This window comes from Camelina sativa, chromosome 5 (genome assembly GCF_030686135.1).
Source record: "Camelina sativa cultivar CO46 ecotype springtype chromosome 5, ASM3068613v1".
NCBI classification, from domain to species: Eukaryota; Viridiplantae; Streptophyta; class Magnoliopsida; order Brassicales; family Brassicaceae; genus Camelina; species Camelina sativa.
Genome location: NC_141884.1, coordinates 25974785 through 26046873, shown reverse-complemented (window position 1 = coordinate 26046873; position 72089 = coordinate 25974785). Strand labels below are relative to the sequence as shown.

The 72089-nt window shown below is 39.0% G+C and overlaps 1 protein-coding gene, 1 long non-coding RNA gene, 3 other non-coding genes and 1 pseudogene across 15 annotated transcripts; 5 read left to right on the top strand and 1 right to left on the bottom strand.

The window, feature by feature from the left end:
* Positions 1-5982: 5982 nt before the first annotated feature.
* Positions 5983-6089, bottom strand: LOC147944376 (small nucleolar RNA R71). The gene has a single exon (XR_015558759.1). It is a non-coding gene; the product is annotated as a small nucleolar RNA R71 (small nucleolar RNA).
* A 28183-nt stretch (positions 6090-34272) lies between these two features.
* On the top strand, positions 34273-34379 carry LOC147944375 (small nucleolar RNA R71). Its single transcript, XR_015558598.1, has one exon. It is a non-coding gene; the product is annotated as a small nucleolar RNA R71 (small nucleolar RNA).
* Positions 34380-38026: 3647 nt separating this feature from the next.
* On the top strand, positions 38027-38133 carry LOC147944374 (small nucleolar RNA R71). Its single transcript, XR_015558697.1, has one exon. It is a non-coding gene; the product is annotated as a small nucleolar RNA R71 (small nucleolar RNA).
* Positions 38134-55518: 17385 nt separating this feature from the next.
* Positions 55519-58813, top strand: LOC147944373 (uncharacterized). 2 transcript variants are annotated; one of them, XR_015557516.1, is made up of 3 exons: positions 55519-55800; positions 56322-56390; positions 58411-58813. It is a non-coding gene; the product is annotated as an uncharacterized LOC147944373 (long non-coding RNA). The 2 variants fall into 2 exon arrangements; XR_015557515.1 differs by having other exon boundaries at positions 55519-56390.
* On the top strand, positions 56742-58227 carry LOC104789430 (uncharacterized; annotated as a pseudogene). The gene has a single exon (XR_015557514.1). The product of XR_015557514.1 is annotated as an uncharacterized LOC104789430 (transcript).
* Positions 58814-60822: 2009 nt separating the features above from the next.
* LOC104787336 (sugar transporter ERD6-like 5) lies at positions 60823-71192 on the top strand. Of its 9 annotated transcripts, none has more exons than XM_010512903.3 (18): positions 60823-61055; positions 61165-61227; positions 61704-61793; positions 61883-61942; positions 62027-62092; positions 62305-62370; positions 62531-62606; positions 62714-62778; positions 62938-63030; positions 63139-63219; positions 63302-63386; positions 63492-63535; positions 68356-68418; positions 68588-68647; positions 70353-70406; positions 70514-70573; positions 70717-70831; positions 70925-71192. In XM_010512903.3, exons 1-18 carry the CDS (start codon positions 60909-60911, stop codon positions 71047-71049), a joined length of 1413 nt encoding a protein of 470 aa, XP_010511205.2. In that variant the 5' UTR covers positions 60823-60908; the 3' UTR covers positions 71050-71192. The 9 variants fall into 9 exon arrangements, with proteins under 9 accessions (XP_010511205.2, XP_087306897.1, XP_087306898.1 ...); XM_087450771.1 differs by having other exon boundaries at positions 62524-62605; XM_087450776.1 differs by having other exon boundaries at positions 60848-61055; positions 62034-62092; positions 62531-62605.
* The last annotated feature ends 897 nt before the right edge of the window (positions 71193-72089 follow it).

Sequence of the window (72089 nt, the reverse complement as noted above, 5' to 3'; positions counted from 1 at the left end):
TTTTTTCCTCAAAACTGAATCTCCTGGATCATAAGCAGACAAGTCAGCTACATTAAAAGTGTGAAAATTTTTTACCTCATTTGGTAGCTCAAAACGGTAGGCGTTGTCGTTGATCTTCTCAAGAACTTTAAATGGACTGTCGCCTCTTGGTGATAACTTAGAGGCTCGTTGTGTTGGAAATCTCTCAGGCCTCATGTGAAATCAGACCCAATCCCCTGGTTTGAACAACATCTCCTTTCTCCCCTGATCAGCCTTGCGTTTGTTGTCGACATTCTTCTTTTCCAAATTTGCTTTGGCCTTGTCATGCAACTTCTTGATGATTTCTCCTCTTCTTAGCCCATCTTGACAAACCTGTTATATCCGAGGCAAGGGTGCTAAATCTAATGGAGACAAAGTGTTAATTCCAAAGACTATCTCGAAAGGAGATAATTTTGTAGCCGAGTGGGCAGCGCGATTATAAGCAAACTCGATAAAAGGAATGCAATCAACCCATGTTGCCATGTTTTTACCAAGAGTGGCTCTAAGTAAAGTAGAGAGAGTTTAGTTTACCACTTCAGTTTGTCCATCTGTTTGGGGTGACAAGTCGTGGAGAATAGAAGCATGGTACCTAACTTTCTCCAAAGTGTCTTCCAAAAGTGACTCCAGAACTTCGTGTCACAATTAGAGACTATTGTCTGTGGGATTCCATGGAGGCGCACTACTTCCTTGAAGAACAAATTTGCGGTTTGAGTCGCATCATTGGTCTTGTCACACAGGATGAAGTGTGCCATCTTGGTGAACCGGTCCACGACAGCAAAGATTGAATCCTTGTGTTTAATCTTTGGCAATCCTAAGACAAAGTCCATAGAAATATCTACCCAAGGGGCGGTAGAAATAGGTAATGGTAAGTAAAGACCATGAGGATGTAACCTGGATTTTGCTTTGTGACAAACAATGCATCGAGCACAAAATCTCTCAATGTATTTCTTGAGATGGGGACGAAAGAAGTGTTCCATTGCAACGGCCAAGGTCTTGTCGACACCAAAGTGACCCACCAAACGTCCACCATGTGCTTCAGTAAGTATCAATTCTCGCATGGAGCCTTGAGGAATACACAACCGCTTGTCTCTAAATAGAAACCCATCTTGGAGGTAGAATGCTTGATATGCTCCTTTGCCATACTCCTTGTAGCACTCTCCTAATTCTGGATCATCTTTGTACAACTTCTTGATATGCTCAAACCCCATTACTTTAGCCTCCATAGTAGCTATAAGAGCATGCCTCCTTGACAAAGCATCAACAACCACATTCTCTTTGCCTTTCTTATGTTTTATCACGTATGGGAACGTCTCAATGAACTCCAACCACTTGTATGTCTCCTTTTAAGTGAAGTTTGACCCTTGAGATGCTTGAGGGTTTCATGATCGGTGTGAATGATGAATTCCTTAACAAGTAATGTTGCCAAGTTTCCAGTGCTCGAACTAAGGCATAAAGCTCCTTGTCGTAGGTCAGATAGTTCAACATAGCTCCACTCAACTTCTCACTGAAGAAAGCCACGAGTCTTTTTCTCTGATGTAGTACAGCTCCAATTACCAATCATGATGCATCACACTCTACTTCAAACATTACTTCAAAATCTGGAAGGGCTAAAACTGGTGCTTGTGTGAGTTTATCTTTCAATGTGTTGAAGGATTGTTCTTGAGATTCTCCCCATGAGAAAGGCGCGTTTTTCTTGATCATGGCAGTCATTGGTGCAGCCACTGTACTAAAATCCTTGACAAACCTCTTGTAGAAGCTTGCGAGGCCATGAAAGCTGCGAACGTGTCCAATCGAAGTGGGGGTAGGCCATTCTCTTATTGCCTTTGTTTTCTCCTCATTCACCTGTAGACCCTGTTTACTCACTACAAAACCTAAGAACACACACTGATCAGTACAAAAGGAGCACTTATGTAGGTTAGCATAAAGGCCTTCCTTCTGAAGCGTTTTCAAAATTAACCCTAGATGTTTAATGTGATCAGAATGGCACTTACAGTAAATAACTATGACATCAAAATAAACAACAACAAATTTACCAATAAATGATCTTAGAACCTGGTTCAGTAGTCGCATGAAGGTACTTGGGGCGTTGGTTAACCCAAATGGCATAGAGATGATACAAGAGTCGGTGGTGAGATTTGTACCGGGATAGAGATGATGGCTTCACAAGCTGGCGATCGCTTCTCTCTTGTGAAGGAAAGATGGTCAATGATGTAGATCTGACACGATGGCGGTCGCTTCTCTCGTGTGGGATTGGTAAAAGGGGAAGTGCTGGCAGATTGAACTACACCACAAAGATGTGATTGGTCTCTGATACAGTACATGAACTCAGCCTTGTGGAATCTCACACACAAGACAAAGAACAAGCTTATTCTCTCAAGAACACTTAAAGAGAAAAAGTAAGAAAATTATGCGTTTTATTAATATCAAAGGCAAAAAATCGTACAACTGTTGTAGGGGACTTCATAAAAGTCCTTCAGCTTGCTACTTCAGGCTTCTTGTCTTGTACTTAATTGTTAGCTTGTTGATTTAAGTAGGGGTCTTCTTGGAGTTCCTCTAGAGTATCTTGATCAGTCTCTTGATGCTCGTCCATGTCCTGTAAGTCGTTGTCTTGATCTTCACTATCTTGATCGCTTTCAGAGGTGTAGCTTGTATCACACGTCTCTTGCAGCTCCAATGTCTTCTCTTGGATTCTTGAGGTTCCTTGACCTGCTAAAAGAGGTTTCATACCTGGGGAACTGGTTTGATCAAGGCTCATTTTGATGAAGGCTTCAGCAATCTCTTCCTCGGCAATGTGATCATATTCGTTATGGTGGCATGATGGTGGTACAGACCAGTAGACGTCCTTCAGATCTAAGGAGCTTACAATATCTTGAATGGCTAGGTTGAACCTCTTCCTTAGCTGTTTATCCTTTGATTGTTTCATAGGGCTTTCTCGTACTTTTGATACATGATGTAGTATAGGATCTGGTCAACGGTTTGGATGGTAGGATCAACATATTAAGTAGGGGTTAGACGACGCTAAGGGTTTGAAGGTGTATACACCGTAAGGGTTAGTTGTTCTACATGTGGACACAACTAATCAATTTAAAAATTAACTAGGGGTTAGACCATGCTACACGTGGGTTGTTTTTTTAAAATTCTTACAATAATTAAGGTAATACTAAATCATTCATACATTGACAATAAGGTCGACAGACCACAAATAGAGATGTTTTGTGTGGGTAAGTAAACCAAGCTCAGCCTGAAGTTGAACTCAATTCGCTTACTAAAACCCAATTATATCGGATTTTGAGTATAGTGGGTAATGGCGTAAAAAACTTGATGGATTCTGGATTAACCTGTTGGAGCCTGAATTTTTGTACTTAGGTTTTTCTGTGAATTGATATGTATTTGTGTTTTACATTTATTCATCTAAATATTTTTACATATTGATATAAGTTCATTTTTGTGATAATAGGAGAAAACATATGTTTTCCAAACTTAATTTGCAAAGTAGTTCATACACTATTTACAATTAGGAAAACCCATTACGAACATTGTTTACCACTGTTCCACTTCCTTTTTTGCCATCCGATAGCATTCACAATTATGTTCTATGCCATTCTACAGTTAATCCCATTTGCTTATTTCGTTTAACCCTAAAACATTCAACTTTTTCCTTTTCAATTTGTGCGACTGTAAAAAGGAATTCCTAAACGAAGGGTAAATCGACGATATCTTTTATATTGCGAGGTTTCTGACGACGAGAGAATCTAAGAGGCGTGTAGGTTTGTGATAACTCTCTAATTTACATGTTTTAGACACATGTTTTTGTCCATATTTTGCATTATATATACCCTAACCTTAGCATTTTTAGGTTATTAACTGTAGGAATTCGCATTTAGGCCATTCAGGGTGTTGCATTCTTGCATTTGTGCATTCTGGATGAAAACAGGTGCTTTGGAGCCTAAAATGGGGGAAAACAAGGTCAAATTTGAGCATGTACCGAAGGAGCTATTGAGCAGGAAGAACAGTCCGAACCTTAAGCCGATCAAAGAGGATCCAAGGGCAGGAAGAACAACCCAAAGACCTACCCGAGGAACAACCCGCCCTTATCCTCGTGTACCGCATCGAGCAGACCCTCGGGCAGGACGGAGCAGCTAGGTTAAAAGAATTTCCATATATAAACCCTCCTCTTCTTCCTCTCGCCCTAGCACGCCGCAGACACTCAGAACAGAGACCGGGAGCTTCTGAGCGAGAGACTGAGCGATTCAAACTCTTTTTCCACTTTGTTAGGATTTGTTTTCATTTCTTTTTCTATTCTTTTTAGTTTTCGATTCTGTACTCTCCCACTTTTATCTTATTTTCAATACAATGCAATTTTTCATTTAATTGTGTTTTTATGCTTTCTGCAATGAGATCTGAGTAGTGAAACAAAGTTTCTAGGGATGGGTTAGACAAATATGAGTTCTTGATCGGTTATGATGTCTTAGCTTGATTGTTTGATTTATATAAATTCCTTTCTAGATTGGTGTTCTTAATGCTATTTTCAAACCGAGAGGTTGAGATTAGATCTAGGGTGTTTTGCCATCGAGAGATGTTGTTGAAATGCTTGAATTGATCAATGCTAGAGATTTACTCACTTAGCCTAAGAGATTAGATGTGTAAGGAGTTTATTGACAATAATGAATTGGTTTGTAATACCTGCTTGGTCATGTTTCTTCAACGAGAGTTGGGTAGGGGAGTGATCAAGGTTGATTGTTCTATCACGAGAGTGTTTTAACAAGATTTTAGAGATTCATTGTCTAGGGAATATTTGCTTGAGGCATGTAGGACATCCATACTGTTCAAGAACACTTATGAGTCGATTACCCCAATCTTAGGAGCTTTCTTATCTTGATTGTTTAATTTCATTCTATAACTCGATCCCTTACCCGAACTTGTACTCGATCACCAGCTTCATGTACACCTTCGAGCTGTTCATCCTCGACTTCGTGATCTGATCACTCCACCTGATCTTGTACTCGAATGCTTGCATTGAGTACTTAGGTCGAGTGGTTCTTGCCTTTTATTTTCTTTTGATTATTTTAGGATTGTTAGATTAAATCCCAATTATTGCTTGGCTTGACTTGCTTGCTTCTGATCATATCTTATATGCTAGCATAACAACCATTTGGATTGATAACCCTTTGTACTACAACTGCATAGGGAATTGATATCCTGGGTGAAAATCCTGTTATCAATTTGGCGTCGTTGCCATTTGGTTTAATTTTATTTGCTACGTTTAAGAATTCAGCACTTGCTAGATCAAGTTCTATCATACAATTTGGTTCGGAGCTGACTTGTTTACTTTCGTGTTTGTTTGTTTTGCATTTCAGGTACAACCCGAGCACCCACCCGTCCCGTCACTCGATCACCTGGATTGGGTAGACCTTCATGTACTCACTCGGTTCACTAATTGTGCATGCAAACACGATCCAAGGGTAGCGAACACTGAGTCCTTTCATCGACAACATCAACAGACCAAGGTTACTCCGTCAACAACAAGTCTAGAAACTGCAACCAACCACAATTGAGGAGGTCCTAAATTATCAAAATGGTCCACCAGCTCCTCAAGAAAGGACCAACATAGGAGCAGGAGATGCTCCATCTACTCACACTCAAAGACATGGTATTGTGCCACCTGCTGTTCAAAACGACAACTTTGAGATCAAGAGTAGTCTCATCCAGATGATACAAAGCAACAAGGTTCATGGGCTGCCAATGGAGGACCCATTGGACCATCTGGATGAATTTGATTGGCTCTGTAGCCTAACCAAGATAAATGGAGTTAATGAAGATGGATTCAAACTCAAGCTTTTCCCATTTTCTTTGGGAGACAAAGCACACATTTGGGAGAAATCACTTCCCAAGGAGTCCATCACCACTTGGGAAGCATGCAAAAAGGCGTTTCTAGCCAAATTCTTCTCCAACTCAAGAACCACAAGGCTGCAAAATGACACCTCCATCATTGTTCAGAAAAGCATTGGGACATTCAGTGAAGCTTGGGAACGTGTCAAGGGATACACAAGCAAATGCCCGCATCATGGATTCAACAATACTTTGTTGCTGAGTACACTATACCGATGAGTAGTCCCTAAGATACGTATGTTGCAGGACACCGCTAGTAACGGTAATATAAAACAAAGATGTTGATGAAGGCTGGGATCTAGTGGGGAACTTATCCCAATATGATGGGCATTACAATGAAGAGTATGATAGCACTATACGCTCTTCTGGAGAGGATGATGCCAAGTACAAGAGAGACATGAAAGCCCTCAATGACAAATTGGATAAGCTCCTCAGCCAGCAGCCGCATGTCCATGCCATCTCAAAGGAAGATCAGTTTCAGCAACAATATGGGGAGAGTGCTCAGCTAGAGGATGTGAACTACATCAACAACCAAGGAGGTTACAATAAAGGGTACAACAACTACAAGCCAAACCCAAATCTGTCATACCGTAACCCCAATGTTGCAAATCCTCAAGACCAGATCTACCCTTCCGCAGTCTAGGGAAACCAAGGCCAGCAAAAGCCATTTGTTCAATACAATCAAGGCTATGCTCCTAAGCAGCAGTATTCTGGTAATTACCATCAACCAATTGCCCCACCTTGATTCCCACAACAGCAAGGCCCGCAGAACCAATCTCACGAAGCTGACCTACGTGGCCTAATTCAGCAGATGATTCAAAGTCAAGCATCAGCTGCAATGGACAATGCAAAACGGTTCGCGGAGATGAGCAACAAGATCGATTATGGGTACAATGACCTGAATGCCAAGTATGATTCTCTCAACACTAAGTTGAGATACCTAGAAGGCCAGCACAACACCCAACCACCTCCGAAGCTCAACCAGCTTCCAGGTAAAACTGTTCAGAACCCCAAAGATTTTGCCACTGCCGAGGCCATCTTTCTTGATGATGATTTTGAGGACTACCTCACTCAGGACAGCGATGTTCAAGATGGGGAGGATATGGATCACTATGGGATGAATGAGTACTAGTACTACATATCCAAATATGAACCCGATCCTTCACCCGAGGAGGCTGATCGAGCTGATGATCGAGCACTGGTTCGAGAATCGCAAACCAATGCACCTCCTGAGGGTGAACCTGATGACATACCCGATGATGGTGATCGGATGATACATTGGGTAGACGTTCAGATGACAGATCAACCTCAACTGCCCACAGCTAAGGAAGGGGAATTAGAGGAAAGGTTCAAAGCAGCTCTTGACATTCAATTAGAGGCGCTTGCAGAGCGTATGTCCAAACAAAAAACCACACCTCGTAAGCTTTGGCCACCACACGAACTTTGAGAGGAAATCACCAAGGAGACAGCTCATCTGGAGATGGAGGTAAAGGAAGTTGTCAAGGAGATTGGAGATGCAATTCTGAGGAGTGGAGTGTGTCTAGATCCTGAACTGCGAATTGAGGAGAAATTGGAGGATCCCGACTCTTTCACTTTGCCATGTTCAATAGGCCTTTGGATTTTCGATAACTGCTTGTGCGATTTGGGAGCTTCAGTCAGCATCATGCCACTTTCAGTTGCCAACAATACGGGTTTCAGCAGTTTCAAATCAAGTAGCCTGTATTTGGTTCTAGCTGATAGAACAATCAGACACCCCATTGGTATCCTGAAAAACTTGCCTCTCAGGATTGGAAGAGTCCTTGATATGGATAAGGAACCAGAAGATCCATTGATCCTAGGAAGACCATTCTTGGCAACAGTAGGAGCAGTGATTGATGTAAAAAAGGGACATATCAGCATTGAGCATGGAGAGCACTTCAAAATGGAGTTTGACATCAAGATGGGAATTAAAAAGCCAACCATTGATGGTCAAGTTTTCTCTGCCCATACAAAACCAAAAGGAATTAAGTATCAAACTAGTACTACATTTGCTGTGGAACCTGGACAAGACCTCGAAAATCTATTAAATCAGCCTCCTACAGTGGAGAGGATTCCAAAACCTCTCCCTCCTAAAACCCATGCTTGAAGAGTATGAAGTGTCAAGCTTAGTGATTTAAAACAAGCTCACTTGGGAAGAAGTCCCAAATGTATCCTTTATTTTCTTTAATTTCATTTTATTTCTATAAGTTTACATATATTATATATATATTATATATAATATATGTATATATATATATAAGGGGAAAAGGAAAAAGAAAATTTTTGGGGAACCCGAGGCTCAACCTGAATCCGTACCCGACGCGCCTGATCGTGTTCCCACTCGGATGGCGAATGGAGTCCGAATTCCACAAAACCCTAGCCCACTCTCGGTGAAGCCCAAGTTGCCAACCCTCTTCTATTTAAAGGGACTAGGACCCCTCTCCCTCAGCATCACAAAATCGATAAGTCTCTCATCCCAAAAAGCTTTTTGCCTTCCAACTTTCTATTTTTCTCTTAAGGTATCGAGAGTCTTTAATCTCTTGGGAACTAACCCTATTGATCTTTAGTTTAGCTTCTTCTCTTTTCAAGGATTCAACAATGCTCCCAAGATGAAGACTTACCAAAAGAAGGAGACAAGATCAACCTGTGCCGCTGCTAGAATCGGAGGTGAAGGCGTTGATGCTCGTGATTCTTAAGGAGGAGGAGACGTTTTGCATTCCCAACCGTTGAGTGGACGTTTACAATCCCCAACCCGATGCTCAACCCGATCCGTCACCCAAGCAGGTGCTCGAGCAACCGATCATGCAGACCCCCGAGTTTGCTCACCAAGCCCGGTAGCGAGTGCTGTCTGCAGATCTTGCTCACCAAGCCCGGTAGCGAGTGCTGTCTGCAGATCTCCTCGACGTAGGGACCTGTCTACGTCCGAGCAAACCTTCCCCGACCCAATGGAGATCGATTCAGATGCCAATGGAGGAGAAACAGAGGAGAACCAAACCTCATGGCTGAGGAGCAGAGCCGTGGTTGCAAGAGGGAAGAGAGCAGCCTCTGAAAAAGCCGAGGAAGTAGCTGAGAGGGCGGCAGAAGAAGAAGATTGAGACACGGAGGGTGAGAGTCATGACCGCAAAGAGGAGCAGAGAGAGCGCACCCGGCTGGCATCGAGGAGGCTGAAGCAAAGAGAGGTGGAGACTCCTGCCAAACTCTTCAAGGTCCTCCACTAGATGAGCTTTGTTGGTACCCGCTACCCCCACCACAAAACGATGAAACAGTTGGGAATCGCAAGAGATGCCGAGTTCCTCTTCAACATGTGCCACCTGGGCCAGATGATGCGAGCCAACCTCGAAGCCTTTGAGCAGGAGACGCTTCACTTCCTTTCCACGCTGCGGTTACACTACTTTGAAGACCACCGACCCTACTACCCGATTGGGGGATCGGGTTCACCACCTTCTCCCTGCGCAACAAGGAATACCGACTCAGTTTCAAGGAGATGGAGGAGCTGTATAGTTTCAAGGCTGGGAGTGGAGAAAACATGGAAGTGAGCAACGAGGAGATGAAATCCCTATGGCTGACAATAGGAGATAAGTTTCCCTACAAGTCAACAAGCTCCAAATTACAGAGCCCTGTTTTGAGGTATTTTCACAAGTCCCTAGCTTGCACTCTATTTGCTAGGAATGAAACTGGGAATGTGAATGACCATGAGATCCAACTGCTAGACATATCCGTGTGTGGAATATTGGATAGCGCTAGGGATGGTACACTGCTAGTAGGAGATGTTGCGGACACTAGCTTGGTTTTTGTGTTGCTTGATCAGTTCCTATATCTCAAATCCTGGGCAATGAAAACCGAGAGGAGGGAAGGATTTGGAGAAATCTCCATAGGAGGTTTGGTCACACCAATTTTGGTAGGTTATGATGTGCCCCTGAACGGAGTGGTACATGAGCCGAGATGGCTAGACATTGATTACCTCACATTGGCGAGATTCTTGGCTTATGAGAGGCCAAATGACAGGTTGCTCTTCAAGTTCGTTCATCCAGCAGTCGGAGCTACTCAAATGATCCTGCCCAACGTCGTGTGCACAAAGATCCGACTATGGGAGAACCTAGACTTCATGCCACCATTGGAGGAGCTGTACAACCCTGAGGGGGAATCCGAAGCTGAAGAGAGAGAGCCAACAGGGCAAGGACAGGGAGAAAACTTAGAGGACTATGATTTTGAGGAGTATGTTTGCTCTCAAAAGCAACCAGTTGGGGTGAGAGAAGCTCACAAGAGGATCAGATGGTTGAAAAGGATGAACAAGTTCCTAGCTAAGAAAGTGAGGGACCTTACCGGCACAGTGAAGGTGATGGGAGGACAGATCAGGGATTTGCAAGACAAGGCAAGATGTGCCTCAGCTCCCACTTCAGCTTATGCACCAACATGGATGAGGAGGAGCGGACCACTAGGAGGAATCTGAGGATTAGCACCTCAAAAGCCTCACAGAGCGTCATCCTACGAGCCCCAAGCAGAGGAGGATGTCACCAGACCAGATAGATCTCGGAGAAGCCACTCAGATACCTAACCGACACCTAACCCGACGGGGTACACGATGTCATACCCGATGCCTCCATCGAGCACACATCTGGGTGACCACTCGGGTCCTTTCCCTCCAACCTATCATATGCCATATCTGATGCCGTACTCGATGCATCCTGCAAGCAGCTACACGGGTGACCATTCTGGACCTCTCCCATCACACCCGTCGTACTACCCGATGATCTACGCGATGCCCTACCCGATCAACCCCTCGTATGATGGTCCGAGCAAGTCGTCCGTGCACATAACCGAGCTCTCTGAAGAGCGAATCCCGGCACTTGCTGAAGCCAGTGACGACCCTGGGTACACGTTGGCGAGCATGGAGGCTGCCACAACCTCCTTCTTCACCAACCCATGAGGTACCACTTTCATCCAAACCATTGTTTATACCATTGCATTTTATTTTGTTTCATTTTGTGTGATTCTCAGACTTCTTTTTCAGACTTTTCTTTACACAAGAGACTGAATAATTTAAGTTTGGGGGAGGGTCTGAGAATGTATATAACATTGTGTTTTATTTTCTTATTTTCTTATTTCAAATTTTTGCATGTTAGTTTTATTCATTTGAGTCTTCATCTATTTGCATAAAAAAAAACCCAAAAAAATTTGAAATTTTTTTTTAAAAAAGAATGTTCATATAGTTGCATTTACATATTAGGATTGAGTCTAGATTGCTTCATATAGGATTGTTGCATATGCATTTTAGGGGACAATGATTAAAACCACCTTATTTAAAGTCAAACATTAGGATTGAAGTTATAGCCCTTAATCACAGTTCATTGTTGCTAGATCAATCTTTGGAAAAAATGAAAAATCTTTGTTTAAAACCCTGTGTCTTTTAAAAGCTTCTTCCACTTGTGTAAAACTTGTTTGAACATTCTATCATCTCTATATTATTGAATTTAACCTGAACTTAAATTATTTTGCTTATGGAATTTGAATGCTTGCTCATGGTAACTCTAAACTCGGGTTAACACTCCATTTTTGCCAATCTTTTCGTTTAACCCGATTTGTTTTTCCCTACCTTTGAACCCAAACCTTTCTTTCAAGCCTTGTTGTGAATTGTTGAGTGAGGCATTTCCATTTCGCTATAGGTTGTGAAACCTTGAGAGTATTGAGAACGACAAAGAACTGGCTCTTGTTTTAGCTAAGTTTAGAATCATTAGGACTAGCTAATAGAATTGGTTTTGAAAGATAGGTGGTTAGCATGATTATTTGGGGTTGGGTTGAGAAAAAGAAAATTAAAGAAGAAAATTCCATAAGGTTCGGTTTAATTAGCTATAAGTCTCTAAGTAAAAAAAAAAAAAGAAAGATCTTGCTATAGTCTCCTAGAAAAAAAAAATATAGGAATATTATTAGGAGTTTAGCAAAGAAAAAAAAGAAGTTAAAATCAAGATTATGGGTAGTTTTACTTTAGGGTGTTGGACATAAAGAAAGTGAATGAGAAAATGGTAGATTATCAAGAGTTAAACTTTGTATGCCCTAATTGTTCTCAATCTTAGATAGATTTCACAACTGTCTAACATTCCTTCTTTTGAGAGTAAGTCACCGAAGGAATTTTTTTGAAACCCACCTACCAAAAAGCGTTACCCTTAAAACCAATTGAGCTTGATTCACTTCCCATTTGCAAGAATTCGCCAAACACTTTAATGAATGTGAAGGAGATGTTCTTTGGAATTGCAGGTCTTTAATGTTAGTTGGAGGTTGAACTAGATCGATGCATGGTGATAAGCATAGAAAAATATTTGTAAGTATGTTGATTGATCTTAGCACCATTAAACTATCTTTAAGGATTATAGCTTGAATCCTTCGCTTAGTACAAAAAGGTTATGAGTCCCCATTTTTAACCCTCATCCTCCTACTTCCTTGCTAGAGGGCTAGCAAGATTTCAGTTTGGGGGTGTGATAAATCTCTAATTTACATGTTTTAGAGATTTTTTTTTCCATATTTTGCATTATATATACTCTAACCTTAGCATTTTTAGGTCATTAACTGTAGGAATTCACATTTAAGCCATTTAGGGTGTTGCATTCTTGCATTTGTGCATTTTGGATGAAAAAGGTGCTTTAGAGCATAAAATGGGGGAAAACAAGGTCAAATCCGAGTATGTACCCGAAGGAGCTATTGAGCAGGAAGAACAGTCTGAACCTTAACCCGATTGAAGGGGATCCAAGGGCAGGAAGAATAATGCGAAGAACTAGCCGACTTTATCCTCGTGCACCGCATCAAGCAGACCCTCGGGCTGGACAGAGCAGCTAGGTTAAATGGGTTTCCATATATAAACCCCCCCTATTCGTCCTCTCGCCCTAGCACGCCGCAGACACTTAGAACAGAGAGCGAGAGCTTCTGAGCGAGAGACTGAGCAATTCAAACTCTTTTTCCACTTTGCTAGGATTTGTTTTCATTTCTTTTGCTATTCTTTTTAGTTTTCGGTTCTGTACTCTTCCACTTTTATCTTATTTTCAATTCAATGCAATTTTTGTTCATTTGTGTTTTTATGCTTTCTGCAATGAAACAAAGTTTCTAGGGATGGGTTAGACAAATATGAGTTCTTGATCGGTTAGGATGTCTTAGCTTGATTATTTGATTTATATAAATTCCTTTCTAGATTGGTCTTCTTAATGCTATTTTCAGACCGAGAGGTTGAGATTAGATCTAGGGTGTTTTGCCATCGAGAGATGTTGTTGAAATGCTTGAATCAATCACTGCTAGAGATTTACTCACTTAGCCTAAGAGATTAGATGTGTAAGGAGTTTATTGACAATAATGAATCGGTTTGTAATGCCTGCTTGGTCATGTTTCTCCAACGAGAGTTGGGTAGGGGAGTGATCAAGGTTGATTGTTTCTATCACGAGAGTGTTTTAACAAGATTTTAGAGATTCATTGTCTAGGGAATATTTGCTTGAGGCATGTAGAACATCCATACTGGTCAAGAACACTTATGAGTCGATTACCCCATCCTTAGGAACTTTCTTATCTTGATTGTTTAATTTCATTCTATAACTCGATCCCTTACCCAAACTGGTACTCGATCACCAGCTTCGTGTACACCCTCGAGCTGTTTATCATTGACTTCTTGATCCGATCACTCCACCCGATCTTGTACTCGAATGCTTGCATCGAGTACTTAGGTCGAGTGGTTTTTGCCTTTATTTTCTTTTGATTATTTTAGGATGTTAGATTAAATCCCAATTATTGCTTGGCTTGACTTGCTTGGTTCTGATCATATCTTATCTGCTAGCATAACAACAATTTGGATTGATAACCCTTTGTACTACAACTGCATAGGGAATTGATATCCTGTGTAAAAATCCTGTTATCAGTTTGCAATCTTCTCTAGCCAGAACTTCGCGGTCGTCTAGATCTGTAGAATTGTAGAAGGCAAACGGTTTGCAATCATCAGTCGTCGGAAAGTCGCAAACGTCAAGATCTGCTGGCGAGAAGGCTAAAACTTATGTCCCTAATGATGGTTGGTTAAATTTTTGAATAATTTTGTTTGAATTACTTTTCTTCTGACTAACTGATTGTCATCTTGAATTTCCACAGCCGGTTCATCGCAGGCGGATTCAATTCATTGGAATCCTAATCTCCCCTCTCGTCGATTCGAATTTGATCGAATACCAGATGGTTCTTGGCTCAATATTCACTCAAAGCCCGAGTATTTGGGAGTCTTGGCTGAGGCCTGGGAGATTGATAACTCTCTAATTTACATGTTTTAGACATCCTTTTTTGTCCACATTTGCATTATTTATATCCTAACTTTAACAATTTTAGGTCATTAACTGTAGGAATTCGCATTTAGGTCATTTAGGGTGTTGCATTCTTGCATTTGCATACTTTGGATGAAAACAAGTGCTTTAGAGCCTAAAATGGGAAGAAACAGGGTTAAATCCGAGCATGTACCCGAAGGAGCTATTGAGCAGGAAGAACAGTCGGAACCTCAACCCGATCGAGGAGGATTCAAGAGAAGGAAGAACAACCCGAAGACCTACCCGAGGAGTAACCCGACCTCATCCTTGTGCACCTCATCGAGCAGACCTTCGGGCAGGACTGGAAAGCTAGGTTAAAGGGGCTTCCATATATAAACCCCCCTCTTCTTCCTCTCGCCCTAGCACGCCGCAAAACTCAAACCAGAGAGCGAGAGCTTCTGAGAGAGATCTTGAGCGACTCAAACACTTTTTCTACTTTGTTAGGATTTATTTTTATTTCTTTTTGCTATCTTTTTAGATTTCTACTCTGTACTCTTTGTTAGAATTTGCGGAAGTGAATGAGAATAGAGAGTATAATCGAGGGAGAGAGTTACGTTAGAACAAAGAGAATGAGAAAAGGATAAGATTCCACTATAATAATTCACTTACAACACATGTCTACAACCTTAAATAGAGGACTAAATTAGGGCAACCCCTTTACAAGAATAGAAACATAAGATGTCGACATTAAGAGAGAGGAAGGAACGTTTCCCAAGCGATAGTGACGTCTCCTAAGTCAACTTGTGCACCCATGACTCTTCCTTCTTCCCACCGATCTCCAACGGCTAGATTAGAGTGTTCTAGAACACTTAATGGGCTTGATGGACCGAGCTTCCTCTCCTCCCTTGCTCTTATATCTTCAAGAGGCTCGGCCTTATTGCAAGAGTGTACGGACGTCCGTAGGGTGCGGCCGAGCTTGAACATAACCTTGATCAATACTCCCCCTCAAGCTTAGCCGAATGCTATGGCTAAGCTTGGAACACATGAAGCAGCATCGCATTAAAAATCTTGACTTAGAAAACCTCATGGGACAAAACTAAGCCAAGGGAAAAAGAGTGTGCTGTCCACGGATTAGAGAGGTCGATCAAGGTCTTGTGATGTCTACAAGGCCAAGTTTGTTATGAATGTAATCACAAACCTTAGGACTTGCAGACTTGGTGAATATATCAGCCAACTGATCTTGACTCCGAGTGTGACACGGTAATACCACTCCTTCTTCAATCTTCTCCCGAACTTTGTGGCAATCGCTTTCATTGTGCTTGGTTCTTTCATGGAAGACGAAGTTGGTGGCTATGTGAATTGCAGCCTCATTGTCGCAATGCATAGTGATCGGTTGCTTTGAGTCAATACCAAGATCTTTGAGCAGCCCCTTTAACCAAGTCAATTCGTTTGTTAGCTTCCTCATTGCTCGATACTAGGCCTCGGCGCTTGAACAAGATACCACCTTTTGCTTCATTGACTTCCATGTCACTAGATTTCCACCAATGAAAGTACAATATCCAGTGGTTGACCTCCTATCCAACGTATCTCCATTGTAATCCGCATCAAAATAGCCCACAATCTCGGTGTTATCGTTCTTGCCCATCAAAATGCCTTGACCCGGACTGCCCTTGAGATAGCTTAGAATCCTTTCGGCCATGCTCCATTGATACTTGCTTGGAGCCTTCAAGTGTTGACTGACCTGATTCACAGCATAACATATGTCAGGTCGCGTGAAGGTAAGGTATATTAACTTACCTACAAGCCGGCTATAGCGCGTGACGTCCGGGAACGGCTCGCCCATAGGTTCTCTTGGTTTGCCTTCTTTTGCCCGAATGCTCTCCCCTTTTCGCTTGAGCTGGTAGTATTCATCAAGTGGTGTAGGAGCCAGAGACACGCCAAGCTTGCCGGTGTCCACCAATAAATCTAACGTATACTTTCGTTGGGAAAGAAAGAGCCCCTCCGGAGAGCGACAGATTTCAATCCCGAGAAAGTATTTGAGTTCTCCGAGGTCCTTAATGTCAAAAGCAGACTTGAGAGACTGTTTGGTGTCATGGATACCAGCCTTATCATCTCCAGTCACAATGATGTCGTCAACATAGATGAGCACCACCACAAGGCCAAGAGAGAGTGATCGGCCTCCGATCTTCAAAAACCTTGAGTCTTAAGGGTGGAGCTCAGTTTGTGATACCAGGCACGCGGAGACTGTTTGAGGCCATAGATAGCCTTGCGAAGCCTCAAGAATTTCGCGGGAGCAACCAAGTCTTCAAGGCCTGGAGGAGTCGTCATGTAAACTTCCTCGTCTAACTCACCTTGAAGAAACGCATTTTTGACATCCATTTGCCATAAGTCCCACGAGAGATTGACCGCGAGAGAGAGCACAACCCGAACCGTATGGAGTTTGGCCACCGGTGCGAAGGTCTCTGTGTAGTCTGTGCCATACGTTTGGGTGAAGCCACGGGCGACCAGTCGAGCTTAAGAACTTGATGGTGAAAACCCATTTGGAGCTTACCGCCTTTTTGCCTTTGGGAAGATTGGATTCGTCCCACGTGTGGTTCCGGATCATGGCACCGGTTTCATCTTCGACAGCGTCTATCCATTCCTTGTGATTTTTAGCCTCGTCATAGGTTTGGGGAACCCAATGAGCATCAACTTGGCCAAAGAAAGCTTGGTGGTCACCTGGAAGCAGCTCAAGCGAACAAACGGCCTGGATAGGGTGAGCTACGGCTTGACTGTTGTAGTAGATGCGCTTATTCTCACGTTCACTCCTTCGCAAGACATGTTGTGAGGACGGCACGCCTCCCTGTAGACGTTAACTCCTTCGTAAGACAGGTAGTGTAGATGGCACTACTTCATGTGATCCAAGAGTGCCTTCGTCCGTAGTGGCGCTGTCCGAGGGTTCCTCGGTAGCTTGTAGGGGAGCACCATGGTCGCCGTCCATATGAGTCCGGCTCAGGAAGAACATGGTCTGGAGGTAAAGTGTCCTCTAGGACGTTAGCAATGTCTGGCTAACCCTCGGTAGAAGTCGGAGGTGGGCCGGGACGCATAGAACCCGTTGGTGAAGACGTGTTACCGAGATGTTCTAGGAGAAACTTTAAGCTGGAGGCTCGGTCATTTGGTGAGTCAGAGAGATCCTTGAGGCTGTTCCAGTCCTTGTTATCGAAGTAGCCAACGTTTTCCATAAACCAAACATCTCGAGAGACATACAATCGACTTGTGGTTGGGTCGTAGCACTTGTACCCCTTTTGAGTCGTGGAATAGCCAATGAACATACACTTTGTGCTTTTAGCATCAAACTTACTTTGCTGTTCTCCAGGCACTAACACAAAACAAACACAACCAAAGACCCGTAAGTGATCGAGAGATAGTTTAAATTTGTTTAATACCTCTAATGGTGACAAGTCGTTAAGAACTTTTGTTGGTGTCCGGTTGATCAAGTAACATGCAGTCATCACGGCATCACCCCAATATCTCTTTGTCACATGTGAATGAAACATCATTGATCGTGCAACTTCCATGAGGTGTCGATTCTTTCTCTCGGCCACACCGTTTTGTTGCGGCGTATATGGACAGCTCGTTTGTTGAAGGATGCCGTGGTTAGCCAAATGTTCTTTGAACTTATGACTTGTATATTCCCCACCATTGTCTGATCTAAGTACCTTAATTTTGGCATTGAAATGATTAGTAACATAATTTTAAAAACTAATGAAGGCATCAACCACTCTATCCTTTGATGGTAACAAAGTAATCCATGTGTACTTAGATTTTTCATCAATAAAAGTCACAAAGTATTTGTTATTATCTCTAGAAAGACATGGTGAAGTCCACACATCATAATGCACTAGATCAAAACAATACTCATAAATAGTAGTAGACTTAGGGAAAATAGACTTGCAATGTTTACCAAGAATACAAGACTCACAACTTGAGTTATCAAAAGAAACATTCGGTAACATTAAAGTAAGAGCACCAGAATGAGAGTGGCCTAATCTAGCATGCCACATACTATCCGAATTAACAACAAAACAAGACTTAAGTGAAGTAGGTAAATTTGGTGAGGTTTTCTCTAGGACATAGAGATCTCCTTTCCCATCTCCTTCTCCAAGAACTTTTCCCGTCTTAATATCCTGAAAATGACCACTATTAGGACCAAAGATGGTGTAGCTGTTCAAATCATTAGTAGTTCTCTTAACCGATAAAAGATTTGATGTAAAAGTAGGCATAAAGAAAACTTTTGAGGTTTTGTCAAATAGTTTCAAGTCCCCTACTCCTTTTACTGGAATTCGATCTCCATTTGCAATAATACCGTTACCTAAAGCCGGTTTTATGTTATATAGAAGACTTGGGTTACTAATCATATGGTGAGAAGCACCCGAGTCAATAACAAGTGAGTTACTCGGCTTAGAGGTAAAGAAAGAGATACCAGAATCCTTGAGTGAGGCAATGGAGCGAATGAGTGCCTCAAGGTCTGATTTCCTCACCACTTCTCCATAGGCTGCGGTCATTGCTGCCTCATCTCCCTGCCTTGAAGAACCGGCTGGAAACAAGCTTTCTTTATGGGTGTGAGATGATGAATGCATGCAATGGTGAGATATGAATGAATGGATGGTAAGGTGTTTCAATTCCCCTTATGCAGTTATAGTATAAGAGGTGTCAATCCTATCTGAGTGTTTGTGAACAATCAAGATATGCATATGAGACTAAGTCAAGCCAAATGTAAAGGATGTTTGTCACTAACAATCCTAAGATGAAAATGTAAAGTGCAGAAAGTAAAACTACAAGAACTAAGAGCTAAATGCAAATGAAACAGAATGGTTATAACAGTTATGAAGCAAGAACAGAAATAGAAACTACTATAATGCAAGAAATGAACTAATGCAAGACAAGTAATGAACAGAAAACAAAATGAATGCAACAGAAATGAAACATGAATGAAATAGGACAATCACAAATCATAAACACATGTTCTGGGGAAGAACTCGAGCAAGCACTCAATCAAGTGTAGATCGAGTGCAGGGTCGAGCTGGACTAAACGTGAAAAAAGAGCAACACAATAAAAACAGAGCAATGTAAAAACGAATCAAACAACAAGCAAGCAACATGATTAAGACTAAGAAATCAATAAACAAAGAAGGCCTTGAGGAGGGATTCATGGGCTGAACTAATCATTGTGGTTATCTAACTTGGTCAACAAACCTCAAGCAAACTTTGAGCTAATCTCTAGACATATAAATCTAAGACAAGTTTAATCCACTCTCATGGCAAGAAACAATCAAACCTATGCATATCTAGACTTGTTCTCACATAGTAAAGAATCTACACAAGCAGGCATTAAGCAATATGTCTCATACCAAACAAGACCTCTAATCTCTTAGCAAGCCTAATGGTAAGCTCTAGATCTAGCCTTATCTATACTTCTTAAACATTGGTGTGATGCTAAGATGCTTGAAATCAAACCCTACCTTCTCAGATATAGGATCAGCATTAAGAACATCTAGCCTAGAAGAGATCTACAACAATCAAGCTTGACCAAATCAAACAAACCACAAGATCAATCCAGCCTAACCCATCCTCAAGATCCTAGAGAACTACTCACAAAAACACATGATGAACAAAGTCAAAAACCCAGAAAAATACGAAACTTGCATCATTAGAAAGATAAAGCAAAGATCTACAATATTGGAGAAAGAATCAAACTCGAATTCTCAATATTAAGAAAGTTATGAAACCAACAATATTGAAGAATTTAGTCTTTTTCTCCTTAAAAACAAGTACAAGATCTAAGAAAAATAAAAGTGCAAAAGGAATAATTCCCAAAAGGATAAATACTAGGTCTAGAGAATATTTAAAAGCTGGACTCTTTTGGTGGCTGCAGGTACAAGGCTTTATATAGGAGAGGGAGTGGAAGCCCTAAAAATACTAAAAGACAAAATAGTCAACGGCTCGGTCAACTCGACCAGTGCTCGGTCGAGTGGCAGGTCGAGCTGGCTTCTCTCGTGTATCCTCCACTCGGTCGAGTCCTCCTCAGCACACGGTCGAGTGTCTGGTCGAGTGTGCAGACGAGTTGGACTCCGGACCTTGGTTCTTCAACATTAACTCTCTTGCTTTCCCTTCATGATTGCTTCACTTCTCCTCAGAATTGCTTCCATGCTCCTTAAGCTCTAAAATCACCTGTTTATGCATGAAAAGATGCAAATGCAATGCAACTAAACTCTAATGTATGATTGGTCCTAAAGCTACACAATAATGGCCAAGATGGATAGCAAAAGATGCATAAGTTGTGAATGTACTAAGGGAAAACAAGGTGAAATATATGAACATCAACACCCCCAAACTTAGTCTTTGCTTGCCCTCAAGCAAATAAGCAATACATAAGAAGGTAGGTGAGGTTTAAAAGTGGGATCTCAGCTCCTAAAGCTTGCAAATAGACCATCAAGAATCAATGTCCAAGTTACTAATACTAGGATGCAAGTTGAATGAGCTGTACTTAAAGACTTTAGACAAGCATATCACAACCTTTATTGATTTGAGCCTTAGATATCCACATGCATTCAAATCAACCATTTCCTTTAACATTCATTAATCAAGAACATGAATCAATTCTATGCAATGCTTAAACTCATTTGGCTTGGAGATAAAGGTTTTGAGACAATGATGGTCTCTTTTTAGAGTAGGGCTTATCATATCAAGGTTCCCTCATGAAAATGGATTGAGCTTTAGAAGAATGCTAAAGGTAAGAACACCTAGACACATACAAGAATAAAACCTTGTCTGCCCAAAGGCACCCAAAGTGTTTATCCTATCAATCTAACCCAAATGATCCTAGTGCAACCCTTTAACTTCTTCTTTTCTCTCTCCCCCTTTTCTCCTTTTGTTTTCAAGTCTTTGGAGATGTTTCTTATTTGATCTTTCTTGTGGGATGGAGGATTCTTATTTATCTGCTATGGTTCTCTTTTCTTCTTATTCTTAAGACATATAAGCTTTTTGCTAGACTTTTCTCTTCTTTCTTTTCTTTTCTTTAGCTAGAACCATTTTCAACAATTTCCACTTCCCATCCTTTCACTAGACTTTGCTTAAACACAATCTCCTCTTAAAGACTCTACCCTTCTTCTTTCTCTTTTCTTTCTTTTCTTTTCATAATCAACCAAGTCCCAAACCCAACAAGTGAACCACCTAGTCCTATCTAGTTTGAAAAAAGCAAACTAGAACTACACAAGGTCTTACTCTTGTCAGTTCAAACCTAACACATTCTACCAAGCTCAATCTTAAAAATAGGCCTCACACACTCAAGAATAAACAAGGCTTGAAAGAAGGGTTGGTTTAGGGATAGGGGAACTGATTCTTAATGAGGAAATCAGCTACTTGGATCAACAAGAGTGGTAAAAAGGAGAAAGATGATCCAAGTATGTATATGGTATCCATGAGTTTAAAACAATGCACACATTGATAATTGGAAGTCAATATTAGGTTCTTATAAATAGGAAATGATGCCAAATCACAACATGCTTCAATTAGACCAAATGCAATGCAGGAATTCAAGGCTTGGTTCAATCTTATGCTTCTAACCACTCAACTAGCATCAAAGTACTATTAACTTGGGCATTGATCCTAGTATAGTGAATAAGCAAGCTAACAAGGCAAAACTCATCATAGATCCCTAATGCAAATATTATACAATCCTACATGAAACATGCTAAACAAGATCCTAATATGCAATGCAAACTACATGAACACTCTTTTTTATAAAGATTTTTTCAAAAAATTTCAAATTTTTATGGTTCTTCTATGCCTTAGATGCTTATGCAAATACTAATATGAGGATGCTAAAAATTTGAAATAAGAACACAAAACACAATGTCAAATGCTATCTCAAACCTTCCCCCAAAATTAAATCACACAGTCCCCTGTGTGAAAGAAATTTGTAAGAGGATTCAAGACTAAAAACAAAACACAATGTCAAATGCAATGGTATTTACAAGGTAAGGTGATAGTGGTACCTTAGGGATTGTGGAAGAAGTTGTCCACATCTATCTGCATACTGTCATAGGAGTAGTTTGGGTCTTGCTGGTGACTTGGAGATGGAGATTGGAGCAGCTCGACAATGGCGATCGACCTTGACTCCGTCGAGTGCGTGTCCGAGTGGGGGGGTCGAGCTGGACCGCGAATGCCAAAATCTTGTCCTTGTTGCTTGTAAAACTGCTGGTAGAGAGCTGGATCCATGAAGTATTAAGGTGGGATGGGAGGGTAACTTGGATAACCTGGATAAGCAGCTGGAGATGGAAAGCCATAGGGTGATCTGGGCTGGAACTCGGACAAGTGCATATGGGGTGCTCGGTCGAGTGGGCGCTCGAGTGACCCGGTCAAGTGCCTCGAAAATTGTTGTTCTCGGGTACTTGAGCTCCTCTTCCTATGATTTGGCTCATACATTGAAGCCCTAGCTGGTTCCACAGGGTTCGCAACTCTTGAAAGTGTCCTAGTTGAGCTACTTCTCCTCAAAGGACTTGATGGTGTAGGTGAAGAATTCTCACTGTTCAACTCAGCAATCTCCTTCTTTAAGCCTTTAATAGACTTAGCCATGTTGGTCACCTTCTTCTTCAGCTTATCAAACCTCTTCCCATGCCACTTGTTCCACTTTTGCAAAAGTGTCAACCTCTTGGTAGTCTCTCTCACTCCTCTACTATCCCTTGGGTTGGACTCATAGTCTTCAAAATAAAACTGCTCCTCCCAACCAGCCACTTGTGCATTCCCAGCTTCCTCAACTCTAGGTTGAACTACTCCATCAAACAAGCGCTCCTCAGCTGGCCAAAAGTCAATGTTAGCCCCTTCTTGAATGGTGGTGAGCTCTTGGTTAGGCAAGATGAGTTGCTTCTTCCCAAGTGTTGGAAGCTCAAAGTTGAAGATGTGGTTCCCTTGATTCATCTCCTTGGCTAGGATGAGAGTAGAGGTGAGGTAGCTTGAGTCAATCCATCTTGGTGAGACCCTTTCTCCTCTAAGTGGGACCTTGCCAGCTTGTAGAATTGGAGTAATGATGCCTCCAATGGTTAGTACTCCTCTTGAGCCTTTGTTCTCCAACTTGCCTACCCAACTTCTCAAATATAACATGTGGTCTATGAGCACCATTGCAAGATCAGTCTCCACAGTGCTCCCAAGAATGATGGTACTATTTCTTGCTTGAAAGATGATTCCATTGAGAGCCAAGTCAATCATCTTTAGCTCCCCCTCATTGATATTCCCAGTTTCCTTCCTAGCAAAGAAGGTGTTGGCAAGAGCTTTGTGGACGTACCTTAGGACTGGGCTCCTTATCCTTGAACTCTTGGAATTGGAGGATGAGTAGGGCTTGTTGTCCCTAATGGTTTCCCAAACAGCATAGAGTTCTTCTCTTGGAATCCTCAAGCTCCTATTGCTCCCAACTTCAAAACCAAACACATTGGCTATCTTCTTCATTGAAAGCTCATGCTTCTTCCCTTTGATTGTGAAGGAAATGTGACCAGCTCCAACCTCAGCATCCTTCTTTGCATATGTATGCAGCTTGACAGTGGCTAGAAACTCACAACTTTCTTCTTTGTAGCCCTCCATGCAAAGCCCCATGAACTTGGTTAAGTTGCTCTTCTCAAAAAGATACTCCACATCTCCATCAATGGCTAGCTTCTCCATGGTTTTCTTGTGTGGATATCTAGTCCCCAGGAACTCCATTCTCATGAAAGCATCATAAAGATGCCTCTTTGACAACCCACAAAATTCTGCTTCTCCATCATCCCCTAGCTCTTCTTCTTAATCTCCTTCCTCACTCTAACTTTCACTCTCCTCTTGTTCAACCTCAACTGCTGGCCTCTTCCCTTTGGCCTTGTGTCTCCTCATGAACTCATTGAGAGTTGGCTCCCTTTCTTCCTCACTTTCAGTCCTCTCAGGATCTTCCTCAACTGACTCAGTCCTTGGACACGGCATCTGGCTCGACCGACTGCTTGAACCGCCACTCGGTCGAGTGCTTGATAGAGTGGGGCGTCGAGTGGCTCTTCCAGCTCCTCCTCTTGATTCAAGGCTAGCATCACGACGTTCCATGGAGCTTGCAGCGGTTTGTTGAGACTTCCTGGTGATCCTTGAAGACATTTTCAAAAAGAACTGAAGGGAATAGACTCAAAGCTCAAAGTTAATAGGTTAGTGACCCAAAAACTTGAATGAACTAAGCTTGAGCAAAAGATGAACTTTGAGAGAGATTTTAAAACTTGAATGTAGTTGTTTTGAGCAAATGAGAGAGTGTGATAGGAATAATCTCGTGCAAGCTCTATATAAAGAAGCTAAGAGGACAAGGAGACAAGGGTGGAGCGTCCATACCATTCAAATTTGAAATGGGAATCTTTGACCTGCTTTTTGCTGCCACTCGACCCCACACTCGACCATCACGTGCTTGAACACCTTGACCAAATTTTGAAATTTCAAAATTTTTCTTCTTTGTCTTCCCTACACTCGATCGTTCTAGCGATTTGAAGATCAAATGGGCCTTAGTTCCTTTCCAAATCGGTCGAATACCTCTCGTAGGCTGGTCGAGTGGGCTTGCGTTTCTCCTTCTCCAAGTCCAAAACTCTCCTAACCCAACTACATTTTCACTAAAAGGCCTGTCCAACACAAACATAAAAGAAAACACATCAAAACTACTAAGAAATTAAAGCATATTTACAAAGGATACCTTAGGGACTTCCTCCCTAGTGAGCTTGTTTAAAGTCACTAAGCTTGACTTTGGTTTCCTTCTTAGTCTTGGTCTAGATACCAAGGAGGTGATGAAATCCTCCCTGGAACCTCTTGGTCACTGTGAAGTTGATCCTTGATCACCTCACCCTTTACACTCAAACCATATTTCTTCTTGATTTTGAACCTTGGTCTTGCTTTCCTCAAAGACCTCTTGCTCAGCTTAACTTGGAGATCCTCAACCATACTAGTCAACTCTTGAACTGACCACTTAAGCTCTTCCACAGAATCTTCTTGAAGTGAGAGCTCAGCCTTTGGAGTTGCCTTATCTCTTAACCCTTCTTGACCACCTTTGTCCTTGATAGTAAAAGGCTGATCATCAATGGTAGGAAGGTTGGTTGGGTTATAGATGTTGAACTTCATAACTATATCCTCAGCAATGTTCAAGGTCACAAGACCTTCTTTGACATCAATGACTGCTCCAACAGTGGCTAAGAATGGCCTCCCAAGGATGATAGGATCTTCAGGTTCCTTGTCCATCTCCAACACCACAAAACCTGTATGAACCCTTGCCTTCCCTAGCTTGGTTGGGACATTCTCCAACCTTCCAATTACTTCCCTATTTGACCCATCAGCTAGGCATACATGAAGGTTGGTGGATTTGAAATCAGTTCTCCCAAGCTTTTGTGCTATGGAGTATGGCATCACAATGGTTGAAGCTCCCAAATCACAAAGGCATTGGTTGTAGTGAAGGTAACTGATTGTGCAAGGCAAATAGAATGGCCCTGGATCCTTAAGCTTAATTGGGATGATCATTCCTCCAAGGTTCTCAAGATCCTTCTCATCTTGAGCTTGAGCCTTCTTTTTTGACAAATCAAGCAGAAAATCTCTATAGAGAGGATATGGTTCATACTGTTCCATGGCAGGTCCTCTCTCCTCTTCTTGGTAAGCAATGATGACTTCTTGTATAGCCAACACTTCCTCTTGTTTCTCAACCACAGCTTCTTCCTTCAAAACCCTCTCATCCTCTTGTTGCTTAGCCAACATTTCCTTTCTCTCAATGATTTCCCTAAGCTCCTTAAGCTTTGAACAAGTTATTTTGTGTGGTGGTGAATGATGATGAATGTATGCAATGGTGATATGAATGGATGGATGGTAAAGTGTTTCAATTCCCCTTATGCTGTTGTAATATAAGAGGTGTCAATCCTAAATGAGTGTTTGTGAACAATTAAGATATGAATATGAATCTAAGTCAAGCCAAATGTAAAGATTGTTTGTCACTAACAATCCTAAGATGGAAATGTAAAATGCAAAAAATAAAACTACAAGAACTAAGAACTAAATGCAAATGAAACAGAATAATTGTAACAGTAATGAAGCTAGAACAGAAATAGAAACTACTACTAATGAACTAATGCAAGACAATTAATGAACTGAAACTAAATGTATGCAACTAGAATGAAACAGGAATGAAACAGGAATGAAACAGGACAACCACAAATCATAAACAAGAAATCTGGGGATGAACTCGAGCAAGCACTCGACCGAGTGTAGGTCGAGTGGGAGGTCGAGTTGGTTAAATCCGGGAAAACAGAGCAACACAAGAAAAACAGAGCAATGCAAAAACGGATCAAACGACAAGCAAGCAACAGGATTAAGACTAAGATATCAATAAACAAAGAAGGTCCTGAGGATGGATTCATGGGATGAACTAATCATTGTGGTTATCTAACTTGGTCAACAAATCTCAAGCAAACTTTGAGCTAACCTCTAGACATATAAATCTAAGACAAGTTTCTTCCATGGCAAGAAACAATCAAACCTATGCATTTCTAGACTTGTTCTCATATAGTAAAGAATTTACACAAGCAGGCATTAAGCAATACATCTCAAACCAAACAAGACCTCTAATCTCTTAGCAAGCCTAACGGTAAGCTCTAGATCTAGCCTTATCTATGCTTCTTAAACATTGGTGTGATGCTAAGAAGCTTGAAATCAGATCCTACCCTCTCAGATATAGGATCAGCATTAAGATCATCTAGCCTAGAAGAGATCTACAACAATCAAGCTTGACCAAATCACACAAACCACAAGATCAATCCATCCTAACCCATCCTCAAGATCCTAAGCAAACTACTCACAACAATACATGATGAACAAAGTCAAAAACCCAGAAAATATTGAAACTTGCATATCAGAAAGATGAAACAAAGATCTTCAATATTGATGAAAGGATCAAACTCAAATTCTCAATATTAAGAAAGTTATGAAACTAACAATATTGAGGAATTTAGTCTTTTTCAAGTACAAGATCTAAAAAAAATAAAAGTACAAAAAGAATAATTCCCAAAAAGGGTAAAAACTAGGTTTAGAGAATATCTAAAAAGCTGGACTCCTTTGGTGGCTGCAGGTACAAGGCTTTATATAGGAGGGGAGTGGAAGCCCTAAAAATGCTAAAAGACAAAATAGTCAACGGCTTGGTCAACTCGACCTGTGCTCGGTCGAGTGGCAGGTCGAGCTGGCTTCTCTCGTGCAATCTCCACTCGGTCGAGTCCTCCTCAGCACACGGTCGAGTGTCTGGTCGAGTGTGCGGTCGAGTTGGACTCCGGACCTTGTTGTTTCAGCCTTAACTCTCTTGCTTTCTCCTCATGATTGCTTCACTTCTCCTTAGCATTGCATCCATGCCCTTTAAGCTCCAAAATCACCTGTTTATGCATGAAAAGATGCAAATGCAATGCAACTAAACTTTAATGCATGATTGGTCCTAAAGCTACACAATAATGGTGAAAATGGATAGCAAAAGATACAAAAGATGTGAATAATCTAAGGGAAAACAAGGTAAAATATATGAACATCAACACCCCTAAACTTAGTCTTTGCTTGCCCTCAAGCAAATAATCAAGACATAAGAAGGTAAATGAGGTTTGAAAGTGGGATCTCAGCTCCTAAAGCTTGCAAATAGACCATCTAGAATCAATGTCCAAGTTACTAATACTATGATGCAAGTTGAATGAGCTGTAATTAAAGACTTTAGACAAGCATATCACAACCTTTACTGATTTGAGCCTTAGATGTCCACATGCATTCAAATCAACCATTTCCTTTAACATTCATTAATCAAGAACATGAATCAATTCTATGCAATGCTTAAACTCATTTCGCTTGGAGATAAAGGCTTTGAGACAATGATGGTCTCTTTTTAGAGTAGGGCTTATCAATATCAAGGTTCTCTCATAAAAATGGATTGAGCTTTAGAAGAATGCTAAAGGTAAGAACACCTAGACACATACAAGAATAAAACATTGTCTACCCAAAGGCACCCAAAGTGTTTATCCTAGCAATCTAAACTCAAATGATCCTAGTGCTACCCTTTACTTCTTCTTTTCTCTTTAACACTTTTGTCTTTTTGGTTTTCAAGTCTTAGGAGAGGTTTCTTATTTGATCTATCTAGTGGGATGGGGGATTCTTACTTATTTGCTATGGTTCTCTTTTTTTCTTATTCTTAAGCCATATACGCTTTTTGCTAGACTTTCCTTTTCTGTCTTTTTTCTTTCTTAAGCTAGAACCATTTTAAACAACATTTTACTTCCCATCCTTTCACTAGACTTTGCTTAAACACAATCTCCTCTTAAAGACTCTACCATTTGTTCTCTTTCTCTTTTTCTTTCTTTTCTTTTTCTTTTCATAACAGCCAAGTCCCAAACCCAACAAGTGAACCACCTAGTCCTATCTAGTTTGAAAAATGCAAAATAGAACTACACAAGGTCTTACTCTTGTCAGTTCAAACCTAACACTTTCTACCAAGCTCAATCCCAAAAATAGGCCTCACACACTCAAGAATAAACATGGCTTGAAAGAAAGGTTTGGTTAAGGGTAGGGGAACTGATCTTAATGATTTAATCAGCTACTTGGATCAACAAGAGTGGTATAAAGGAGAAAGATGATCAAAGTATGTATATGGTATCCATGAGTTTAAAGCAATGCACACATTGATAATTATAAGTCAATATTAAGTTCTTATAAATAGGAAATGGTTTCAAATCTCAACATGCTTCAATTTAGTCCAAATGCAATGCAGAAATTCAAGGCTTGGTTCAATCTTATTCTTCTAACTACTCAACTAGCATCAAAGTACTATTAACTTGGGCATTGATCCTAGTCTAGTGAATAAGCTAGCTAACAAGGCAAACTCATCATAGATCCCTAATGCAAATATTATACAATCCTCCATGAAACATGCTAAACAAGATCCTAATATGCAATGCAAACTACATGAACACTCTTTTTTTATGAAGATTTTTTCAAAATTTTTCAAATTGGTTTTTCTATGCCTTAGATGCTTATGCAAGTGCTAACATGATGATGATAAAAATTTCAAATAAGAACACAAAACACAATGTCAAATGCTATCTCAAACCCTCCCCCAAACTTAAATCACACAGTCCTCTGTGTGAAAGAAATTTGTAAGAGGATTCAAGACTAAAAACAAAACAAAACATAATGTCAAATGCAATGGTATTTACAAGGTAAGGTGATGTTGGTACCTTAGGGATTGTGGAAGAAGTTGTCCACATCCATCTGCATGCTGTCATAGGAGTAGTTGGGGTCTTGTTGGTGACTTGGAGATGGACTTTGGGACAGCTCGATGACGGCGATCGACCGTGACTCGGTCGAGTGCGTGTCCGAGTGGGGGGGTCGAGCTGGACCGCGAGTGTCAAAATGTTGACCTTGCTGCTGGCAAAACTGCTGGTAGAGAGCTGGATCCATGTAGTATTAAGGTGGGATGGGAGGGTAAAATGGATAACCTGGATAAGCAGCTGGAGGTGGGAAGCCATAGGGTGATCTGGGGTGGTACTCGGCCGAGTGCATTGGAGGTGCTCAGTCGAGTGGGTGCTCGAGTGACCCGGTTGAGTGCCACGAAAATTGTTGTTCTCGGGTACTTGAGCTCCTCTTCCTCTGATTTGGCTCATACATTGAAGCTCTAGCTGGTTCCACAGGATTCGCAACTCTTGAAAGTGCTCTAGTTGAGGTACTTCTCCTCAAAGGGCTTGAATGGCTAGGAGATGAGTTTCCACTCTTCAGCTCAGCAATCTCCTTCTTTAAGCCTTTGATAGACTTAGCCATGTTGGTCACCTTCTTCTTCAGCTTATCAAACCTCTTCCCATGCCACTTGCCCCACTTTTGCAAAAGAGTCAACTTTTTGGCAGTCTCCCTCACTCCTCTACTATCCCTTGATGTGGGCTCATAATCCTCAAAATAGAACTGCTCCTCCCCATCAGCTACTTGTGCATTCACAGCTTCCTAAACTCTAGGTTGAACCACTCCATCAAACCAATGCTCCTCAGCTGGCCAAAAGTCAATGTTGGCTCCTTCTTGAATGGTGGTGAGCTCTTGGTTAGGCAATATGAATTGCTTTTTCCCAAGTGTTGGAAGCTCAAAGTTGAAGATGTGGTTCCCTTGATGCATCTCCTTGGCTAGGATGAGAGTAGAAGTGAGGTAGCTTGAGTCAATCCATCTTGGTGAGACCCTTTCTCCTCTAAGTGCAACTTTAGCAGCTTGAAAGATTGGAGTGATGATACCTCCAATGGTAAGTGCTCCTCTTGACCCTTTGTTCTCCAACTTTCCTACCCAACTTCTCAATTGAATCATGTGGTCAATGAGCACCATTCCTAGGTCAGTCTCCGCTGTGCTCCCAAGGATGATGGTACCATTCCTTGCTTGGAAAAGGACTCCATTGAGAGCCAAGTCAATCATCTTTAGCTCTCCCTCATTGATGTTCCCAGTTTCCTTCCTTGCAAAGAAGGTGTTGGCAAGAGCTTTGTGGAAGTACCTTAGGACTGGGCTCCTTATCCTTGAGCTCTTGGAGTTGGAGGATGAGTAGAGTTTGTTGTCTCCAATGGTTTCCCACACAACATACAACTCTTCTCTTGCTCCCAACCTCAAAACCAAACACATTGGCTATATTCTTCATTGAAAGCTCATGCTTCTTCCCTTTGATAGTAAAGGAAATGTGACCAGCTCCAACCTCAGGATTCTTCCTTGCATATGTATGCAGCTTGACAGTGGCAAGGAACTCACAACTCTCTTCTTTGTAGCCCTCCATGCAAAGCCCCATAAACTTGGTAAGATTGCTCTTCTCAAAGAGACACTCCACATCCTCATCAATAGCAAGCTTCTCCATGGTCTCCTTGTATGGATACCTAGTTCCCAAGAACTCCATCCTCATGAAAGCATCATAAAGCTGCCTCTTTGGCAGCCCACAAGACTCAGCTTCTCCATCATCCATCAATTCTTCTTCTTCACTTTCTTCCTCACTTTCACTTTCACTCTCTTCTTGCTCAACTTCAACAGCTGGCCTCTTTCCTTTGGCCTTGTGTCTCCTCATAAACTCATTGAGAGTACGCTCCCTTTCCTCATCACTCTCAGTCCTCTCAGGATCTTCCTCAACTGGCTCTCTCCTTGGACACGGCACCTGGCTCGACCGGCTGCTCGAACCGCCACTCGGTCGAGTGGTCGATCGAGTGGTCGGTTGAGTGGCTCTCCCAGCTTCACCACTTGATTCAAGGTCAGCATCACGATGTTCCATGGAGCTTGCAGCGGTTTGGTGAGACTTCTTGGTTATCTTGGAAGACATTTTCAAAAGAAACTGAAGGGAATAGACTCAAAGCTCAAAGTTAATAGGTTAGTGACCCAAAAACTTGAAAGAACAAAGCTTGAGCAAGAGATGAACTTTGAAAAAGATTTTAAAGCTTGAATTCAATTGTTTTGAGCAAATGAGAGAATGTGAGAGGTATAGGATCATGCAATGTCTATATAAAGAAGCTAAGGGGACAAGGAGACAAGGGTGGAGCGTCCATACCATTCAAATTTGAATTGGGAATCTTTGACTTGCTTTTGGCTGCCACTCGACCCCACACTCGACCAGCACGTGGTCGAGCACCTTGACCAAATTTGAAATTTCAAAATTTTTCTCCTTGTTCTTCCCTCCACTTGATTGTTCTAACGATTTGAAGATCAAATGGGCCTTAATTCTTTTCCAGCTCGGTCGAGTACCTCTCGTGGCCTGGTCGAGTGGGCTTGCGAGTCTCCTTCTCCAAGTCCACATCTCTCCTTACCCAACTACATTTTCACCTAAAAGCTTGTCCAACAAAAACATAAAAGAAAACACATCAAAACTACTAAGAAATTAAAGCATATTTACAAAGGATACCTTAGGGACTTCCTCCCTAGTGAGCTTGTTTAAAGTCACTAAGCTTGACTTTGGTTTCCTTCTTAGACTTGATCTAGATACCAAGGAGGTGATGAAATCCTCCCTGGAACCTCTTGGTCACTGTGAAGTTGATCCTTGATAACCTCACCCTTAGCACTCAAACTATACTTCTTCTTGATTTTGAGCTTTGGTCTTGCTTTCCTCAAAGACCTCTTGTTCAGCTTAACTTGGAGATCCTCAACCATACAAGTCAACTCTTGAACTGACCTCTTAAGCTTCTCCACAGAATCCTCTTGAAGTGGCAGCTCAGCCTTTGGGGTTACCTTATCACTTAAGCCTCCTTGACCACCTTTGTCCTTGATAGTAAAAGGCTGGTCATCAATGGTGGGAAGGATGGTTGGATTGTAGATGTTGAACTTCACAACTACATCTTTAGCAATGTTCAAGGTCACAAGACCTTCCTTGACATCAATAACTGCTTCAACAGTGGCTAAGAATGGCCTCCCAAGGATGATTGGATCTTCAGGCTCCTTGTCCATTTCCAATACCACAAAATCTGTATGAACCCTTGCCTTCCCTATCTTGAGTGGGACATTCTCCAACCTTCCAACTACCTCTCTATTTTTCCCATCAGCTAGGCATACATGGAGGTTGGTGGATTTGAAATCAGTTCTCCCAAACTTTTGTGCTATGGAGTATGGCATCACACTTGTTGAAGCTCCCAAAACACAAAGGCATTGGTTGTAGTGAAGGTAACTAATTGTGCAAGGCAGATAGAATGGCCCTGGATCCTTATGCTTAAGTGGGATGGTCACTCCTCCAAGGTTCTCAAGATCCTTCTCATCTTGAGCTTGAGCCTTCTTCTTTGACAAATCAAGCAAAAAATCTCTAGAGAGAGGATAAGGTTCATACTGTTCCAAGGCAGGTCCTCTCTCCTCTTCTTGGTAAGCTATGATGACTTCTTGTATAGCCATCACTTCTTCTTGTTTCTCAACCACAACTTCTTCTTTCAAAACCTTTTCTTCCTCTTGTTGCTTAGCCAACATCTCCTTTTTCTCAATTATTTCCCTTAACTCCTTGATCTTCTGTGCTTTGAAACGCCCAGGGAATGGTAGTGGAGGCTTGTAAGCAGGAGGAATGTACTTAGCAGGCTTGACAGCTTCGGAGTCTCCAGCTCGATCGACCACTCGAGCATGCACTCGGTCGAGTGACTGCTCGAGTTCATGGTCGAGTGCAATGTCGACCTCCATTTGCTTTGCACAAACGTCACTTGGGGCTTCAGTAACTAATGAATACCCCCAAACTTGGACTTCACTGTCCTCAGTGACTTCTTCCTCTTGTATTTGAATGGCTTTGGCTGTGAAATCCCTTGGATTTTGAACAGCTTTTCCAGGGAGTTGGTTAGGTTTTGGAGCTGAAGTAGAGGCAATGTTACTCTCCATATACTTCACTCTTGAATTAAGACCCTCAAACTTCATATTCAGATCATTGTACTGTGATGTTAACCTTTGGTTCAACTCAGCAAACAGCTTGGCTTCCTCAAGCTTACCTTGTGTTTGCCCAATCAACAACTGTTGCATCATTGCTCTTAAGTCTTGTTCCTGGCCTTGGTTAGTCTGAAACCCTGGTGGGGGACACAACTGAGGCTGGAACACTTGATGTTGTTGTTTGGGGATGTAGTTTTGTTGCTGTTGAGGCTGTTGAGGTGGATAGACTTGGTCTTGAGAGTTGGCCACATTGGTACTCCTATAAGAGAGATTGTTGTTCTTGAAACCTCCTTGGTTGTAGCCTTTGAATCCTCCCTGGTTTTGCATGTAGCACAACTCAGCAAATTCAGTCTCCCCCTCTTGAACTGGAACCTCTTCTTCGCCAATGAAGTGAATAGACTTTTGTTGGGTAAGAAGGATCTTGTCAAGCTTCTCATTGACCATCTTCAAGTCCTTCTTGTACTTGTCCTCTTGATCAGTTGAAGAATTCCTTATGGTTCTGTCATAGTCCTCATTATAGTTGCCATCTGACTGAGCAAGATTCTCAACTAATTCCCAGCCTTCTTCCACATTCTTGTTGAGGAAGTTGCCATTAGAAGCTGTGTCAAGAAGCATCCTTATCTTGGGAAGCACTCCTCTATACAATGTGCTCAAGAGTGACTCATTGCTGAAGCCATGATGAGGACATTGAGTCTGAAATCCTTTGAACCTCTCCCATGCTTCACAAAAGCTTTCATTGTTTCTTTGAGCAAACCCAGAAATTTCATTTCTCAATCTAGCAGTCCTTGCATTGGAGAAGAATTTGGCTAAAAAAGCCTTCTTGCAAGCATCCCATGTGGTTATTGCTCCAGTAGGAAGAGTCTTCTCCCAAAGGTGTGCCTTATCTCCAAGTGAGAATGGGAAGAGCCTCAACTTTAATCCATCTTCACTCACTCCATTGATCTTTGTAAGACCACAGATTCTGTCAAAATCATCAAGGTGATCTAGTGGATCCTCCATTGGCAACCCATGAAACTTGTTGGCTTGAATCATGGAGATCAATCCACTCTTGATCTCAAAGTTGTTGTTTGCTACAGTTGGAGGCACAATTCCAGCCCTTTGGTTGTGGGTGTTGGGTGCATCTCCAGCACCAATGTGCCTAGGTCTCTGCTCATGGTTAGCTTGTTGCTCCATGATTACTTGATCCTCTTGCCGAACTTGAACTACCCTTCTTCGCTGATTTCCCAAACCCTTGTGCAACTTGTGGATGTTGTCAATAGGCCTTTGGAGATTGTCTTTTCCTTTAGACCTTGTGTGCATCAACAAACGCGAGTACAGACTTGAACAGGTTCACAATTGAGCTCAGGCTCGTCTGGGGGGTCAAGTCGACTGGGAAGTGGTGTCCAAATGTACACGGCTTCTGACTCGATCAAGTGCTCGATCACTGCTCGGTCGAGTGGTGGTCGAGTGACTGGTCGAGTGGTACCTGAAATGGAACTTCAACCCAGCAACAGAAGATTCAAGTGTATAAACGAACTTAATCTTAGACTAATATAGATCCTAAATGTCACAAAAACACACTCAAATGGGCAACGGCGCCAAATTGAAACAAGTTATTTTGTGTGGTGGTGAATGATGATGAATGTATGCAATGGTGATATGAATGGATGGATGGTAAGGTGTTTCAATTCCCCTTATGCTGATGTAATATAAGAGGTGTCAATCCTAAATGAGTGTTTGTGAACAATTGAGATATGAATATGAATCTAAGTCAAGCCAAATGTAAAGATTGTTTGTCACTAACAATCCTAAGATGGAAATGTAAAATGCAGAAAATAAACTACAAGAACTAAGAACTAAATGCAAATGAAACAGAATGATTGTAACAGTAATGAAGCTAGAGCAGAAATAGAAACTACTACTAATGAACTAATGCATGACAATTAATGAACTAAAAACTAAATGTATGCAACTGGAATGAAACAGGAATGAAACAGGAATGAAACAGGACAACCACAAATCATAAACAAGAAATCTGGGGATGAACTCGAGCAAGCACTCGACCGAGTGTAGGTCGAGTGGGAGGTCGAGTTGGTTAAATCCGGGAAAACAGAGCAACACAAGAAAAATAGAGCAATGCAAAAACGAATCAAACGACAAGCAAGCAACAGGATTAAGACTAAGATATCAATAAACAAAGAAGGTCCTGAGGATGGATTCATGGGATGAACTAATCATTGTGGTTATCTAACTTGGTCAACAAATCTCAAGCAAACTTTGAGCTAACCTCTAGACATATAAATCTAAGACAAGTTTCTTCCACTCTCATGGCAAGAAACAATCAAACCTATGCATTTCTAGACTTGTTCTCACATAGTAAAGAATCTACACAAGCAGGCATTAAGCAATACATCTCAAACCAAACAAGACCTCTAATCTCTTAGCAAGCCTAACGGTAAGCTCTAGATCTAGCCTTATCTATGCTTCTTAAACATTGGTGTGATGCTAAGAAGCTTGAAATCAGATCCTACCCTCTCAGATATAGGATCAGCATTAAGAACATCTAGCCTAGAAGAGATCTACAACAATCAAGCTTGACCAAATCACACAAACCACAAGATCAATCCATCCTAACCCATCCTCAAGATCCTAAGCAAATTACTCACAACAATACATGATGAACAAAGTCAAAAACCCAGAAAATATTGAAACTTGCATTATCAGAAAGATGAAACAAAGATCTTCAATATTGATGAAAGGATCAAACTCAAATTCTCAATATTAAGAAAGTTATGAAACTGACAATATTGAGGAATTTAGTCTTTTTCAAATACAAGATCTAAGAAAAATAAAAGTGCAAAAAGAATAATTCCCAAAAAGGGTAAAAACTAGGTTTAGAGAATATCTAAAATGCTGGACTCCTTTGGTGGCTGCAGGTACAAGGCTTTATATAGGAGGGGAGTGGAAGCCCTAAAAATGCTAAAAGACAAAATAGTCAACGGCTCGGTCAACTTGACCTGTGCTCGGTCGAGTGGCAGGTCGAGCTGGCTTCTCTCATGCAATCTCCACTCGGTCGAGTCCTCCTCAGCACACGGTCGAGTGTCTGGTCGAGTGTGCGGTCAAGTTGGACTCCGGACCTTAACTCTCTTGCTTTGTCCTCATGATTGCTTCGCTTCTCCTCAGTATTGCATCCATGCCCCTTAAGCTCCAAAATCACCTGTTTATGCATGAAAAGATGCAAATGCAATGCAACTAAACTCTAATGCATGATTGGTCCTAAAGCTACACAATAATGGTGAAAATGGATAGCAAAAGATACAAAAGATGTGAATAATCTAAGGGAAAACAAGGTAAAATATATGAACATCAAGCTTATGTGCTTTGAAACGTCCTGGGAATGACAGAGGCAGTTTGTAAGCAGGGGGAATGTACTTAGCAGGCTTGACAGCTTCAGAGTCTGCAGCTCGATCGACCACTCGAGCATGCACTCGGTGGAGTGGCTGTTCGAGTACTTGGTCGAGTGCAATAGCGGACTCCAGTTGCTTTGCACAAACGTCACTTGGGGCTTCAGTAACTGATGAATTCCCCCAAACTTGGACTTCATTGTCCTCAGTGACTTTCCCATCAGAGATATGAATGGCTTTTGCAGTGAACTCCCTTGGATTTTGAACAGGTTTTCCAGGGAGTTGGTTTGGTTTAGGAGCTGAAGTAGAGGCAATGTTACTCTCCATATACTTCACTCTAGAGTTAAGACCTTCAAACTTCATGTTGAGGTCATTGTACTATGATGTGAGCCTTTGGTTCAACTCAGCAAACTGTTTGGCTTCCTCAAATTTCCTTGTGTTTGCCCAATCAACAACTGTTGCATCATAGCTCTTAAGTCTTGTTCTTGGCCTTGGTTAGTCTGAAACCCTGGTGGGGGACACAACTGAGGCTGGAACACTTGATGTTGTTGCTTGGGAATGTAGGTTTGTTGCTGTTGAGGCTGTTGAGGTGGGTAGACTTGGTCTTGTGGATTAGCTACATTGGTGCTTCTATAGGATAAGTTGGTGTTCTTGAACCCTCCTTGGTTGTAGCCTTTGAATCCACCCTGGTTTTGCATGTAGCACAACTGAGCAAACTCATTCTCCCCTTCTTGAACTGGAACTTCTTCTTCACCAATGAAGTGAATGTTCTTGGATTGGCTTAGGAGTATCTTGTCAGGCTTCTCATTGACCATCTTCAAATCCTTTTTATACTTGTCCTCCTGATTAGTTGAGGAGCTCCTTATGGTCCTATCATAATCTTCATTGTAATTCCCATCAGATTGAGCAAGATTCTCAACTGATTCCCATCGTTCTTCAACATTCTTGTTGAGGAAGATGCCATTAGAGGCTGTATCAAGAAGCATCCTAATCTTGGGAAGCACTCCTCTATACAATGTGCTAAGGAGGGACTCATTGCTGAAGCCATGGTGAGGACACTGAGTCTGGAACCCTTTAAACCTCTCCCAAGCTTCACAAAAGCTCTCATTGTTCCTTTGAGCAAACCCAGAAATTTCATTTCTCAACCTAGCAGTCCTTGCATTTGAGAAGAATTTGGCCAAGAAAGCCTTCTTGCAAGCATCCCATGTGGTTATTGCTCCAGTAGGAAGAGTCTTCTCCCAAAGGAGAGCCTTGTCTCCAAGTGAGAATGGGAAGAGCCTCAACTTGAATCCATCTTCACTCACACCATTAATCTTTGTAAGACCACAGACTCTGTCAAACTCATCAAGGTGATCTAGTGGATCCTCCACTGGCAATCCACTCTTGATCTCAAAATTGTTGTTTGCAACTGTGGGAGGCACAATACCAGCTCTTTGGTTGTGGGTGTTGGGTGCATCTCCAGCACCAATGTGCCTAGGTCTCTGCTCATGGTTAGCTTGTTGCTCCAGGATCACTTGATCCTCTTGCTGAACTTGAACTACTCTTCTTCTCTGATTTCCCAAACCCTTTTGCAGCCTATGGATGTTGTCAAGAGGCCTATGCAGATTGTCTTTCCCCTTAGACCTTGTGTGCATCAACAGACACAAGTACAGACTCGAACAGGTACACAGTTGAGCTCAGGCTCGTGTAGGCGGTCGAGTCAACTGGGAAGTGGTGTCCAAATAGATACGGCTTCTGACTCGATCAGGTGCTCGATCACTGCTCGGTCGAGTTGTGGTCGAGTGGTTTGTCGAGTGGGTACCTGAAACTCAAGACAACCCAGCAACAGAAAATTCGAGTCCAGCAACTTCACAAGTGTATAAACAAACTTAATCTTAGACTAATATGGATCCTAAATGTCACAAAAACACACTCCAATGGGCAACGGCGCCAAATTGAAACAAGCTTTCTTTATGGGTGTGAGATGATGAATGCATGCAATGGTGAGATATGAATGAATGGATGGTAAGATGTTTCAATTCCCCTTATGCAGTTGCAGTATAAGAGGGGTCAATCCTATCTGAGTGTTTGTGAACAATCAAGATATGCATATGAGACTAAGTCAAGCCAAATGTAAAGGATGTTTGTCACTAACAATCCTAAGATGAAAATATAAAGTGCAGAAAGTAAAACTACAAGAACTAAGAGCTAAATGCAAATGAAACAGAATGGTTATAACAGTTATGAAGCAAGAACAGAAATAGAAACTACTATAATGCAAGAAATGAACTAATGCAAGACAAGTAATGAACAGAAAACTAAATGAATGCAATAGAAATGAAACAGGAATGAAACAGGACAATCACAAATCATAAACACAAGTTCTGGGGAAGAACTCGAGCAAGCACTCGATCGAGTGTAGATCGAGTGCAGGGTCGAGCTGGACTAAACGTGAAAACAGAGCAACACAATAAAAACAGAGCAATGCAAAAACGAATCAAACAACAAGCAAGCAACAGGATTAAGACTAAGAAATCAATAAACAAAGAAGGCCTTGAGGAGGGATTCATGGGCTGAACTAATCATTGTGATTATCTAATGAAACAAGGATTTTATCTAGGTTCTACTTATGCAATGAATGTATGAGAACATGCAAACAAAGACATAAGCAGAGATGATGTGATAGAATGGAAGGTGTTTCAATATCCTTATGATGTTGTAGCATAAAGGATGTCAATCCATAAAGAGTGTGATATGTAACCAGTCAAGATGTGATCAATGCCAAATATCAAGTTGATTTGTTTCTAACAACCTAATGACAATAATGAAATGCAATGAACTAAGGCAACTAATTAAGACAATAGTAATGCTGAATTAAACTGTAGAACAAGTGTAATAAACAATACTAAGCAAAATTGACTAATAAGTAGGAGAAAACAAGAACAGAACAATGCATAAACAAGAAAGTAAATTGGAGCTCGACCTAGCACTCGGTCGAGTGCATGGTCGAGTGGGTGGTCGAGTTGACAAGCGAATGAACAGAACTGAAACAGAGCATCAAACAAAACAGAGCAGAACGAAAGTAAACAAACAGCAAGCGATTAAACAGGATTCAAACAGGTAAATCAATAGATAAAGAAGGTCCTAAGGATGGATTCATGGGCTGGACTCAAGCTATGATTATCTAAACTAGCCAACAAACCTCAATAAAACATGAGCTATCTCTAGACAATGATCTCCTAATACAAGTTAATCCAATCTCTTGGCAATAACAATCAAGCTAAGATACTCCCAATCTAGCTCTCACTAGCAAAGATCATATAAAAGCAGGCATTAAACACAGATCATTATAGTCAAAAATCAACAAAACATCTAATCTCTTAGCATGCTTCATGATAATCTCTAGCATTAGCCTTATCTAGCAACTTAAACATTGGTGTGATGCTAAGAAGCTTAAGATCTATTCTTACCCTCTCAGTATAAGAATAACATAGAGCATATCTAATCTTGAAGAGATATTTAAACAATCAAGCTTGATCAGTTTAAGCAACCATAACTATTACCCAGCCTAATCCATCCTTAAGATCCTAAGCCACTAATAAGATCTAAAAATCATCATAAAGAACACAAACTCAGAAAATGATGATATAGACATGGATGGATAGATAATGATGAGATGAACAATTTAATACAAAGAAGTAAAAGAAAATACTCAATAGATTCAAAGTTATGAATGTTACAAATCTATGAAAATCTAGAAGAAATATAAGAGATGATGCAATAATGTAAAAATAGCTAAAAATGGCAAAAACTAGGTTATGAGGTGTCTACAGGGTCTCTTTTTTCGGCCACAAGTGCCAGCACATATATATAGTAAAGAGGGGGAAGCCCTAGTTAGCTAGAGGACAAAACAGAGAGTTGGCTGCAAGTGCTCGACCGTGCTCGGTCGAGTGCATGGTCGAGTGGTTGGTCCGTCAAGTAACTCCAGTCTTCGATCTAGTATGATATCGGTTCAGTAAAACAGGTATAACTCTTGAACGACAGCTCCAATTGCCTTGAAACCACCGGTATTGGAAAGATAACTCAATGTCCTACAACTCCCATGAAGGACGCTGAAGCTGAATCGCAACGTCAAATCTACATTCGGATCGATCTTTGAGGAGCTCGTTATGAACCCGACCATGTACTCGACCGTGTGCCTGCTCGAGTGGTATGGTCGAGTGCCTTCTTTTACCTTCCTGATACTTCTTTTTTAGCTTCAGAAATAACAGCAAGTCCTTCCTTACCCTTTTAGAGCTCCATAACACCTAATAATACTCCAAATGCACAAATGTATGCAATGCATGCTTTTAAACATCCTAAGTGCATATTTGGACATAAATGGCTGTAAAACCTAAGGAATGACTTCTATATGATGCAAAACATGAACTAAACAAGGCCATAAATATGGTAAAATATAGTGACATCATCTAACTTGGTCAACAAACCTCAAGCAAACTTTGAGCTAATCTCTAGACATATAAATCTAAGACAAGTTTAATCCACTCTCATGGCAAGAAACAATCAAACCTATGCATTTCTAGACTTGTTCTCACATAGTAAAGAATCTACACAAGCAGGCATTAAGCAATATGTCTCATACCAAACAAGACCTCTAATCTCTTAGCAAGCCTAATGGTAAGCTCTAGATCTAGCCTTATCTATGCTAATTAAACATTGGTGTGATGCTAAGATGCTTGAAATCAAACCCTACCTTCTCAGATATAGGATCAGCATTAAGAACATCTAGCCTAGAAGAGATCTACAACAATCAAGCTTGACCAAATCAAACAAACCACAAGATCAATCCAGCCTAACCCATCCTCAAGATCCTAGAGAACTACTCACAAGAACACATGATGAACAATGTAAAAAACCCAGAAACATTTCCCAAGCGATAGTGACGTCTCCTAAGTCAACTTGTGCACCCAGGACTCTTCCTTCTTCTCACAGATCTCCAACGGCTAGATTAGAGTGTTCTAGAACACTTAATGGGCTTGATGGACCGAGCTTCCTCTCCTCCCTTTATCTTATGTCTTCAAGAGGCTTGGCCTTATTGCAAGAGTGTACGGACGTCCGTACGGTACGGCCGAGCTCGAGCATAATCTTGATCAATACTCTTCACTTCTATTTTATTTTTCAATACAATGCAATTTTTGTTTATCTATGCTTTCATGTTTTCTACAATGAAATCTGAGTAGTGAAACAAAGTTTCTAGGGATGGGATAGACAATTAGGTGTTCTTGATCGGTTAGGATGTCTTAGCTTGGTTGTTTATGTTTTATAAATTTCTTACTAGATTGGTGTTCTTAATGCTATCAACAGACCGAGAGGTTGAGATTTACTCACTTAGCCTAAGAGATTAGATGTGTAAGGAGTTTATTGACAATAATGAATCGGTGTGTATTGCTTGCTTGGTCATGTTCCTCCAACGAGAGTTGGGTAGGGAAGTGATCAAGGTTCATTGTTTCTATCTCGAGAGTGTTTTAACAAGATTTTAGAGATTCATTGTCTAGGAAATATTTGCTTGAGGCATGTAGGACATCCATACTGGTCAGGAACACTTAGGAGTCGATTACCCCATCCTTAGGAGCTTTCGCATCTTGATTGTTTACATTTTTATTCATCACTCGACCCTATACCCGAACTGGTACTCGATTACCAGCTTCGTGTACACCTTCGAGTTGTTCATACTTTCTTTGTTTACTCAATCACCCCACCCGATCCTGTACTCGAATGCTTGTATCGAGTGCTTAGGTCGTGTGGTTCTTGTGTATTTAACTTTTTTTTTATTTTGATAACTCTCTAATTTACATGTTTTTAGCATTCTTTTTTGTCCATACATTGCATTGTTCATACCTCTAACTTAGTATTTTTAGGTCATTAACTGTAGGAATTCACTTTTAGAGCATTTAGGGTGTTACAATTTTGCATTTGCATGTTTTGGATGAAAACAGGTGCTATAGAGCCTAAAATGGGGAAAAACAAGGACAAATCCGAGCATGTACCCGAAAGAGCCTTCGAGCTGGAAGAACAAGTCCGAACCCCAACACGATCGAGGAAGATCCAAGAGCAAGAAGAACACCCGAAGATCTACCCGAAGAGTAACCCGACTTCATCTTCGTGTACCCCATCGAGTAGACCATCGGGCAGGTCTGGGAAGCTAGGTCAAAGGGGTTTCCATATATAAACCCCTCCTCTCCTAGCTCGCAAACGAGCACGCCGCAGACCCTCAAACTAGAGAGCGAGAGCTTCTATGAGAAAACTGAGCGACTCAAACACTTTTCCCTTTTGTTTTTACATTTTATTTCAATACTTTTTATCATTTGCTTTAGATTTCTATCCTGTATTCTTTCTACTCTACTCTACCGTTTATTATAATGCAGTTTTCATTCTTATTTGTTGTTATGTTCCTTGTTATTATGTCCGAGTAGTGTAGTAAAGTTTCTAGGGATGGGATAGATGATTTTGTGTTCTTGATCGGTTAGGATGTCTTAGTTGATTGTATATTTTTAATAGATTTCCTTCTAGGTTGGTGTTCTTAATGCTATCAACAAACCGAGAGGGTGAGATTAGATCTAAGGTGTTTTACCACCGAGAGGCGTAGATGAGATGCTTGAATCAATCAATACTAGAGGTTTACTCACTTAGCCTAAGAGATTAGATGACTAAGGGGTTTACTGACAATAATGAATCAGATCTTATTGCCTGCTTGGTCATGTTTCTCCAACGAGAGTTGGGTAGGGAAGTGATTCAAGGTTGATTGTTTCTATCGCAAGAGAGTTTTAACAAGATTTTAGAGGTTCATTGTCTAGGAAATATTTGCTTGAGGCATGTAAGACATCTGTACTGGTTAGGAACACTTAGGACTCGATTACCCCATCCTTAGGAGCTTTCGTATTTTAATTGCTTGCATTTTCTTTCTTTACTCGATCCCTTACCAGATCAGGTACACGATAACCTGCATCGAGTGATTCCTCGAGTTGTTTGATAACTCTCTAATTTACATGTTGTTAGCATCCTTTCTTGTCCATATTTTGCATTGTTCATACCTCTAACTTAGCATTTTTAGGTCATTAACTGTAGGAATTCACTTTTAGAGCATTTAGGGTGTTGCATTTCTGCATTTGCATATTTTGGATGAAAACAAGTGCTAAAGAGCCAAAAATGGGGAAAAACAAGGATAACTCGAGCATGTACCCGAAGGAGCCATCGAGCTACAAGAACAAGTCCGAACCCCAACACGATCGAAGAGGATCCAAGAGCATGAAAAGCAACCCGAAGATCCACCCGAGGAGTAACCCGACTTCACCCTCGGGTACCCCATCGAGTAGACCATCGGGCAAGTCTGTGAAGCTAGGTCAAATGGGTTTCCATATATAAACCCCCTCTTTCCCTAGCTCGCAAACGAGCACGCCGCAGACCCTCAAACTAGAGAGCGAGAGCTTCTGTGAGAGAACTGAGCAACTCAACATTTTTCTTCTTGTTTTGCATTTTTATTTTGTAGTTTTCTTAGATTTTTTATCCCATACTCTTTATACTCTACTCTATCTTTTAATACAATGTCATTTTCATTCATTTTGATTGCTTTGTTATTCGTTTATATGTCTGAGTAGTGTAGTAAAGTTTATAGGGATGGGATAGATGATTTTGTGTTCTTGATCGGTTAGGATGCTTTAGTTGATTGTAAATGATTGATAGATTTCCTTCTATATTGGTGTTCTTAATGCTGTTTACAAATGCTACAGGCCGAAAGGAGTAGATAAAATGCTTGATTAGCCAATGCTAGAGGTTTACTTAACTCTGAGTAAGAAATTAGATGAATTTAAGTCTACTGACAATAATGAATTGTTCTTAATGCCTGCTTGTTCATATTGATAGTGCGACAGTGTGGTAGTGTGTTCAAGGTTGATTTTTGCTAGTGCGAAAGTTTGGTGACAAGGTCTTAGAGGTTCATTGTCTAGGAAATAATTGCTTGAGGCATGTAAGGCATCCGTACTGGTCTAGAACACTTAGCATTCGATTACCCCCATCCTTAGGAGCTTTCGTATTTTATTTGTTTACATTTTCTTTACTTACTCGACTACCTACCCGATCAGGTACACGATAACCTGCATCGAGTAATACTTTGAGCTGTTCATATCTCACTTGCATACTCGATCACCCCACTCGATCCTGTACTCGATTGCTTGCATCGAGTGCTTAGGTCGTATGGTTTACTTGTTTATATTCTTTTATTTTGTTTATTTTAGGATTGTTTGAACCAAAACCCTAATTGCTTGGCTTGACTTGTATTGTACTCATCATATCCTTCCTGCTAGCAATACACAACCATTTGGATTGATAACCCTTTGTACTACAACTGCATAGGGGATTGATACCCTGGGTGAAAACCTGTCTATCATTGTTCATATCCCATTTGCTTACTCGATCACCCCCCCCCCCAAATCCTGTACTCGAATGCTTGCATCGAGTGCTTAGGTCGTGTGGTTTCTTGTTTATAGTCTTTTCTTTTGTTACTTTAGGATTGTTAGATCAAAACCATTAATTGCCTGGCTTGACTTGTAATGTTCTGATCATATTGTTCCTGCTAGTGGAGAAGGTATGGAGGTTTGCAAGGAGGAAATGAGGTCCCTATGGCTGACAATAGGAGACAAGAACCCCTACAAGTCCACAAGCTCCAAATCCGCTCAAATAAGGAGCCCTGTCTTGATATTTTCACAAGTCCCTCGCATGCACTCTTTTTGCTAGAAAAGAGACTGGGAATGTGAACGACCATGAGCTTCAGCTGTTAGATATTGCATTGTGTGGAGTTTTGGATAGCGCTAGGGATGGAACACTGCTAGTAGGAGATGTTGCTGATACTAGCATGTTGTTTGTGTTACTCGATCAATTCCTCTATCTGAAATCGTGGGCCGTGAAAAGAAGAGAAGGAGGCGGAGAGATCTCTATTGGGGGACTAGTGATGTTCATATATTTTACCATGTTTTCCCCTAATATATTCACATCTTTTGTATCTTTTGCTATCCACTTTCACCATTATTGCATAGCTTTAGGACTAATCATGCATTAGAGTTTAGTTGCATTGCATTTGCATCTTTTCATGCATAATCAAGTTATTTTGGAGCTTAAGGAGCACAGAAGCAATGCTGAGGAAGAAGTGAAGCAATCATGAAGGGAAAGCAAGAGAGTCAAGGCTGAAGAACCAATGTCCAAGGTCCAACTCGATCCCACACTCGACCAAACAATCGACCGTGTGGAGAGATGGACTCGACCGAGTGGAACTAAGACGACAGAAGCCAGCTCGACCTGTCACTCGACCGAGCACGTGGTCGAGTTGACCGAGCCGTTGACTATTTTGTCTTTTAGTGTTTTTAGGGCTTCCACCTCCTCTCCTATATAAAGCCTTGTACCTGCAGCCACCAATGAGTTAAACCTTTTTTAGAGAGTCAGAAACCTAGTTTTTACTTTTTAGGGAATTATTCCCAGCTAAGAACATATAAAAGCAGGCAATAAACAACCAGATCATCAATGTCAAAAATCACTTTAAACATCTAATCTCTTAGCATGCTTCATGATAATCTCTAGCATTAGCCTTATCTAACAACTTAGACATTGGTATGATGCTAAGAAGCTTAAGATCTATCCTTATCCTCTCAGTATAAGAACAGCATAGAGCACATCTAATCTAGAAGAGATCTATAAACAAACAAGATTGACCAATCTAAACAACCACAACTTTTATCCAGCCTAATCCATCCTTAAGATCCTAACACACTACTCACAATCACTAAACATGATGAACAAAATCATAAACCCAGAAATCAATGAAACTTGCATGATTAGATAGATGAGATAGAGATCTACAATATTGAAGAAGAAATCAAACTCAAAATCTCAATACTTAGAAAGTTATGGAACCAACAAGTATCAAAGATTTCTTGAGACAAATACAAAAGTGGCTAATGATCTAAGCAAAAGAAAGCAAAAAGTAGATAATTCCCAAAAGGGTAAATACTAGGTCTAGATTTTATTTCTCTAAAAGTGGCTCTCCTCTGGTGGCTGCATGGTACAATGCTTTATATAGAAAAGAGGGGAAACCCTAAAATGGCTAGAAGACAAACTAGAGGGGCGGCTCGGTCAACTCGACCATGTGCTCGGTCGAGTACTTGGTCGAGTAACCTCTTCTTCTGCTTCTTCCAACCGGTTGAGTCCTTCTTCGCACACGGTCGAATGTCTGGTCGAGTGAGGGGTCGAGTGGACTTCCGGACCTTGATTCTTCAGCTCTAGCTCCCTTGTTTTCTTCACTTGATAGCTTCAATCCTCTTCAACATTCCTTCCATGCTCCTTAGGATCCAAAATCACCTGTTTATGCAAGAAACTATGCAAATGCAATGCAAATCTACTCTAGTGCATAAACAGTCCTAAAGCTACACAATAATGGCCAAACAAGATAGTAAATCATGCAAAAGATGTAAATAAACTAAGGAAAAACAAGGTAAAATATATGAACATCAGTAAATATGTTGTCGACCAAAGGGTATAAACATCATTTAGAGAAATCTAAACTATAGGATAATTTAATTAAATTAGGCGATTCTTTAACATTTTTAATGAAAAACGTACCAAAACAAAGTCATAGTCCAATTTGAGTATAGTGAGTACTTTTGCTTTAATAGTATAGATTATCTCTGTAATATTCTGTCTCAGTTGATCATTGATCATTGACAGATAAAATTAAAAACTTATAAACGTTAACAAAATCTAAAAAAATAACAAATTAAAGAACAAGCAATGACTGATGCCCTAAAATGACTAAATAATTTAAAAAGAATCTACAAAGCTTTCTTATACACATAGAATTCCGAATATCAAGGATAAACACCTTAATTAAACATTAATTCACAAGCCAAAGAAGGCTAACTCTTACGAGGAGAAAAAAGAGTTAGAAAAACGATTCAACTGCTTCGCCTAGAACCCATCTCAAAAACCTGTTTGTGTTATGACATAACCATTGGCAACTATTCAATAAAAGTGTAATAGTTTACTATTTTTTGTAATGGCTTTTGTTTTTTTTTGTATCTCAAAATCTCTCATTTTACCCATTCAAGATTTTTTATTTTTATTTTGTTAAAGAACTCATTCAAGAGTTTGTAAAAATAGTTTTTCTAAGAAATAGAAAATATGGTTTTCGGAAGATTTTACCAAGTTTTTTTATATAAACTTATTTTATTAATGGGTTGATCCAATGAGCTTATACTTGAAATTATAACCTAATAACAGTTACAAAAACAGAATTTTTTTCTGGCGAACAGAAACCGCCAAACAAGATTGATTTCGGGCGGTTAAACGGAGGCAAAACATCAGAACTACTAATACCGACGAATACAAGTCCCACGGCTTTGTGACTTTGTTGCCAGATCTGGTTCTTTGACTGGAGTATTCGGATCATGTCGCAGAGCTGTCACCAACGGCAATACAAACCCACCACAAGTCTTTCGGAATAGAATAATCCCTCGACTTTCCGCCATCCAATGAACATCAAAATCCCAACCTAGCAAAACGACGTACTCGGACTCAAGTCTTTGATCTCCGAATCCATGCAACCGGAAAGCCTTCCCGAGGCAAAACAGTCTTCAGATTCGATCTGGTGGACGCAAAACACAGAGGCTAGAAAAAGATGCTGGCTCTCAACAGCTGGAATCCATGAAAGTCATCTAAGATCCTGAAACGGATCTACAGTTGACCACTAAATACATTCACCGGAAAAATCCACCTATCCGCATGCGTCTTCAGCCGCTACCGCAGCCTCTAACCTGACATTTTGAGCCATGAAATACTTCTCTGCATCTCCAATGGCGTCTTCAAACCAGGAGGAACAAGATCTGAATCCATTCATCCGCTGGGAAAGGACCATAGCCGCAACGCATGCCAGAAAAACCACACCACTCCGACGACAGAGAAGAAAGGTTGCGTCATTCCTGCTGCGTGTTGAAATGCAGACTTTCAGTGAAGATTAGTGCCCAAAAACCTAAGAAAAACTCTATCTAGATCTAGAAAGGAAAACTTTTAGGAGAAAGAGAAAAATGAACAGTTGAACGATTGTCCGACTATACAACCATTTTATTCATAAAAGAAAAACCATTTCATTTTAGTTTTTCACTTTTCTAAAGGAAAATATTTTACCTGACATTTTCTCCATTTATTATTTAATATATCTTTTATTTTTATAAATCTAATAACAAAAACTAAATCTAAAATCCAAAAACCAAAGCCTATAATCTAAAAACTATTTTAAAAACTATCAACTATTTATGGCCTTGTTCTCGTTGATTAAATCAATGGGTGGATTCCCTAATTTTCATCATTGGTATCAGAGCAAAAAAAAAAATTTACTCAGATGTTATAGAAAAGTTGGAATATTGCTGGTATATTATACATTTTCTAAAAATTACTTATTTATTTAGTGCCGTGGGTGTAATTTTAATTATCACTATGGGTTAATTTTTTGTTTTTAATTTAGATTATCACTATGGGTTAATTGAATCATTTCATTGACAGCTCTCTCTCTCTCTCTCTCTCTCTCTCTCTCTCTCTCTCTCTCTCTCTCTCTCTCTCTCTCTCTCTCTCGTCATCACTATCGCATTTTGCCTACACTCTTGTTTGTCTTTTTGTGTTCCGGCATGTATCAAAACTTTATTTTTGAGTGTTCTGACAATAACCCGTGATTTAAACCGTGTTTCTGGCTGATTGAGGGTTTTTGATCAATATTTTATGACTGATATATCATATATTACCACTGATTGTCCCATCGTTGATTTACAGTTATGGTGGCTGATTTGTTAGGTCTACTCAATTCGGTGACTGAGTTACTGTAGGCTTTATGGCTGATTTTTATTGTTTGACGGCTGGGTTATAATACTTAAAGGAAACGAAAGGTCTCATAGATTCATATGACAGCTGAGTTATAATGCTTGTTGGCTGACCTATAACAAGAAATAAACTACAAGTAAACGGCTGATTTATATTACTTCATAACTGAGTTATAATACTTAAAGAAAATTAAAAGATCTCGTAGATTCATATGACGGCTGAGTTATAATGTTTCGTGGCTGACTTATAACAAGAAATAAACTAAAAGTAAATGGCTGAATTTTATTACTTGATGGTTGAGTTATAATACTCAAGGAAAAACGAAAGGTCTCATAGATTCATATGACGGTTGAGTTATAATGCTTGGTGGCTGACTTATAACAAGAAATAAATTGAAAGTGAACAACTGATTTATATTACTTCACGGATGAGTTAAAATACTCAAGAAAAAACGAAAGGTCCCGTAGATTCAAATGACTACTGAGTTATAATGATTCGTTGCTGACTTATAAAAAGAAATAAACTGAAAGTAAACGGCTGAATTTTATGACTTGATGACTGAGTTATAATACTTAAGGGAAAATGAAAGGTCTCATAGATTCCTATGACAACTGAGTTATATTACCACTCGACTGTATATAAATAACTCAACCGACACAAACCTTGTTCGAGAAAATGTAGCTAAGCTTTAGCTGATGGCTCAACGCGTTCAATCCGTAGTCATCGAGAACAGACCTCACAAGCTTGTCATGCATTGTTTCCGCATCTATCTGCACAACTCTACACCCTCTATCGTCGGTGTTAAATACATATTTTTTTTTCTTTACCCAATTACTGGAAACAACAATTACCGGAACTGGATCTATGAACGAAAATTAAGAAGAATGAGGAAAATTAAGAAGTGAACAACAAAGTGAAGAACAAGTTGAAGAACATGTTAATCCTTCACTTTTGAACAAGGTGAAGAACAAAAGTCGAAAAAGACGTTTCATATTTCCTTAGAACATGATGACATGGAATGATGCGTCCGAAGTGGCAAGTCGGCCACCAAACAAAACATGTAAATCAGCCATCAAACAAAAGTATAAGTCAGTCGCAACATGAATACTATTATAGTAATTAAAAAACAAAAAAACGGCTGCCGTTGTATGTCATAACTCAAATGAAAATCTGTAACTTAGCCGTATCGTTTAATAAATCGGCCGTAACTGCATGATATTCTAATAATTAATTTTTTACTACTAAGTAACCTATAAAATGACAGAGTTTTCCGATAATCCAGCTCATTACGGCTTATTTATGATATTTAATCATAAATCAGCCATAACGACATCGCATAAGTAAGCCGTTGTACACTTAATCATAACTCAACTAAATTTTTGACAACTTAACCATTGGGTAAATACTCAGCCGTAATTACGGATGAGTTATGCTCGTAACTCAGACATTTTATCATAACACAGACAGATTTCATGAAGTCAGCCGTGACTACAGGCTGAGTTATGCTCGTAAGTCAGCTGTTCGCTCATAACTCAATCATTTTTCTTAAATTAGCCGCAACATACCGTAACTCAGCCGTCATTACCGTTGTAGCGCTTTACGGCTGAATTATTTAAGAGAAATACCCTAAACTAGCATCATTCTAAGTTTTTCTTCCAAAGTTAGCACACAAGCTCAATTTTTCCAAAACTAGCATTTGTGAATATTAAATATTTAGGTAAAACAACAAAATTTATCAGTAAAAAAAATCAAACTCACGATCTCTTTTAGCTTTCTCCCGTGAAACTTGTTCCAATATGAGATCTCCATTTCCAATCTCAGATCTTTCAATTAAGTGATTAATTCATCAATTGAAACTTCAATCAAGTGATTTCATCAGAGATTCATGGATTCCATTACCAATCGGATTCAGATTCGTAGCTCCGTTTTTGTTTCATGTCCAGGTCAAATCGGATGAGATTTTGTGGTCTCGGTTTATAACTGCGGCGGAGGAGAAACATAGAGCATTCTAGATCGATAGTTCCTGATGACGTTGAAGACATAGGTGACGAGTTTGAGCCACAGTTCATCGGATCAAGTGAAGGATGGGTGTTTATCGGTTCAGGATTTGAATCAATGGAGATGAGATGCAATAGCAAATGAAGCGTTGTTGGATTGTTTTAAGAACATAGAGAGAGAATTACCATGTTGAGCAGAGAGAGAAGTAATGGAGTTTTGAGATCCTAATTTCTCAGGTCTTTTGTTTCAGGTATGTTCCATTGAAACAGAAGCAATTCTTAGTTCTAGGAACTGTGAAGCATACCAATGTAAACCTGATCATTTTTTCTTTCCTCTTTAAAACTTTTTTTTTTGTCTGTTTAGTTAGCTACTGTTTTTATTTGGTGGTACAGGAGGAGAAACTAGAAGATTTAGCTATTGAAACTTCAACTATTAGTCTCAAGTTAACGGGTAGAAAGATAAGGAAGCAACCGGTTAACTAAGACGGAGTTAACGACTACGACATGTAGCTAGAGTCGTAATGTAGAATTTTATGTTTAGTATAGTTTACTTCTCAACAAAACTTGTTTTGTTTCTCAAAAATGATGATGTTAGTATTATAATTTTTCAGAGTTTCTCAAAAATAATGATGTTAGTAATGTAAAATAATCCTTATATTCTTCAGATTTTGACAATTTTCAGAGATATACAAATTGCAAACCCAATGTTAGCTACATAGATGTTGTTTCGTATATTTAGGAATACCTTCATGAACTTCAAGAACGCCTTCCTAAACATTTTGAAATCCTTTATAAACTTAAAGATATATGTATTTAAATCTCTTTATTTATCTTTTATCCCAATGTATCACAAACTACTCCATTAGAATGAGTAATATGTGATATATTACTCTATTAGTAAGGAGTAATGTCTCACAAATATCTTCTTCTTTTTTTTCTCAATGAAAGCCTTCCTGAAATTCGATAATTCCTTCCTAAATATCTAGGAATCCATCCTAATTTTCAAGAAATAATGGTGGTGGTGATACTCATGTTTAATAATCATTCTTGGCTTGTAGTTCGTCAATTATAGAGTGGGATAGTAATGTTGATGAGGCGGAATACAGCGGTGGAGGATCTTCTGGTTCTATTCATCACATTTTTGAGATTTTTGGATATTTAGGAAATGCTTCCTAGAATTCAAGAAAGTCTTCCTAAATATTATGAAATCCTTCCTAAACATTATGAGATACTTCCTAAATTTAGAAAATTGAGTTTTTATTTTTTCTTCTATGTTTTTTCTTAATGTATGAGCTTGGTTCTCTTGTTATAAATGATGATTGGAATAAGAAAGCTTCACATAATCTTTCAACCATTTTGTTTAGGAAGACTATCCTGAATTTCAATGAGACGTTCATGAATATTAATTCTTCCTAAATTTGAATGAATGTGTTCTTAAATCTCTTTTTTGTGGGTTTTGCTTCAATGTATCAAAAGTTAGAAGATTAGTCCATTAGCAAGGGATGATGATTTCATTTTCTGATATTAAGATATCTAAACTTCTTTTTTTATGAAAGTTATCATGAAATTCAAAGAATCTTTCCTTAGTTTCATACAATCCTTCCCAAATTTCATTTAGTCCTTCCTTATTTTCATATAATCCTTCTTGAAGTTCAATCACATGACATTGTTATGATATAATCCTTCCTTATTTTCATTTCCTTCAAACATTCTATGCATCTTCCACCATCTCAGCTTTAAACAGTCCCTTGCGCAAGTTTTGAACTGTTCTATGTCATTCGCTTTCATACTTTCACTCACCTTAAAACTCTTTTTCAGATTCCTAAATTTACAATGCATCAATCAATGTGTTATATTTTATTAGAGAGGGAAAAGTCTTCTTACAAGCATTTCGTCAAACAACTGTTCTATGTCCTTCATCCTATTCGCTTCACAAAACCCATCGATAAGAAACATTGTAAGCAAACACATTGGGAGAGATCTGATCATGCTTCATCTGATTAAACAATTCTAAACCCTCACCTACATCGCTCAATTTCAAGACTGCTTAAAGTGCTTACTCATACATGAACTTGCTTGAATTCCAATTTTTTTAGGCATCACATCCTGAAATTCAAGAAATCTTTCATGAATTTTGTGAATTTTTCTTGTAGCAAATTCAATCAGAGTTATCTCAACAACAATTAACTTGTCTAATAGAAACATTGACAATCTTATAGTGGAGAAACATTGTACAAATACCAAAACAATACAAAAGGTTTCATAACCATCTTACATGTCTAACAACAAACTCAACACACTTCTTGAAATTATCCAAAGAAAACTGATGTATACATAGAGGACTGATGTGTTCTCACCTCATAATGTGCAAGCTGCAAAGAGTTGTGTTAAAGAACCAAACCAGTGATTCATTCAATCTTAAGATTACTCTTCAAACTATATTACTAAACAATGAACAATCACAGAAGCGTAGAATCTTAGCTAGTGTTACTTATTTTCAATCTATGATACGGACATTAGTTCATAGAGAGTTGTTGTGAAAAGCAGAAATTTTCAAAACTAACCACTAAATGTTGCTAGAATCAACGAATCTAACAAGCCTAGGTCTACACTCATCACCCAAGCAAATCCTTGCTTACCATCACGCTCTTCTTCTCACTAAATCTGACTGTGATCCCTGTCCATCAGTTTATCCTCCGTCGGTGATACCCAACCCAACAAATCTCCACCGGATAATAATCCTCGATCCTTGGCCCACCGATCACAACGTTCTTCGTCACATCGGAAACGAAGCCAAATCGGAGATGGAGTTTGGTGGTCAAGTAGGTGTCGTAAGGGAAAACGACACGGCAGGTGGTGGAAGACGATGAGTAGTTACGATTGCAGGTGTCGATGTTGATTGAATCGAGAGGAATCGATCACCGGCGGCGGCGAAATCGACAATGGAAAGAATCAGAGAATAATCGAGAAGTTGGATTTTGGAATATAAAATAAAAATTAATAATTTTAGTGTTCCTTTAATATTTAATTAGAGATTGTGTGCTAATTTTGGAAAATATGAGAGTGTGTGCTAAGATTGGAAGAAAAACTTAAAACTGTGCTATTTTTGAGAATTGCCCATTATTTAATACATATCAGCAATTTCTGACGTGACGACGCAATTTTTTTGATGTGGTAATGACATTCTTTGTAATTACGTTTTTCCTTATAATGTGAAACAAGGACAATATAAAAAATAAAATAAAAATTTTATATGGTTCTGATAATATTATCTAATTTGTATGATAACTGAGTAAATCTCCCAAAAAAAATTACTATCCCAAATTATATAAAAATATAACTGAAATATGATAGTAATAAAAAAAAATTATATAGTTCTGATAATATTATCTAATTTGTATGATAACTGAGTAAATCTCCCAAAAAACAATTACTATCCCAAATTATATTTCTTCAACTCTATCGTTTATTTGCTGTTTTTGCAAAAAAAAAAACCATAAAATAACAACATGACGACAAAGAAAAAATAAATATCTCTACCTCTTCTCTATATATATATATTAGTTCGTAAGATGCTCTCCAACAACTCTACTTTGTCAGACCATATGCATCAGCATACCCAGATGGCGTCCCACCTAATAAAACATTTAAATTTAAATGGAAATGAAAATAATATGAGAGGAACGTATCTACACACGCGACGTTTTTTCATCAGTCCTTGAAGACACGTGGCGCGGGCTTATTGCTTCGTGGAATTAGGGTGAGGGTGAACCAAAAAAAATTGTTGGGTCGCGATATTTTTCCTCTCCATCTCTCTTTCTTTACGCTCTCTCTCTCTCGAAGGCGATTTGATTCTTCCTGGTGATTTCTCTGAAAATTGGGTGAAACAAAGGCTAATCTGCCGTCAATCGGTTGCAATAGGAAGAGGTTTGTGTTCTTCCCTGGTTTCCTTCGTTTCCTTTGATGATTTTCTTTTTTTGATGTATTATCTTTTTCTGTTTAAGGCGATTGTTTATGTGATTGAAAAGTTTTGTTTCTGATATTTGATTCGATTGTTCTCTATCTCTATGTATATGTTCTATTTGATTTTAATTTCGAATTAGGGTTTCTTAATATGTTTAGGTTTTGGATTTAGGGTTCGATTTAGGGATTCGTTTTAGTTTTTAGGGGTTTTGCTTTAGGGATTCGATTTAGATTTTAGGGGTTTTGATTTAGGGATTCGATTTAGTTTTTAGGGGTTTTGATTTAGGGATTCGATTTAGTTTCTCCCTGATTTTAGTTTATGATTTAATAAATATCTTAAAATTGTTTCTAATTCTTTGAAATATATTTGGGGATGCAGATTGATTGTTTTATGTCGTATTGCGCTTACTTGTTGTGAAACTTGATTGTTTTATGTTAAACCGAGTTTAACATTGCACTTGTTTGTTTGTTATGAGTTTCCTTAGCCACACATAAAGGAAGCCTCACATAAAGATAAATCACAGAACAAGTAGCAAACAATCTCCCTGTCAAAGGTAAATAATCGATTCTATTAGCATCAAAAATGTTGTGGTATCATTTTTTGATTTGGTTGAGTAGTTCATATGTTTTGTATCTTTAGATTCGTCAAGTGTATTTTTAGACTAGTTCATATGATTTGGTAGACAAGTTCATATGTTTTGTATCTTTAGATTGGTAGACTAGTTCATATGTTTTGTATATTTAGATTGGTAGACTAGTTCATATGTTTTGCTACTTATATAAAGCTGCGAGTATATGTAATGTTGCATTTGCATTAATATATGTAACTAAAACTAGTTATATAAAGCTGCGAGTATATATATTGTTGCATTTGCATTAATATATGTAACTGACAGTATAACTAAGTTTGTGTAACTAAATGTTTCAATAATGTAGTTGGTGTACTTGATGTTTGTTGTCATAAATTGTGATTAGACTTAGGTAGTTGAAGCTTTGGTCATAAATTGTGATTAGACAAAGCTTTGGTCATAAAGTAGGTAGTTGAAACCATACTTTCTTGGTTCCTTGTTTCTTCTTTTAAAAACGAAACCATACTTCCCTCTTTTCCTAATCATCTCAAACTCTTTCCTTGTTTCTTCCTTGTTTCTGTTTCTTGTTTCCGTTTCTTGGTTCCTTGTTTCTTCCTTGTTTCTGTCTCTCGTTTCTGTTTCTTGGTTCCTTGTTTTTTCTTTTAAACACGAGACCATACTTCCCTCTTTTCATAATCATCTCAAACTCTTTCCTTGTTTCTTCCTTGTTTCTGTTTCTTGTTTCCGTTTCTTGTTTCTCAAACTCTTTCCTTGTTTCTTCCCTCTATGAGTTATTACAATACATTCAGCCAGTCCAATAGTTATTTAGATCTTCTCAACAGTCAAGGAGAGCCCCTTAACCAAGAAAACTCTTCTTCCGAAATACCTCCATGGAGCTCTCAAGATTCCCCGGATGTACCTCTTTCTCAAGAGGCACCTGCGAGGAAGGAAAGGAAGAAGTGGAATCCGGCTGACGATGAAATTCTGATCAGTGCTTGGCTGAATACTTCGAAGGACCCGATCATTGCTAATCAACAGAAGGGAGGAAGCTTTTGGCAAAGGGTTAAAAAATACTATAGAGAGTCTCCTCATGCAAGAGCCAAGGGTGAACAGGGGCTGAACATAAACTGCAAACAGAGGTGGTTCAAGATCAATGAGTTCACTAACAAATTCTGTGGGGCATATGCAGCTGCAGAGAGACAAAACAGTAGTGGACAGTCTGAGCACGATGTATTGAAGGTCGCTCACGAGAGAATACTTCGCCGACTATAATACCAAGTTTACAATGGAGCATTGCTGGTGTTTGCTAAGGTTTGAGCAGAAATTCCTTAACCAAAACGCGATCAACACCCCCTCACCTTCATCCAGAACAAAGAGGAAACCAGTTGAATCAGCTTCACAATCCGATGCAACCAATACTGAACAAGACTCGGAGATACGGCCCCAAGGTATCAAGGCTGCCAAGGCGGATAGGAAGAAAGGTCAGGGAAAGGCTCTTGCTGAGTACACGAGCATGTGGGAAGTCAAGAGGGTGGATATGGCTGAAAAGGAGAAGCTACAGAAGCTTGCCATACTAGATACAATTCTTGCCAAACTGGAGCCACTTAGTGCAGCTGATCAGCTTATAAAGGATAAGATAGTGGCACAGTATTTTACAGATTGATGTATTCACTTAAGAAGCAACTTTGTATTTCTAAATGTAGTAGAACAAGTTTGAATTTCTGTTTCAGTATTAAATTATGTGTTCTCTTCGTTATCTATCAATTTATGTGTTCTCTTTGTCAACCTTCGTTGAGTATGAAAATAGAGTTTGTTTCGTGTATGAGTATTATTAGTTTAATGTTATAACTGTTCTTGAATAATGTTATCTGTTAATGTTATACAACTGTTCTTGAATAATGTAACTCTAATATGTCTGTTCTTGGTGCTTGCCATATTATTAAGTGATTTCCAATGTATTAACCTGAGGTTGAATTGATTTACGATGTTGTATATGTTAATGCAGGTTCTTCACATGTGGGAATGTTGATGATGGCGATATGCATATCCACAAGTGGTGGGATGCAGCAGTCATGGAGGAGATAAGTGAGATGAACAGACAATGTGAACTGCTGCTGGAGAAGGTAGATAGCATCACATTCGCGTGTGACTACGACTCACACATCCGTAATGAAACTGAGCAGAAAATAGCCCAGTTAGAGAAGATAGTGTTTGAGCAAGGGAAGAGCAGAAATAAGTTTAGAAATTGTTTTGAAATGATGGTTTTGGTAATTGTTAATGTCATTGCTTTACTGGTAAGTGTGGTTATGTCTAAATACAACTGGTTCTGAACTTGTAAGCTTGTATGTCAATGATTATGAACTTGTTTCTTTAAGGTCAATGCCTATGAACTTGTAAAGTTTTGTAAACATTGTCACGGGTTTTGGTAATTGACATTGTCACACTCACAAGCAAAATAGTCATTTGTTTGGATGTGTCACGGGCTATTGTTTGACATTGTCATTCATCAATACTCACAAGCAAAATAGTCATTTGTTTGGATGTGTCACGGGCTATTGTTTGACATTGTCATTCATCAATACTCACAAGCAAAATAGTCATTTGTTTGGATGTGTCACATGGTAGTAAATTAAAATCCACACGGGTAACACATACCTTCTCACTTCCTTTGTCTATATATACTTCCTTTGTCGATGATGCAAAATAATATCTTTTCATCTCATTTACTCTTTTCTATGCTCCATCTTACCTCAATATCAAAACGAGTTCTCGACCTTTTTTCTTGAAAAATGTCATCTTCTTCAAACCATTACCACTACCAAAGAGATGGTGTTGATGATTTTGATGCTTATTTTGATGCTTATTTTGATAATTTTCTCGAAAATTCTAATATCATTCAAGAACCAGTCGAGCAAAAGAAACGGATTTTTATTCAGAGAAACCGAGAGGAAGGCCACAATAATCTTTGGAATGATTATTTCAGTGATACTCCAACATACCCGGCCAATTTATTCCGGCGACGGTTTCGCATGCACAAACCATTGTTCATGCGTATTGTGCAACGCCTCTCAACCGAAGTCGAGTATTTCCGACAATCCCAGGATGCAGCCGGACGGCCTAGTCTATCACCTATACAAAAATGTACTGCAGCCATTCGTCAATTGGCATATGGTGTTGGGTCCGACTCAGTAGACGAGTATGTACGAATTGGTGCTTCAACGGCTCGGAAATGTTTGCACGAGTTTACCGCCGGAATAATCTTGTTGTTTGGCGATGAATACCTAAGACGTCCCACACAAGACGACCTACAGAGACTACTCTATCAAAATCAACAACGTGGATTTCCGGGGATGGTTGGGAGCATTGACTGCATGCATTGGGAGTGGAAGAATTGTCCAACAGCTTGGAAAGGGATGTATTCACGATCAACCGGAAAACCTACAATCGTGTTAGAGGCGGTAGCTTCGTATGACCTCTGGATATGGCATGCTTTTTTTGGAGCTCCAGGTACTATGAACGATCTTAATGTTCTGGATCGATCAAATGTTTTTGATGACATTCTTAACGGTAACGCTCCGGAGGTCAACTACTTTGTCAACGGAAGGGAGTACAATTTGGCGTACTATCTCACCGATGGTATTTATCCCAAATGGGCCACATTTATACAATCTATCCGGCTTCCACAAGGTAGGAAAAATTCTCTTTTCTCTAAAAAACAAGAAGCTGTGCGAAAAGATGTTGAGCGTGCCTTTGGAGTCTTGCAAGCTAGATTCGCAGTTATTAAAAATCCATCTCGTTTATGGGATAAATACAAAATAGCAAATGTTATGAGAGCATGCATAATACTCCATAATATGATTGTCGAGGATGAACGAGAAACATACAGTTGGCGAAACATTGTTTCTGAATTTTAGGACGGAGAAGATGTGGATCAAACATATACCGTCGGTGCCGCCAGTTTGGGTTCAAATATGAGCAGTACGATTACTCGTCGAACACATATGCGGGATAAACAAGTTCATGACCAGTTAAAAAAAGATTTGATTGAGCATATTTGGACAAACTTTGGACATCTTCCACATAATGAAGATTAATCACAAAAATTCTATGCAGAGAATAAAATATTTGTTTTAACTTATGATGTTTGTATGGTTTATGTTTTTATTTTTAATGTTTTAATAGTATGTTATGTTTTTTCCCAAGTTTTTGTAACTTTGTAATTTTCTTATATTTTTAATATTAATGTTATATATTTTATTTGAATTAAAATTTTAATATGATTTTACTTCTTAATTTACATAATTAATTTTAAAAATAAAAAATAATATTATTTTTTTCAGGGGACCAATTGTGAGGGACACCAATGCTCATACCAAAATTAAGAAACTCTGAAAATAAGAATAAAATATTTGAGGGACAAATTTTGGTCCCAACCAATGCCCATGGTCTCATTACTCAAGTCTTTCACTAGGAAAGAAAAAACCCACAAAAAGGAAAGAGAAAATGGGAGAAGAAATCGATGAAGCTGATCTTGCTCCTGAAACTTCACTTATTAACAAACAGAATCAAGAACCATCGGCCACAACAACAACTACTCTCTTGTTCACCACTTTGGTCGCTGTGTCTGGTTCTTTCGTTTTTGGCTCAGCTGTGAGTTTTTACACTGTATACCTTTTTCTTTTTGTTATAGTATTAATTTATGTTTCAGCGTTTTATCTCTCATTCTTTACTTAGAATTTTGCTATGACAAATTTGGCAGATAGGATACTCATCACCCGTTCAGTCCGATTTAACGAAAGACTTGAATCTCTCTGTGGCAGAGGTAAAACTGTTTTTGATTTGTCTGTCTTTTGCGTTAGGCCAGCAGTTTTTGATTAGTTAGATAATTAATAAATCATTTCTTCAAGTACTGTGTCTGTGTATAGACCTATAGACTATGGTGTGTAGGAAAACTAGAAGATAATGGATGAGTGGAGGATTAAAATCAAAATATCTCACTCTATATTTTACAATCGATCAAGGAAAATATGTAATACTAATCGAAATGATGTTGACTTATGTCTAGTACACCAGATTTCGGTTTTTTTTAATCTGTCTACAAAAAGTATTCATTTTCCATGAATTTTTATATTAGATTTTTAAATAGTTTTAATTTAAGTGAGTTTGATTTTTTTTTTTTTTACTTTTTAAAGTGTTTTATTTTTAGTTCTGAATTAATAAAATGCTCTAAGTCCATATCTTACATACAAGAGCACTATATTGAATCTAATATCTTAAATAATGTAAAAATTCATGCAGTACTCACTCTTCGGTTCGATTCTAACAATTGGGGCAATGATCGGCGCAGCAATGAGTGGACGAATAGCCGATTTGATAGGCAGACGAGCAGTACAAATATCTTCTACTTTTTTCCATGACAATAAAATATTTTAACTCTCGAGTCAAAATGGTAAAAAAATATTTGTGTGTGTGATTAGACTATGGGTTTCTCGGAGATGTTTTGCATTCTTGGCTGGCTAGCGATCTACCTTTCTAAGGTTATCTATCTTCCATCTCTGTATTTCTCATCGCATATTCTTTTGAAGTACTTAAAAATAATTTATGTGGTTTTGTAAATTAAGGTTGCAGTTTGGCTTGACGTTGGGAGGTTTTTGGTTGGTTATGGAATGGGCGTTCTTTCGTTTGTGGTAAAATCTCTAAAACTCTATCTTGAATAATGAAAACAATGTTATCATCTTTTCTAATATTTATTGTGGAAAAGTAGAAATAATGCTTTTGAGGATCTAGTAAGACAATATGTTTTAGAATTACAAGAGCGTGAATTATAAAACAGCAATAATAAGAGAAAGGCCAAAAACTCATCTATACTTTTAATTTGTGTTTGTTAACTGATGATCAGATTCCTGTATACATAGCTGAAATAACTCCTAAGGAGCTTCGAGGTGGGTTTACAACCGTTCATCAGGTAAGAATAAAATTCTACAGTATATTTAAGTTATTATTTTTGTAAATCAAATCCAAGTTTATAAAAATAATACATTACATATATTATTGAACTATTTCCATCGTTCTATGACAATGCTAAGATTTAAGTAAATCATTCACAACATTTCGTAAGTTTGCAGTTAATGATATGTTTGGGTGTCTCTGTGACATATCTCTTGGGCTCTTTTATTGGTTGGCGAATTTTAGCTTTGATCGCTAATAATTTCTTATGAAATGTACATTTGATAAAACAATTTCTTAGAAGAAGTAAGTCATACTAATAAATCTAAATAACATGTTTTAATTTCTTCTTGTTTTGATAGGAATGATACCATGTGTTGTACAAATGATAGGATTATTCATCGTCCCAGAATCCCCTAGATGGTTGGTATGTTATCCGCTTAATTAATGGCTATGATATAAGTAACTGTTAAAATGTTATATTAAGCTAGGTCTAATTAATTCTGCTCTTGGAAGCTCCGAATAGTTTTGAAGAATTCGAGTTTGAGTGTATATGCAAAATGTAATAGTTCACAAACATTCACAGGCAAAAGTTGGCACATGGGAAGAATTTGAGATTGCATTGCAAAGATTACGAGGTGAATGTGCAGATACTTCATATGAGTCTAGTGAGATCAAAGTAAAGTACAACACAAATTCTATATCTTGAACTCACAATTTGTTTGCTATAATAATGGTCAATTAAATATTTTAGATCTCTCTTGTATTATTGTATATATATTTTTAGGATTATACGAAACGACTTACAGATTTATCAAAAGGTAGTCTGGTAGATCTAATCCAGCCACGATATGCCAAATCTCTATTTGTAAGTTTTAACGTATGAAATTGTACAATAACTACAAGTTATCTTCATTATTCGGTATTGATGAAATGCCAAGTGGGTTTAGGTGGGAGTTGGTCTGATGGTACTGCAACAATTTGGAGGGGTTAATGGAATTGCCTTTTACGCTAGCTCTATTTTTGAATCTGCTGGTAACTTACACATAATATTAAATTTATGTGCCCATATATGTAACCATGTAAGTTAATATGTAAACTAATTCATCATCTTAACTTTGTAATTTTGTAACTTTGTAGGGTTTTCATCCAAAATTGGAATGATTGCAATGGTTGTCGTACAAGTAAGTTGTTTTCTATATAGCATTTTTAACGAAAAGTGTAATAATCACACAACAATCTTTTTTTTTTTGTCAAACAACTTCCATTGAAATTAAAGCTTCATATGAGGTGAGTTTATATACCAAAGTACAAAATAAACATATAGAAATAAGGGTAAGAGCTCCATAATTTTTCAACTTTACCAAACTTAACAATATTTGAAAAATCTGTTGGGGCCAAAGCGGATTTGTCTTTGAAGCCGAGCTTCACGAGATCCTCGACCAATGAATGGTCACAAACAGCTCTAGTGGATAACACAATCGAGCTTAAAAAAAAAATGCTCCACGGGGGGAACATTTAAGAGGATTTTCGCCAACTTGAGAGGGCTCAATAGAATAGGAGCAAAGTCCTTTAACCTGTTAGGATCAAACCTCATGCTTCTTGAAAAAGCTACAACCGTAATTCGTATGTGATGAGTGTCAAACTGTAACAAAGCCGGTTTGGTCTTGAGATATGAGATCAGACCCAAGCTTTCCATCTAGTGGCGGTGTGTGGCCAAAGGGACCAATGGGGAAAAGCATCGGATGCAACCAAACTGATGGTACAGCTTCAGAGTTAGCATTAAGCACTGCATACATCCAAAAGCCATAAATCAACTGACCTCGAGAATCAAATCTATCAACACAGTTCTGCTACCGAGGAACCTCGACTAGACCAAGCAGACACCAGTAGTAGAGAATTTGATCTTAACATAACTAATACAAGCAGGTCTAGGTAGATGAGTTCTACAGCTAGAGTTCCAACGGAGAAGGGCCAGCAAGGTTACACAATCATACAACAATATCCAAGATATAATTGTATCAACAATGGATTTGGGAGTGTTCATACCCGGTACAAGATAAGAGAGTACGGCATTGGCTTCATGTACATCACAACAAACCACATTCGGGAAAGATACAACTCCACAAAAATTCAACATTGAGCTTCCATCCGGTGCCAAGTACAATATCCATACGGTTTCTAGATTTGAATAAACTAGTCTTCTCTAAATGCAGTGTGCATATGACTGAATGGGAGCCCTTTCTCTCCATTATCAAGCAACACCGTTTCTGAGAAAAACTAATCAGGACAATAAAGAATTCAGACCTAGATATGGGCCATCGTGGGGTTAATGGGATACAATAACAAGTAAGGCCCATATTAGCAAACCCTAGGGTTGTTGCTGTTGGGTGATGGGAGAAGGAGTCGCCGTCATTCTGTGGAATCGGAATTGGAATGACGTTCAGCGGTGAAGCATCTAGAGGAAAATCGCCAGCTAATGAGCTCACCGTTTTCCATCAGCATTTCTACTGGAAAAGGCACAACTGATGGTCCAAGAGAAGCTATTACCATCAACGAAATCCAGGGGAAGGAAACAAATGTGGTGCCGCTGCTAGTCCAGATCTAGATCCAATTGATGTAGCGATGGATCCTTGCTCAGATGTGTAAGATGAGGAGCAGCTAGACTGATGAGTATACGTAGCTTCTGATGTCGGGTTCAAGAGCGGGACCACATCCAAGATCTGGTTAAGATCGGAGCTTGTAGAGCAACAATATACTCTTCCATCGTTGGAGGAACTCTTCGAGAAGCAAACTCTTTGGAAAGTTTTAGTTTGATTTTTAGGGGAAAATGAATTATAACTAGACCAAAAGAGAATAGCAAAGCTTAGGTAGATTAAAGAAAGGTTCAATAGGCTTGCCACCTCGACGTCGGCAATTAAAGGCCTCAACAGCGTCGAAAGGCATGGTTGGTATGGGAGTCTTGATTCCCATCCCTGGAAGCGTTTTTTAGGTGTGGTGCATTGAATACTATTAATGTAATCACACAACATCTTTTTTTTTTTTTTTTTTTTTTTTTTTTTTTTGGACAACCATGAATTTTCATTCAAATTAAGACCCATAAAGGGTTGAGTTCTTACAGCATAAAATCAGATAGACATAAAATGATAAAGATAAGGGCTCCATGAGCTTAACAAAAGGATTTTCACATTGAAAAAGTTCTGAGAAGTCTATTGGAACCAGAGCGGATTCGTTCTTGAAGTCAGGCTTCACGAGATCCTCGACCACCTGGTGGTCATGAGCGGCTCTAGCGGCTGATACCGATGAGCTTTTAAAGGGGTGTTCCATGGAGGGAATGGTTGAGGGTTTTTTCGCCAACTTGAGAGTGGTCAATGGCATGAGATGGTTTAAGCTTTGACAAGCATACCTCAAGGATGTAGATGAAGCTGTAGTCGGGGATCGCAGGCAGAGGGTGTCAAACCATAACAAAGCAGGTGGGTCATCCCTCTCATGGCAATGGAGTTAAATAAATTCCACACAAAGCTTGTTATCAGTTTGGACCTGGGAAGTGGAAACAGACCCAAGCTTTCGATCTAATGGCGGTAGGTGGTACATGGGTTCAAAGGGTTTTGTCACCAACATGAGAGGGTTCAAACGCATGAAATACTTTAACCTTTGAAGAACAAACCTCATAGTTGCAGATGGAGCTAAACACGGGTATCTTAGGGAGAGGGTATCAAACTGTAACAAAGCAGGTGGGTCATCCCTCTCATGAAAATGGAGGTAAATGAGTTCCACACAAAGCTTGTAGTCAGTTTGGTCCTGGACAGTTTCTACAGACCCAAGCAATCGATCTACTGGTGGTAGGTGGTACAGGGTCGTAAAGGGTTTAAGCCAGGGGTTCATACCAGCTATCAGATCCGATTCAGAGCTAAGGTTATACAGGGCAGGCATCCGGACAAAGCTACTTAGCTGACCTCGACAAACAAATTGATCAAACCGATCTAAAGACACCAACAAACTGCTACCGAGTGAAACTCGACTTGATCTAGCAGAGAGTAATGATACTAAAGAACTGGAACTTGACTTAAGATTCTCAAACACAGGTCTAGGTAGATAAAATCTATCACTAAACAGGCATTGTCGACAATGGAACAGCAACTTCACATACACAACAAGCAACGACCAACAAGAATCCGGCAACAGGCAATTAAGATGATTGAACGGATGCATCACAGGGACAAACGTTCGTGTAGAAAAGGAGAAAACAGACCTGGGCCTCAAACATTGGATACTAGAATCGTTGGCTTTGGTAGTGGGCCGAGATAAGGTTACTGGGCCTATCAATGGATACAGGTCCATTAACAGAAACCCTAGGAAACCACCGGATGAGCAGGGGTTGGCGAGGGAAAGGGAAAAGCGGGAGGGGCATGGACAACAGAGTTCTGGAGTCTCGAGGCTTCACGGTGTGAGAGGGATTGAAAAGTAGAAAAAGCAGCCTCGTTTTCTCAGCTTCTCGCGGACATGAGATTCTTAGCCAGAGTGCGACACCACCGAGAGTCGTCGTCTTACCAACCGGGCATAGGGATTCAGGCAGCGCGAGGATCTGTTCAGATCTGAACATTGAGAGGGGCGTCAGATTTACTAGCCGCATCAGGGGATTTAGGGGGGGGGGGGGGGTTGGGTCGGACTGAGGGTTAGCAGAGAGAACCCTCGCCGTTTGACTCTGGGAGAGAAGCGGATAAGAGTAGTTTTCAACAGGGGAGAGAAAACTTGGGGGTGAAATTGAGCACAAATGAGTGATTGAGATAGACACCAACACAAGATTAAAAAGAAGCAGGACATGTAAACGGGAGCAGGAAGAGACCGGAGGACCCGACGCCGGCAAGCCGGAGCTTTACCGACGTCAGAGCAGGATTCGCTTGAGGGGTTCTCGATATTTGTGTCTGAGAGAGTTTTGTTGCAAACCTTTGTCTGTAATCACACAACATCTAAGAACACCAACTAGTACGAAAATATTTAATTATAATACTAGAAAATTTCTTGGGGGAAATGACTTAACCAAAAAGGGGAGATTAATCTATTTCAGGGATAATTGCCAAAATCAACCTTAACTATTTGTCAAACGCTTTTTCATACCTAAACTTTAGTATCCTACAAAAAACAACATGAACAGTATTAAAATTCAAATTTGCTACATGAACTATATGGAATATTGTCAATTTCAACATATGTTTGAACAGGATTAAGTCGGAGTTTAACGGTGCTGAGTCATACGACTTGTGGCATCCACGAGGCTCTATGACTTACTAAAAAGACGTCATTTTGGCTATTTCGTAGCAACAACAACACACCCAAAAATGACCAAAATGATATCGTTTTAGTCAATCTCAGTGCTATGTGGATGCCATGAGTCGTCTGACTTAGCACTGTTAAACTTCGATTTAATATCGTTCCAACAGATGTTGAATTGACAGCATTTCATGTAGTTCAGGTAGCAAATCTGAATATTAACACATTTCATTTTGCTATTTGCTGGGTATTGAAGTTTAGGTATAAAAAGCATTTCGAAAATAGTTGGAGTTAATTTTGGTGGTCTTCCCGATCTATTTCATACCAAAAAAAAAAGAGATTGATAGTAAAGTTTCTAGGAAAGTTTAAAGATTAAAAGATAGATAAATTTTGTATTGATATAAAAAATATATATATAACCGAAAAAAATATAACTAGAGAAAACACCAACTAGTGTTCCACATTTATTATATGTTTATTGACTTTATTCTAGTAAAACTGTTTGAGTTTGTATAATTTCGATTTTATAAATTTACTAAGATGTATGAAACTCGTATCATTTGCCCAAAAAAACACAAAGAAAAATTGTGATCTAACTCAACCATTACCATCTTATTTTCAATTAAAATTTCAGAAAACCTATCCATTACAATGGAAACATATATGAGTACAATTAAATTAAGATATGCCATTTAATAATTATTTGTAGCTGATATAGAGTATTTTTTTTCAGATTCCAATGACAACTATAGGTGTCTTGTTGATGGATAAATCAGGAAGGCGACCACTACTTCTAGTAAGACAATTATGGTTTAACAATCTTTTTTCCTTTCGAAAGTTTTGTAATTTTTGAATATATTATTATTAAAAAACTCATCAAAAATTAGTGGTGCAAAAGAATATTTCAAATTTATTATATATATATATTGTGAAAATATGCATTAAGTTTTTATTTATCTCTTCAGATTTCTGCTACCGGAACATGCATCGGGTGTTTCCTCGTCGGCTTATCATTTTCTTTACAGGTTCTCTCTTTATTTATATTTTGGGTATTTTTGATAGAACTTTCGTACAAGAAAAAAGATGATGTACATGTGTTTAATTGACAGTGGAAATACTTATCCGTTAAACACATTAATTCTAGTGAAAATATACCAGTTTGACACAAATTTGGCAATTAATTGCTAAATTAACACTCCATCCAATCCAATAACTAGAATGACACAATTTTTTAGATAAAAAGACCAAAAACCCCAGATTTTATTTATTTATTTTTTTTTTTTGGAAAAACGAAAAACCAAAAAATTATACTATTTAATATTTTAATTTAAAATAAGATTAATGAAAATATAAAATAATTAAAAAATATGATGCTTATTTTTTATATAATTTATAAAAATAATATATGATTTAAAATATAATGTATAAAGATATGATTTAAAAATATGAAATTTAAGATTATATAGTTTAAATAAGTTTAAAAAAAAATATAATGTATGAAAATATAACTAAAAATAATGTATATAAAAAATATGAAAATATAATATAATATATAAAAATATGATGCTAAACTTTTTAATATGATTTAGGAAAATTAATATGTATAAAATATGCTTTAAATATATGAGTTTAAAAATATGATTCATAATATGATTTATAAAAAAATATAATTAATAAACATATGACTGAGAAAAATATAACTTAAAACAAATCTAGGATTTATTTTCTAATTTAATGTTTGGTTGACCAAAAAAAAATCTGTTGTCACTATATTTATATTTTACATCTAATAAATCTTTTATCAAACACCAGACTTTTGGAAGCAAACAAAAAACTGTCATAACATAAACAAATCTGCCATAACATATGGTGTTCACATAGGTCATTTTAGCAATTTTTTTTAAAAAGTTACAAATTTGTTATCAAATGACATATTTTTGGTTACATTAAAAAATCTGTTGTAACTTAAAAAAAATCTGTTATCACTAGAGGTCAACCTAGTAAATATTTCCTTAAAAAAAATCTGTCATGTTACGACAGATTTTTAATCAAGAAAATAGATCTGAAATAACTGTAGAAAATAATTCTGTCAGATATTATATCAAATCTGTCATATATTGTGAAAGTCTGTGGTGTCTCTATAAATAAGTCTGTCTTAAAAAATAAATCTGTCATCAATTATAAATCTGTCATAACTGTAATTAAAAAGTATATCTCCCAAAATAAGTCTGTCATAAAAAATCTGTCATAGAAAAATAAATCGGTTGTGCAAAAACAAATCTAGCATATACAAATAAATATGTCATAACTAGTCTGACAGACTTTTGAAAATATTTAGATTTTCTTAAAAAAATTCTGGGAGGGTAAATATGACTTTATTTTTTTTTCTAACAAAGCAGAAAATGGTATTTTAGGCAAAAAAATAATTCATATAACCCTCACATTTTTATGAGTTATTTTAGTAGTTAACTTCTTAATTTAAGTCAATCTAGTTTTTCTCCCTTAATTCTATATATGTAATTATAAAATTATCTTCTTATTGACCCGAAATAACTCACTCTCTTCTTCTTATTCATACTATTAAAAAGATTTTTCACTCTATGGTGATTACTAGAATTTAATTAGGAATATATTTTGTTGAAAATTAATAGATATATTTTTAATACTAATTTTCACACTTTAATATATTTAAATTCACATATTATAAAATTTGAGTTCATCAAATTGTAGGTTGTAAGCCTATTCAGTGGAGAAACTTCATATATAGCACTCACAGGAGTTTTGGTAAGTTTTATACCTAGAAACTTCATATTGCTTTAGATTTTAGTCAACCATATATAAAAACATTGAATATATTGATAAGATATAAGAAATTTACATTTACACTTCAGATGTACACCGGATCATTCTCGCTAGGGATGGGTGGGATCCCTTGGGTTATTATGTCAGAGGTAAATAACACATATACAAATTATTTGGTTTTTATACATATTAATTCCATGTGGTATGGATTTGATTGAATGTAATATGACCTTGTACGATATTTTCATAGTTTTTTTTATAAAATATAAACTAAATTATTATTTTTGTAAAGATATTTCCAATAGATATAAAAGGACCAGCCGGAAGCCTAGTGACTGTTGTTAGCTGGATTGGATCATGGATTATATCCTTTACATTTAACTTCCTAATGAACTGGAGTCCAGCAGGTACTGTATATATTTTGTACAAATGTTACTATGATTTTTCAGTTGATTTTGTCTCTTTAAGTACTAAATGTGAAATACATTTTTAATTTGTAGGAACGTTTTATGTTTTCGCTACAGTTTGTGGAGTTACAGTTATTTTTGTAGCAAAGCTCGTACCAGAAACCAAAGGTCGAACACTCGAAGAAATTCAATCTTCCATTGGTTATGTGCAACTCTAATGTTTAGATAGTTAATTACGAGGACATCAATCCCTAACGAACGAATATAAGATTTTACAGTTTTATGTACAATTGCGTCATGAGTTTGCTATATATTACATGAAAGATGGGGAATTTAATTTTGTTGCATATAGCTGCTAACATGTTGGCAAGTCGATATCCTGTTGCTGTTAGCGGCTACAAAAGAGAGAATCATACCTTTCATAAACATGAATCTTCTATTTTCAACTTTAAGCTAACATAAATCACTAGATAAGCTCTTATTACACCATTCTCATAAAACAGTAAAATCAAGACTAAAAAAAAAGAAGAAGCAGAGAAGCATACCTGATGGAACCTGGGACGATGGCCCGGACCAAGACGCGTACCAGGACGGAACCGAACAGGAAGACGCGGACGCGGCCGCGACCGAATCAAGACGGCCAACGACCCTTGCACCAAATATAATGCCCGGAGCGATCACAAGGAGCCGAACAGCAGCCAGGGCCACCAAAAAGAAGTGTCTCCTGTTTGTCCAAGCATTTGTCCGAGATCAAGAAGAGTTCGAGCATGGAGCCATTCAAGCCGCTGGACGGCCGACCGAGGTTCCTTTCTCGGTCTTCACCATTACGGAAGGGTGAAAACCTCTAAGTCATTAAAGGGAATAGTACTCTTTTTCCTACCTTGGGTTTGTCCCATTGGGTTTACCAAGGAGGTTTTAACGAGGCTACGAACCTTAGCGCATGGTCACGGCCGTGGACCACTCCCGGCCACGTGGCCATCCTATCTTTGTTTTCTTTTCTTATGACCGTTGTTTTTAAATCTTGTTTGGGACGCTGCGTTTTTATTTTGGCCACGTGTTTAGGGTTTAGGGATCTCCCTTGTAATGGCTAGCCTATTTAAAGGACCTAGACCCAAAAATGTAAAGGCAGACTAGTAAAAGTTGTTCCTTTATCTCTCTCGTTTTCAGCGATTGAAACGAAACCCTAGAAGCTTCTCGAACCGGGTTTGAAACCTTCTAGCTTAGCCGTATCACAAGGAGATCCATCCCTTGCGTGTCG

Bases quoted from the DNA above. Each gene is read 5' to 3' on its own strand.
- LOC104787336 (XM_087450771.1), top strand. From the start codon at position 60,909: ATGGGAGAAGAAATCGATGAAGCTGATCTTGCTCCTGAAACTTCACTT. The intron at 61,056-61,164 runs GTGAGTTTTTAC...CAAATTTGGCAG, and splicing joins CTTTCGTTTTTGGCTCAGCT to ATAGGATACTCATCACCCGT. The intron at 61,228-61,703 runs GTAAAACTGTTT...AAATTCATGCAG, and splicing joins TGAATCTCTCTGTGGCAGAG to TACTCACTCTTCGGTTCGAT.